At 42.0% G+C, this 72,089-nt stretch overlaps 2 protein-coding genes across 2 annotated transcripts; one reads left to right on the top strand and one right to left on the bottom strand.

Moving 5' to 3' along the window:
* The first annotated feature begins 16,253 nt into the window (after positions 1-16,253).
* On the top strand, positions 16,254-42,708 carry CREBL2 (cAMP responsive element binding protein like 2). The gene is made up of 4 exons (XM_052641309.1): positions 16,254-16,367; positions 38,183-38,380; positions 39,784-39,928; positions 42,638-42,708. Exons 1-4 carry the CDS (start codon positions 16,353-16,355, stop codon positions 42,640-42,642), a joined length of 363 nt encoding a protein of 120 aa, XP_052497269.1. The 5' UTR covers positions 16,254-16,352; the 3' UTR covers positions 42,643-42,708.
* Positions 42,709-56,216: 13,508 nt separating this feature from the next.
* On the bottom strand, positions 56,217-57,470 carry GPR19 (G protein-coupled receptor 19). The gene has a single exon (XM_052641496.1). The coding sequence runs from the start codon at positions 57,468-57,470 to the stop codon at positions 56,217-56,219; it is 1,254 nt and encodes a 417-aa protein (XP_052497456.1).
* Positions 57,471-72,089: the final 14,619 nt, after the last annotated feature.

The following is a 72,089-nucleotide window of genomic DNA, read 5'->3' as shown; positions in this document are numbered from 1 at the left end:
TGCTGGAGAGGGCACAGAGAAAAGGGAACCCTCCTACACTGTTGGTGGGAATGTAAATTGGTATAGCCACTGTGGAGAACAGGGTGGAGGTTCCTCAAAAAATTAAGAATAGAGTTGCCATATGATCCAGCAATCCCATTCCTGGGAATGCACCCAGACAAAACTATAATTGAAAAAGATATATTCGAAAATGTACCCCTATGTTCATCACAGCACTGTTGTTTACAATGGCCAAGACAGGGAAGCAACCTAAATGTCCATTGACAGCCATTGACAGATGAGTGGATAAAGAAGATGTGGTGCATATACTATGAAATCTCACTCACCCATCAGAAAGAATGAAATAATGCCATTTGCAGCAATACGGATGGCCCTAGCACTTATCATACTAAGTGAAGTATGTCAAAAAAAGAGAGACAAATACCCCATCAGTTCAGTTCAGTTTAGTTGCTCAGTAGTATCCGACTCTTTGTGACCCCATGAATTGCAGCACGCCAGGCCTCTCTGTCCGTCACCAACTCCCGGAGTTCACTCAAACTCACATCCATTGAGTCGGTGATGCCATCCAGCCATCTCATCCTCTGTCGTCCCCTTCTCCTCCTGCCCCCAATCCCTCCCAGCATCAGAGTCTTTTCCAATGAGTCAACTCTCTTCGCATGAGGTGGCCAAAGTACTGGAGTTTCAGCTTTAGCATCATTCCTTCCAAAGAACACCCAGGACTGATCTCCTTTAGAATGGACTGGTTGGATCTCCTTGCAGTCCAAGGGACTCTCAAGAGTCTTCTCCAACACCACAGTTCAAAAGCATCAATTCTTCAGCTGTCAGCCTTCTTCACAGTCCAACTCTCACATCCATACATGACCACAGGAAAAACCATAGCCTTGACTAGATGGACCTTTGTTGGCAAAGTAATGTCTCTGCTTTTGAATATGCTATCTAGGTTGATCATAACTTTCCTTCCAAGGAGTAAGCGTCTCTTAATTTCATGGCTGCAATCACCATCTGCAGTGATTTTGAAGCCCCTCAAAATTAAGTCTGACATTGTTTCCACTGTTTCCCCATCTGTTTGCCATGAAGCGATGGGACCAGATGCCATGATCTTCGTTTTCTGAATGTTGAGCTTTAAGCCAACTTTTTCATTCTCCTCTTTCCCTTTCATCAAGAGGCTTTTTAGTTCCTCTTCACTTTCTGCCATAAAGGTGGTGTCATCTGCATATCTGAGGTTATTGATATTTCTCCTGGCAAACTTGATTCCAGCTTGTGTTTCTTCTAGACCAGCGTTTCTCATGATGTACTCTGCATATAAGTTAAATAAGCAGGGTGACAATATACAGCCTTGCTGTACTCATTTTCCTATTTGGAACCAGTCTATTGTTCCATGTCCAGTTCCAACTGTTACTTCCTGACCTGCATACAGGTTTCTCAAGAGGCAGGTCAGGTGGTCTGGTATTCCCATCTCTTTTAGAAGTTTCCACAAATACCCCATGGTACCACTTAAATGTGAAGTCTAAAACACAATACAAATCAACATATTGTGAAACAAAAACAGACTCACAGATATAGAGAATAGACTTGTGGTCACCGAGGAGGAGAGGAGGAGGGGAGGGAAGGATTGGGAGCTTGGGATTAGCAGAGGCAAACTACTACATACAGGATGAAAAACGACATGGCCCTACTATATAACACAGGGCACTGTATTCAATGTCCTGTGACAAATCACAATGGAAAAGAACATGAAAAAGAAGATATAGTACAGAAAAAATTAACACAATATTGTAACACTGTACTTCAACAAAAAATTTTTTTAAAAAGGATGAGAATAGAGTAATAAAAGGAAGTTAGTGCTGTTCGTTTTTAAATTCTTTGATTTTATTTTTTATTTTTCTAGAGCAACTTTAGGTGTATAACTTGAAGGGCGATACAGACTTGCCATTTATTACCACGCCACACATGCATAGCCTCCCCCATTATCCACACTGCTCACTGTAATGGTTCTTTCTCTTTTTTTAACCAGGAATGAACCTACCTTGATGCACCACAATCACTCAACATCCATACTTTACCAAGGGTTCCCTCTTGGTGGGGCACATCATACGAGTTTGGACAAATATATAATGACATACAGCCATAATAATAATATCATATAGAATACTTTTACTGCCTTAAAGCCACTAGATTTTTTAAAAATGCATTCTAAACCACATCAATGAACAGTACAGTGCTGAAATAGGCAGGTCAATGGAAAAAGGTAGACAGTCCAGATATGAACCCATGTGCAAATGAACTAACTTTTATGATAAAGGGAGCATTCCAAATGAGTAGGGAAGATATTCAATAATCACCATTGGGATAAGTGGTCAGTCTTTTAGAAAAATAATAAAAGCAGAGCTCCATTTTTCTCTGTACATCAAAAATAAATCCAAGGTGGAGAAAAGGTTTAAATATAAAAGTGAAATTGCAAAAAGTACTAGAATAAAACAATGAATTTTTGTATAATCTTGTCATGGAGAAAGCTTTTCCTAACTATGACATAAAATCTAGAAGTCATAAAGAAACGATTAATAAATGTGACTACTGAAAAATGGAATTAAAAATACAACCTACAAAGTCAAAGGCAACAATCTGGGCAAAAAAATGATTAGCATATATGATATCAGCAATAATTTCTTGAATATACATATAGAGTTTTTAGAAATCTGAAGAAAAAGACCAACCACCTATAAAAGAATATGAACTGGGGGAGGGAGGTGGGAGGGGGGTTCCTGTTTGGGAACGCATGTAAGAATTAAAGATTTTAAAATTAAAAAAATAAAAAACTAAAAAAAAAAAAGAATATGAACTAGAAGTTCAGAAGACAAAATATGAAAGCCCCACCACATACACAAAGAATATCCAATCTCATTGCTAATTCAGTAAGTGCAAATTGAGGCATCACCAAGATACCAATTTTGAGTATACTGAGTTGGCAAAACTTTAAGTGTGATAACAAACCATGTTGTGTGGTGAGGAAACATACACGAAATGGAAATTTCTGGTGGAAATGGTTTGTAACTCTTTCTGAGGAAACCTTGTCAGTAACCTGCCAAAATTCAAGGGTTTATATACTTAATCTAGAGGTTCTTCTTCTAGGAATCTGTCCCACAGACAACAGTCACACGAGAACAGAAAGATGTATAATCAAAGTTGTGTATTTTTTTAAATTGCTTAGCTAGTAAAAATAAAGAGTAAAACAAAAAGTAGATTCTGAAAGAAAGGAAAGAAAACCAAGACTGAAGGAAGGAGAGAGTTCCACATAACAATGACAACGGAATCATGTCCAGTACATGTTGTTAATTGAAAAATGTGCCAACAGTGTAATTTAGTACCATCTATGTAAAAATGAGAGGGAGGTACTTTTACTCTTTGTAGTGTGTTCAACATTTCTGGAAGGCTGGACGGTGGTTAACTCTAGAAAGTGTGTCTGGAAATTTTACTTTTTACCTTACAATCTTCTTTGCTGTTGGGATATTTTAACCATGGGCAAATACTAATTTTGAAATAAAAAGCTCCTTTTTTTTTTTTAACTTTTACAAATGAAAAAGAGAAATTCCATCTGTTTAAGGAAAGTTTCTGTGGACAACACAGAGTTTTAGTTTTTCACCTCTCTTAAATAATATATTTTCAACTGTATTGAATAAATGAAAGATTCTAAATTCAGCTTCTCTGTCTAGCATTCTCTCTATCTGCCCATCCATTTCTTCCTGGCGATATACATCTTGTGTAATACACATATTACAAGTATGACATAATATAATAAAATATTATAAAATAGGAACTTTCCTGGTGGTCCAGTAGCTAAGACTCTGAATTTCCAATGCAGGGGACCCAAATTTGATCTAACTGGGAAGGGAATTAGATCCTACATGCCACAACTAAGAGTTTGCAAGCCACAACTAAATATCCCTCATGCCACAACAAAGATCAAAGATCTTGTGTGCAGCAAGTAAAACCTGGTGCAGCCAAATAAATCAATATTAAAAAAAAAAAAAAAAGCACGGGGGTGGCTCAGTGGTAAAGAATCTGCCTGCCAATGCAGGAGACATGAGTTAGATTCCTGATCTGGGAAGATCCCACAGGCTGCGGCGCAATGAAGCCTACGAACCACAACTACTGAGCCTGTGCTCTAGAGCCCGGGAACTGCAGCCACTGCAGCCCATGGGCCTGGAGCCCGTGCTCCACCAGAGAAGCCGTTGGAATGAAGAGCCCGTGCACTCCGACGAAGAATAGTCCCCACTCACTACAACTAGGGAGAAGCCTGCACAGCAACAAAGACTCAGCACAGACAAAGTAAATAAAATTACTTTTTTTTAATATCATAAAATGACAGATACTGAGGAGCTGCCAGCTGCATGTGAAACAGTCAGTTCCCCCCATATTTGTCATTCTCCTGCTTCAACTCTCAGCGGCTCCTGTGCTAAATTGCTTTAGTCTTTGTGACCCTATGGACTGTAGCCCGCCAGGCTCCTCTGTCCGTGGGATTCTCCAGGCGAGAGTACTGGAGTGGGTTGCCATGCCCTCCCCCAGGGGATCTTCCCCACCAGTCTCCTATGTCTCTGGCATTGGCAGGCAGCTTCTTTACCACTAGCACTTCCCTGGTGGCTCAGACGGTAAAGCGTCTGCCTGCAATGTGGGAGACCCGGGTTAAATCCCTGGGTCAGGAAGGTCTCCTGGAGAAGGCAATGGCACCCCACTCCAGTACTCTTGCCTGGAAAATCCCATGGACGGAGGAGCCTGGTGGGCTACAGTCCATGGGGTCACAAAGAGCTGGACGTGACTGAGCGACTTCACTTTCTTTACCACTAGCGCCACCTGGGAAGCCCAGAGGCTCCCAAGCACCTTCAAATTAAGTCCCTACTCCCAAGCTAGACATTCAATGTGCTTCATCATCTAGCTCCTGTATACATTTGGCCCGAGCTCTTGACACTGCTCTTCCCAGCTCCTGAGAAGCCTGAATTATACTCATACCAAATTATGTGTGGGTTCCCCATTGTAATTCCACACCACAATGCCTTTGAAAATGTATCTTTTCTTGCTTTATACTCATCCTTTGAGACTTGGCTCAGAAATGAGCTCTTCAGGAAAGACATACCCTAGATCCCCTCTTCATTTTATGTATGCCTTTATTATCACACTTAACACACTATCCTGCACATATGTAGAGAATCCCCCGTCAGTGTGTAAGCCTCGTGAATCTTGGTGTGTCTAGCATACAGCACAAGGCCTGATGAGAAGGAGTTGCTCGATGTGTTTTTAAATGAAAGGATGGATTTATAAAACATGGATGGTCCAGTGGTTAAGACTTTAACCTTCCAATGCAGGGGATACGGGTGTGACCCCTAGTCAGGGAGCTAAGGTTCCACATGCCAAAAGAAACGCTGAAATATAAAACAGAAGCAGTATTTTAACAAATTCAGTAAAGACTTTAAAAAATAAAATGCCTTAAAAAAATAAATCAGTTATCCTCTGGATACATTCTGCACCTCTCTTGGGTTCTAGCTCCTCCGTACCTCAGTTCCAATGCAACAGGCCTCCCCAAGGCATTATAGTGCGGTTCCCATAACAATGACTAGAGTGTCAACCATGCTGCCAGTGCATCTTATGTAGGGAAAGGGTCACTTAAAAATGCACCAAGTCAACCTGTATGTATCATTTCCCTAGAGAAGGAAATGGCAACCCACTCCAGTATTCTTGCCTGGAAAATCCCATGGACAGAAGAACCTGGTGGGCTGTAGTTTGTGGGGTCACAGAGTTAGATACCACCGAGCACATGTATCATTTAAATCTTGACAGTGTACCTGTAGGCAGATGCCTGAATTTTTCTTCCTTCCCATAGTTAGCCTCTCTCCAAACAAGCTCAGATAGCAACCTGCTTTGTTTGGCAAACTGATGAATGGGGACATGATTCAATACGCCCGGTTGTATGACATAGCCAGTAGCATTGCCATTTTGTTTATGAGGTGTTGGATAAAAATACTCAGGAATTTACTTCCAGTGGAGGGACCACCTGTTAGCTGGAAACATTCAAGAGGGGAATCTGGGCAGGCAGCTCCCTTGAGAAGTTCCATCACCAGCCTCATCCCCCCTCCCTACTCCCAACCCTGCCCCCAACAAACTGCCTCTTCAAAGCATGGCAACGTGCGTACCTTAGCCCTTTGATTGCCTGAGCTGTTCTGCCAGCACCTGGAGAGATGCCCAATTAGCTCTTCCCCAACCTGAAGGAGGGCAGAGCTGGACTGGGTGTCAAGCGTTGCTTCGGTGGCCAGGAGAGAAGTGGATCTTGATGTAGGGGTAGAAACTAGGGAGAAAAGAAGTGTGAGAGAAGGGATGGGAGGTGGGGAGGAAACGCAACTGTTGGGCAGAAAACTCAGCCAGTGCAGCCAGGACCACTCCCACCTTACCTCCAGGCCTCTGTGGTGGATATGCGGGAGGGCTGGGAAGCCAGGGGTTACTACGAAGGAGGTGTGACCCTGTCTGGGAGCTGTGACCGGGCAGGAACGGAGCCACCTGTATTTGAGTCTTACCTGCAGCAGCCTGAACAGAGCTGATCAACAGACACCTTCCAAGCTGAGCAGGAAAGGAGGCAATCGGAGGGCAACACAGCAGAAGGTCTGGAGTTTTCCAAGACAAAACAAACCTGAGACAATCCTTCAGGAGTAGGGAAAGGATAACTCCTTCTCAGGACTCGCTGTCTGAAAACATGAAACAGCAAGAACAGAACACCAGGCAGGAACCATATGAGAAAGGGGAAAGGGTGAGGCACAGAGGAGAGGGTCAGAGTCCACGCTGAGGCCAGAGGCGCCAGACATTGCGGCAAAGGACGGACATTCCGTGCACAACCCCTGACGGCGTGTGTGTCTGCCTGGGCGAGGCCATCTTGCTGGCCTCACTGGCAGCCTGGTCTGAGGAAGGCAGCGTCACTTAGGACAAAAATTACTTTCTCTTTTCCTGTAGAGAAACGTCTAGAGGAGAGAGCTGAAATGTACAGTAAATCTGTAAAATCTGAAACGACCTGTATGGACTACTGGTGACGAGTGGAAGGAGGGGGCTGCTGTTCATGCCTTGACTCTCGTCACTGTGAGAACATCAGGAGGGTCAGGAGAGGGGCAGCACCAAATTTTAAGACTCTTACATGCCTACATTGCACTCGATCTTCATTTTGTGTTTGTGGTTTTTTTTGTTTTGTTTTGGCTGTGCCATGTGGCATGCTGGACCTTGGTTCCCTGAACAGGGATTGAACCTCTCTCCCTTGCATTGGGAGCGAGGAGTCTTAACCACTGGACCGCCAGGGAAGTTCCTATACCACACTCTAAAATGAGTCCTGTAACAAAATTAGCCAGTCATGCAACCAATGGTATGACTCAAGCCCAGAAACAGTGAAGGCAGAATCACCATGGGTTTGTTTTTTTTTTTTTTACAAAATAAGGATCAAAGGATGTCCTTTGAAATTTGAGATATACTTACAGTACATATTTTAAAAGAATTATTTCACACAGCAAGCAGAAAAAAAAAGGCTTTAATGACTCAGACATATTTATGAATGACAGAGATAGAAATAGCTACTCAGCAGAATGATGCTAATTTTTAAGGACAGTCATTCTATTCTACCAAAGGACTGCAGTTGGGTGACAGGAACACCATTAGCACGTCAGTCAGCTTCCATGTGGCAATCCTTTAATTCCTCTGAGACAAATTTCATGAAAATAGTTTTGTAAACCAAGTGGTATTACTACTACTACTATTTTATATGTTTTTTAAAAATATTTTATTTTTATTTTCTTGGTTATATTTATTTTTATTGAATTACTTGGCTGCACTGGGTCTTAGCTGTGACATGTGAACTCTTTATTTGCAGCATGTAGGATCTAGTTCCCTGACCAGGGACTGGAATCTGTGCCCCTTGCATTGGGAGCTTGGAGTCTTAGCCACTGGACCACCAGGGAAGTCCCCTAATACTCTCACAAAATTAGGTGCTGTCCCATTCAAGTATCACTGCATTGACCAGAGAAAATTGACATTAACCATATTCAGGCCAGAATGTTTTTGGAAACAACCTTATGCACAAGTGAAAAGGTTTAAAGGTAAATCCTGGAATGGAAGACTTCTTGTGTAGATAAGGAAGGCTTTAAAGGAATTGAAAATATGCTGTAAAAAATTCTTAAACATGTAAACGAGTCAAAAATAAATGAAGATGCATGATGCTAAGTTGCTTCAGTCCTGTCTGACTCTTTGGGACCCCATGGACTGTAGCCCACCAGACTCCTCTGTCCATGGGATTCTCCAGGCAAGAACACTGGAGTGGGTTGCCATGTCCTCCTCCAGGGGATCTTCCTGACCCAGGGATCAAACCTGCATCTCTTGTGTCTCCTGCATTGGCAGGCGTGTTCTTTACCACTAGTGCCACCTGGGAAGCCCAAAGGAAGATATGTGATACCAAATAGAAAAATTACAATATCTGTAATGTTAGGAGAAATGATAGAAAGAGTCAAAGGTATTTACTTCCAGCAGTAGATAATACTGAGAGACAGGAAATATTAATACTTAAATCCTCATAAATAGTTTGTGGGTTTTAAAAACATCTCGAGGGCCATAAGTAAGTCTGGAGGCTTCCCTCGTGGTCCAGCGTGCAATACAAGGGACACTGGGTTGATCACTTGTCGGGGACGATCCCACGTGCTGCGGGGCAACAGAGCTCGTGTGCCACAGCTACTGAGCCCGCGCTATAGAGCCTGTGCTCTACGAGAGAAGCCAGCGAAATGAGAAGCTCACACACTACAGAGGAACCCCTGCTCGCTAGAGAAAGCCTGCACGCAGCAAGGAAGAGCCAGCACAGCCAAAAAGAAACAAATTATTTTGAAATTCTATTTTTTTTAAAGTAAGTCTGATAGGGCCCCAGGGGTAAATCTGATTGCTTTTTTTTTTCTCTCTCTCTCTCTTAGAAATGGAGAAAACTGAAGCAAAATTTGGAGAAGTCACTTTGTAAAATAAGAGTTGGGTCCCCTGCTGTCCTTCTGAAGTCACAGGTACCAAAACCAAGCTTCCTCCTGGATTAGCCAGGATTCCAATCTTTTGTTCCTTAAAAATGCAAGACCTGGAAGAGGAGCCCTATCAGATTTCCATTCAGCAAACAACTCAGGGTTTACTAAAACTTACACTGGAAACAATCTCCAAAGCGAACTTTGATGGAGGGTGTTTTTTTTTTTAAAAGTTTCTAAGCAAAAATGCAGGCTGAGTTTTTTTGTTTTGTTTTTTACTTACTTTATCACAAGTGCCATGGTAAGTTTAAGCATCTTCAGGTTTGAATCAGTAGAATAAAATGTGCTTGTCTTATGTGTGTCTGTTGGGTAAATCCTCAGATTTGTGAAAGAAGGTACCTGGTCATTAACTGTTGGCTCTTCATCTGTCTCTGTCCTAACCTCCACAGGCATCCAGGGTCTATTTGGCTGCTCTTTCAAAGCTCAAAGCCATAGCACAGCAATCAGATCTACCCAGATCTCTCCCCTTCTTACAACGCCTATCCTTCAAAACTGTATACATATTCCTCTTTTCTCCCAAACCTAAACCTAATTGTTAGGTAGCAAGTATGAGACCAAAAAAAAAAAAAAAAAAAAAAAAAGCAGCAGCAGCACATTCATACTAAAGTGTCAATGACTAATAGCGATGCTTAGCAAGTCATCTCTTAGAAGGGGTAGCTTAGTCTTAAAGAGCTGCTTATTGGCCAAATAAGTATATTTTCCATTTTTTTCTGCAAACATGGGCACACTTTATTCTTTCCTGCCTGAGAGTTTTATAAGACTTAGTTATTTTCAGTAGAAACGGTAGTTGGGATGATACTGAGAAAAGCTGTTGAGTTGGAGGTGACAGTTTCAGTACGTTGGTGAAGGGGAAGAGGTAAGGGAAAGTTTGAGCAGGGAAGGTTTTGGTTCCTTGAGCTTCATTTTCTCTTCCTTATTTTTATGCTGATCAGAGCTTTTTGTCTTTCCTCATCAACAGACTTTTTAGTCCTTCTTGGCCTTATTTCTTCTGCTCCTGCTAACAAGCTAGAAGCTGAATTATGTACTCATTCTGAAAATGTTCCTTTAGGCTCTTTCTTCTGGACTTTCTAGCAAGTGAAGAGAGTAAGTAGGTACTGTGCTGTATGCAAATGTAGGCATATTTGTCCGTGTGGGCAAAAGGGAGGGGGGCATTTCGCAAAATGCCTTTAGAACAAAACCAAACTTTTGAGATGGAATATTTTATAGCTTCATGACAATAAAGTCAAACTTTTCAGAAACAGAAAGCACAGAGGAATACTTATCTATAAAATACATTGGGGAAAAAGAAAACCACACACCAAACAAAACAGAGGACTAATACTTCAACAGTGAGTTCACCTCAAGCATTTCATGAATTTCACATGAACCACCCACTTTTTCTCTGTACCTCTGAAGAGTACCATATCAGCAGCAATAACACTCTGTTGTTCTAGTGCCAGATTTACATATCAACGTAGCCATGGCATTCCTGAGGGCAGAATATTGCACTGTTACCCTTGTTTGTGGTTTCTAAATAAGGTTAATTTTTGTTCCTTTACCCTCCTCACTTAATCTCATGCCACCCCCTGCCTCTCTTCAATCAGTGGTTTGTTTTTTTTTTTTCTTTGAATAGTTTTCCTCCTTTTCTTTCTGGGTCTCTGTATCATATTTGAGACTATCCACAAATTCACCATATAACTCTGCTGCGTTTTGAAAATCTTGATCACTCAGCCACAGACAAACAACTCTTTGAAAAGACAGGCCAGGGACAGAGAAGTAATGACGGGTCACTTCTGGGGTGACTCCAGGATACCTACTTCCCCAAATGTATGGTGTGTGTTAAGGTGGGTCAGAGGTTACCGTGCTAGATTTCACAGCCACCTTTGCTTCTTTCTGGGCAGGTTTTGGTGTTCATTATTACTATTTCTAGATTGGAAATGGGTCTAGCACCAATTTGCATGCCAGAATTGAATCAACCAATTTTTATTTCCATTGACTGTTAGGAAAGGGCTGGAGAATTTTTAAATTCTTAGGCTCACGTGTCAAGCTTAATGGAAAGCCAGTTGGAGGCCAACAAGCTATTTTAATGAGCTTCCTTTCTCTCTGACGTTCCCCAGGGGCTATGTGCCAAGCAGGCCCATGTGGCCCAGGGAGTAACAAGATCATCTTGACTCTGTTTGGACACCTGTGCCAAGCAGTAATGGGAACAGGAGAAAGAGAGAGATGAGGGCATGGAAGGCATGCAGATCGAGTGGGAGTGGGTGTGTGCCATGGTGCTTAGGAATTCACTACAAGGAACTCGCCAGAAGCAACAGAGAAGATACGCCATAGGCCATCAGTGCCTCTATGTGGATTGTCTGATGGGCCTCCCTGATGGCTCAGATAGTAAAGAATCCGCTTGCAATGCAGGAGACCTAGGTTTGATCCCTGGGTTGGGAAGATCCCCTGGAGAACCCACTCCAGTATTCTAGCCTGGAAAATTCCATGGACTACAGTCCATGGAGTCGCAAAGAGTCGGACATGACTGAGTGACTTCCACTTTCACTTTTCTGAGAGTATATGAAAAAGCGTTGCAGTGTATGTGTGCTGGGGAGGGAGGGATGGGGAGGACAGGGAGGAGGAAATTATATGCATGTTTTAAAGGAACTGCATGCTAAACAGGTTCCCTTTGAGAAGGCAATATAGGACAAAAAGATTGCAAAGCATGGATACAAAATATGCCCAGGACCCTGAGATTAGAGTCTTCATCTAAGCTTCCTCCCACTCCTTAAAAAAATAAAAAGTGTTCGGTTCACTTTTCCTTTCCTCTGAATCAGCCTGATGCTTGGCTCTCCCTACCCACCCTGAACAACTTAACACAGAGACATTAAACTTGGTCTGTGCCGTTCAGTGATTGTTCCTAGTCTCCTGTGTGTGTGTGACTTTCTCCTTCCTGGATTATAGACTCCTTGAGGATTAAAATGTACAGAAGCAAATAATTTCTTTTGTCCTTCCTCACCTTTTTGTTACAAATTCTGGGTATTTCTCAGCAAATGATTAGCATTTTAACACAGCACTCCTTCATAACATTTTATTCCCTTTGTTGTTCAGTCGCTCAGTAATGTCCAACTCTTTGCGACCCCATGGACTGCAGCATGCCAGGCTTCCCTGTCCCTTACCATTTCCCAGAGTTTGCCCACGTTCATGTCCACTGAATCAGTGATGCCATCCAACCATCTCATCCTCTGTCGCCCTCTTCTGCCTTCAGTCTTTCCTAGCATCAGGGTCTCTTCCAAATGAGTTGCTGCTCACATTAGGTGGCCGAAGTATTATTCTCTTTACCAAGTCTTATCTTATGATACAATTCAGAGTTTTTTTTTAAGATTTTTTTGATGTGGACCTTTTTTTTCATCTTTATTTTTTTTTATTTTAAACTGAAGGATAATTACAGTATTGTGTTGGTTTCTGCCATACATTAATACAGATCAGCCATAGGTATACACGTCCGCTCTCTCTTGAGCCTCTTCCCACCTCCAACCCTATCCCACATTTCTAGGTTGTTACAGAGCCCCAGTTTGAGTTCCCTGCATGCTAAGTCGCCTCAGTAGTGTTTGACTCTTTGCGATCCCATGAACTGTAGTTCACCAGGCTACAGACTCTGTCCACGGAATTCTCCAGCCAAGAATACTGGAGTGGGCTGCCATTTCCTTCTCCATGAGTTCCCTGAGTCATACAGCAAATTCCCGATGTGGACCACTGTTACTGAATTTATTACAATATTGCTCCTGTTTTAAGTTCTGGTGTTTTGGGCCTCAAGGCATGTGGGATCCTAGCTTCCCAAAGGATTGAACCACATCCCCTGCATTGGAAGGTGCAGTCTTAACCACTGGAGTGCCAGGGAAGTCTCCTGAGATTTGTTTTTATAAATTAAGTTTTTAGTAAATAATTTAACATATTTCCACACTTTCTAAAGTGTGTTAATAGATTTTTAAAATTTAAAGTCCTATTCTAACTGTGTAATATTTCAAACATACAGAAATATGAAGGAAACAATAGACCATACCTCCACCAAGAGATTTCATATATTTGTTCCATCTCTTTAAAAGCTGTGTCTGGGGACTTCCCTGGTGGTCCAATGGCTAGGACTCCACGCTTCCAATGCAGGAAGCCCAGGTTCAATCCCTGGTTGGGGAAATAGATCCCACATACTGCAACTAAGACCTGGCACAGCCAAAAAAAAAAAGAAAGTTAAATATTCAACTAACCACCCCAAGACGGCATCTAGTTCCTCTCTCCCTCCCTAGAGAATCTCCCTCCCTCTTCTGAATCTGGTGTACACACTACTTCCCTGGGAGTGTTCAAATTTCCACTATCTGGCTCAAAAGGTCTTTAGTCCTCCTTCCTGAGGGGCTGGCGATTGTCAGCAGGGATGCAGGGAGCGTGACAAAGGACTAATCTGGAAGAACGGCAGCTCCACTCCAAAAAGGGGGCTCAGCAGGGCAAGGGGGTAGCTGGGGACGACTGAGGCCTTACTGGGCACTGAAGAGGAGGCTAGAAGGAGGCGCAAAGGGACTCAGACCAAAGGAGTAGAAGGTGAGGGAAGAGGAGGAGAACCTGCAGGAGCACAGACTTGCACTCCCCGACCTGTCAGAGAGGATGTGGCTGGAGTTTCTACCTGGAATATGGTCTGCAGGTGACAGACGACCCCCGGCTGAGCAGACCTCACCTCATAAGCCCATGGGACTGCAGCATGCCAAGCAACCCCACGTCATGACCTGTTAGGTGGCATTTACCTTTGAGGAACTGACCTGCTTTAGTTCCTCTGAAGCATTACATAGATTTGATGGAGATGATTCTGCTTTTCTATTTTATTCTTCCTCAATTTGAAGCTGTCGGATAAAATAGAAGACACTTTCTCACAGACTTAGAGAAAGAACTTGTGGTTACGGTGGGTGGGGGCAGGGGGGGATAGTTAGGGAGCTGGGGGTGGACATGTACACACTGCTTTATTTAAAGTGGATAACAACGAAGACCTGCTGTAGAACACAGGCAACTCTGCTCAGTTGGCAGCCTGGATGGGAGGGGAGTGTGGAAGAGAATGGACACACGTATATGTACAGCTGCGTCCCTTTGCTGTGCATCTGAAACTAGTTCATATCACTGTTAATCGGCTATACTCCAATACAAAAGAAAAAGTTAAAAAAAAAAAAAGACACCCAGTTGAGTCTGACTTTCAGATAAGCAAAGAATACTTTTTTAAAGTAAAAGTGTGTCTCAAATATTGCATGGTCATACTTACACTAAACAGGTATTTATCTGAAATTCAGATGTGAGTGTCCTGTATATTTATTGCTAAATTTGGTAACTCTACCTCAATTTGAATACAGGAAAGACTTGGCAAAGCACTTAGTACGAGTCTGAAAAGAGAGTCAAAGGACTCTTCAGAACATTAATGAAGGCACCATTTTTGTCAAGTTCTCAATGGCCTAACACCGTTCAAAACAAGCCCACTGACTTTACTAAAAGTGGACAACGCCAAAACATACCTCCTTATTTATTATTGAGATGAAATTCTCACACCATGATATTCACTTAAAGTATACAATTCAATACTTTTTAGTATGGTCAGAGTTGTGCTGCTGTTGCTGCTGCTAAGTCGCTTCAGTCGTGTCAGACTCTGTGCGACCCCATAGACGGCAGCCCACCAGGCTCCCCCGTCCCTGGGATTCTCCAGGCAAGAACACTGGAGTGGGTTGCCATTTCCTTCTCCAATGCGTGAAAGTGAAGTCGCCCAGTCGTGTCAGACTCTTCGCGACCCCACAGACTGCAGCCTACCAGGCTCCTCCATCCATGGGAGTTTCCAGGCAAGAGTATTGGAGTGGGGTGCCATTGTCTTTTCCGAGTTGTGCAGCTATCACTAACTCAATTTTAGAACAGTCTCACCACCTCAGAAGAAACCCAATACCCATCAATACGCCCCATTCCTGGCCTCCACCCCCCACTTCCACCCAACCCCAGCCCCTGCCAACCACTCACCAACTTTTTGTTTTTTTAAAGGTGCCCATTCTGAACAGTTCATTTAAATGGAATCCACCATATGCGATCTTTTGTGTCTTCTTTTACTCTTAAGTGTATTTTCAAGGCTCATCCACATTGCAGCAGGTATCAGAACCTCATTCATCATGAATAATATTCCTTTTTATATGAATACCAGGATGGGTCTATCAGTTCATCCACCGTTGAACATTTGGGTTGTTTCCATTCGTTGACTACTATGAATAACCCTTCTAGGACTGAACATTACTGCGCAAGTTTTTGTGGGGACAAACAGTGTAATTTCTGGTGGAATTTTCGGCCATACGGTTAGGGCTTCCCTGGTGGCTCAGAGGTTAAAGAGTCTGCTTCCAATGCGGGCGACCCGGGTTTGATCCCTGGGCTGGGAAGATCCCCTGGAGAAGGAAATGGCAACCCACTCCAGTATTCTTGCCTGGAGAAGCCCATGGACTGAGGAGCCTGGTGGGCTGCAGTCCACGGGGTCACAAAGAGTCGGACACAACTGAGTGACTTTACTTACTTATGGTCTAACACTGGGAGGAACTGTCAAATGGTTTCTAGAAGCATCTACGATTTCACATTCTTTGTTGTTTTTAGGGGGTGGGGGTGGGGTGTTGTTTCTGAATTTTTAAAATAAACAATCTTCATGGTTTTCTCGGGGTCCGTGAAGAGGGCCTACTCCCAGGGACCGTCCTTCAGGGTTGCCTCTGCCAGGCCCCAACGGTCCCCACCCCGTCCCCAGGCTGCTGGAAACCACCGACCCAAACGTCTCTGAGCCCGCACTGTGGGAAACCTAGCTTCAGCTCCGCCTCCTCGGCGCTCCCCGGCAGAAAAACGGACGCCGCCTGGCTGAGGCTCTGTGGACATTGTAGTTTCCTTTCCAGTCCACCGCGCAGAGACCTCGGTGAGAGAAACTACAATCCCCAGAATGCTACGGTGCTACGGCAGCCGAGCGGGCCAATCCGCGCGACGCGCTCCAGCCCACCCTCCGGGCCGGGCTGCTCTCCAGGGCGTCTGTAAACACAGCCAGAGCCTGTCATGGAGGGGGAGGAGGAGGGGGCGGCGGCAGCGAAGGGAGGCGTTCTGGGCCGCCTCCAGGGTCCGCTCTGCCATTCCTGAACTGGTCCCTCGTCCCCGTGACTGTGGCATCAGGGAACCGAACTGTTAGGCGAGAGGAGGCGGTCAGAACCATATCTCCTTCTTCCCCCGGGGCGGGGCCGGGCCGGACCAGGCCGGCTGAGCCGGGGGAGGGCCGGCCTGTCTGCCGAGATGGATGACAGTAAGGTAAGTCCTGGGTTTTGCACGCTCCGCTGCCGCCGCCGCCTGCTTGTCGCTAAGTGCCCGTCCCGCCGCTGAGCCTCAGCCCCGTAGTCCACCCAGCACCCAACAGAAGTCTGCCTTAGACACCCCTGCGCCTCCAGCTATGACCCCAGGTATCCAGACAAGAATTGAGGGAACAGCGGGCTGCGTTCTTCCTACAAGGGCCCACTCCGGAAAGATCACACTCAGGGCAAGCTTGTTGGTCAGCTTTTCCAGGTGGTGCAGACCCTAGTGCTTCCGAGATAAGTGAAGAAACTACTGTGCTTTTTCTTTTTGCCTTCCGTTGCCCCCAACCAGCCTTTTTCCACATCGGAGACCTAAACTAGGGCACCCTGAACCGGCCCTGTTCCCCTAGACCATCCCCTTTTCTTCTCTCAGGCTCCCTTACTCAATGCCCCATTCATATAATCAGTTCACTCCCCCTCTGAGCTATTTTCCTGTGGTAGGTTGGAACACTCTGCTAATCTCCTGTTGCTATTCGTCCAAAGCCTGGAATCTAACCTCTAGAAAGCCTTCTTCAAGAAAAGAAGTGAATTCCTTTTTGTGACTCTATCCCCACTCCCTCATCGCTTATCCTGGTCACTTATCCCTGCGACGTTAAGATAACAAACAATATTCATTATTGGTTAATTCATACAGTTTGTTTATAACCTTCCTGTCTTTCCACGTTAGTGTCATCTGGTTATGTGTCATGAAGATAGTGATGCTCAGTTAATTGATCATCAGCTTATCGATGTTTTAGAATGTTTAGAAAGTTGGCCTTTTTTTTTTTTTTTAAGGCATCAGACTCTAGAATTTGCCAGTTTTCAAAGCAGATACTCCTTCCCTCTGCTTTACTTTCCACCATCTCTGGCATGCTGCTTTTGAGAGCTTTTTCCTTTGGGTACCCTTTCCCCCTCCACCTAACCAGTAACACTTTGCTGCTATTAAGTTTTTGTTTCACACATCCTCAGAGAGGCTGAAAAAAATCTCCATCTTCTCTGTGCTGCTTGTGTTATTCTCCATTATCTCCTCTTCCTATTCCCGTGGGAGGCTCTGAGAAAAGTGACAGCAGAGACAGCCCAGGGCACTGCTCTGGAAGTAGGACTCACCTCTAGGAACTTTTACTTGGAAAGGGGTAAAGCCCTCCTAATAGGAAGTGGGATTTCCAAGTAAGAAAGAGGGAGTTCTGCAACTTTTCTAGAAAAATCAGAAGATAATTTTCCATAACAGTCTTTGCTAGCTTGATCTTTCAGTGTCAATTTTGAAATTAAATCCGAATACTGTATCCGTTGTCTTTCCTAGATACAGCTGGCTGGGAAAGGATGCCAAATTAACAGTCTTTAGTCTCCTTGGTTGGAGACTCTCATGGTATATTCTACAGAACTTTTGGTTGTTTCTTTTTCAAACCTTTGAAATATTTAATAACTTTCTCAAAGTCTTCAGTAATCTCAAATAAATTCAAGAAAAAAAAAAAACATAGGATTTTGAGTTATTTTACCTGCCTATAAAATCACATAGAACTTATTTCTAAAACAACCAAGCTGTAGTGGAGGGTGTGGTGTTATGGTTTTGCCTAAAAGAGTGAGGTTAACTTTTGTAAGTAGACTATTCATAACTATTCACAAGTAACGTCTTAGATGGATCATAGGTAAGCAAAATGAATTCAGTTCTCATTCTTTACTAGTTCATTGTTTTTGTGACAGTATTTAGAAACCAGCAGTTTCTGTATTCTTTAATGATTTTGGAAAAGGAAATCCATTTCAGATGTCTGTGGATGGATATTGCTTCTGTGAATGCACTGCTTTCACTTTGAATACATGTCGAAGCTATGGATGAGTAATATTTAAATGCCATGTACTGCAAGATTGGACTACTCTTTGAGGAGTCAGGCGGTATGAAACGGCCTTTTTAAAAGGCTCCCAGTCCTGCCTTTCCCTGTGCTCTAACTGTTACAGTCCTGCAAAGTTGTATTGTTCTCCCAGTATATCCATACAGGCTCACACACACAACACATTTTCCCTCCCATTACGTATGGGTGATGGAGTCTCAGGTTCTGAAGGAAGCTGTATGGGGAAGCAGAGGGTTGGGGCTTGGAAGTGTGGTTGTGCCGGTGAGAGCATAAAAGATGACAAACCGACTAACAGAAAGGCCAGGGCAGCAGGATGAGGACAGAAAGGGCAGGATCAGCAGTCAGAGAGAAGCAGTGTTTGAATGAACAGGCCAGGAAATAGAATGACGCTGTGACGACCTCTCTTTATAAAGATCCTGTATTCTGAGTTGTTTTCATCAGTGGTGATGAGTGAGTTTGCAAGAGCACTCCATGTTCTGCTGTCTGGTTTCCTGGAGTCAGAGGAGGACAGATTGGAATGGCGGGTGCAGCTTTGCCTCCCAAGCGTCTAGCAATGTGCCTGGTACATTACATCATAGAGTACTGGTTCACAAAGACTAAGCTGAATTGGAACAGAGAGGCATTAAGGAGACTGCTCGAGGTGTAGCTGGGATTTATTAATATTCATCAGTGTGCTCTGCTGAGCCACAGTATACAGACTACAGCAAACGGGAAAAAGAAAGCAAGAGACAGAGTAGGTATCTAAGACTGGGGGCTTGGGGAAGCAGTGAGTAGCAGATCTCAAATTCTGATTGAGCAGATCTCTGCTTAACCTAGTTGGGAAGGAAAAAAAAAAATCTTGGCTGAGTTAACCTTTTTGAGCTTCTCCTTTATCTGTTAAATGGTCAGTGCCTTCTTCCCAGGCTTTGTTGAAGATCAGAGGTGATGCATATGAAGCATCAAGTACAGAGTAAACACATACTAAGTAAGTAAGTAAGTAAAGTCACTCAGTCGTGTCCGACTCTTTGTGACCCCGTGGACTGCAGCCCACCAGGCTCCTCAGTCCGTGGGATCCTCTAGGCAAGAATACTGGAGTGGGTTGCCATTTCCTTCTCCAGGGGATCTTCCCAACCCAGGGATCGAACCCAAGTCTCCCACATTGGAGGCAGACGCTTTAACCTCTGAGCCACCAGGGAAGCCCTTACTAGGTACCCAGAAATATTATCATTGTTATATTACCTGGCAGTGATGTCCTTGGTCTTTTGCACAGTACAGCAGGCGCCCGAGACGCTCACTGTAGTCACTAGGTGTGTGCTTTTTCATGCTATTTGGAGCTGTGTTTCTCCCATACTACCTTCCTTTCTTAGCAATGCCCCCAAATGGGACAGGGACAATGGAATGGGACGTGAAATGGCCCTTACCTGTCAGATCGTGTGCGAATGGTTGTCTCTTGAGCCCACCTATGTGTCCACCACTGGAGAAAAGTGTTTCTTTTTATGAAAGCCTCTTCTCCCTAACCTGCTGCATTCAATTAAAGAAAATTGAAAGGAGTCATTTTCAGGGGCTTTGATCATAGAGAGTTCTTATTTCCAATTTTATATTTGACTTTCACGTTTATCAAATGAATGAGTGATATGAAATACCCTGGATCAGCTGTGTTCCTGCCACAGACAAAGCTGGTAAAAGATGACATTTCTGTATAGCCTAGCTATAATATATAATGCCCTATATGATGTTTAGGGCATCAGTTTCCACTTGAGGGACTGGTGAGAGAGTCCCTCTCTCGCCTTAGTATACTGATATGAGCTGCTGTTCTCCTGCGTACTTCCTTTCCACCTGAGCTCCACACAGTTATCTTAAAATGCCTTATACCTTCCTTACCCCTTAGGTCTTTGTTCTATTCAGTTGTTCTGAGTAGTGCTGGTTCTCACAAAAATTTTTACTTGGCCAAAAAATCTTTTTTACATTCCCAGAACTCAGTTGGTAAGGAATCTGCCTGCAATGCAGGAAACCCAGTTTCGATCCCTGGGTCAGCAAGGTACTCTAGAGAAGGAAATGACAACCTGCTCCAGTATTCTTGCCGGGAAAATCCCGTGGACAGAGGAGACTGGTAGGCTGCAGTCCATGGGGTCACAAGAGTCAGATACGACTTAGTGAATAAACCAAACCAGAGCTGTCCTTTGGCCCCTAAGGTCCCTCTTCTTGCCCCCTTAGCCATCCTTTGCTACAGCTGGAACTACCCTTCTTGGGCAGTGACAGAGCTCAGACACTTTCTACCTTTTCTGTCCTCCTGCTCCATTCATGCTTTCAACAGGACCAAGGCAGAAGAGCCAGCTCCTTTGCCAAACTAGACAGTTCATTAACATTTTAAATGTGCCCCCTTTTCCTGTCTAGGTCCCGTGTACATTGGGGTACCTCTACAGATATCAGCTGAAATTGAAGTTTAAATAACCTTATTCAGAATGTTTTGTGCTTTAAGATTTTCAAAAAAGTTTGTTCATTTATTCATTTCTCCATTCCTCATCAAACATTTGTTGGACACCTAATATGTACGAGACATTGTGCTAGACAGTAGAGATACAGAGATGAGTAAGAGTTTATAATTATTCTCAGGAGTTGATGTTTCAGTGGCCTAGATAAACATACAGAAAAATAACTACTGCGTGGTGAGGTGAGAAATGAGGGCAGTGACAGCAACGTGCTTTGGGGCACCAAGAATGGATGCCTATCTGGGTGTGTCAGACATGGGTTCACACAGTAGGCATGAATCTGTCAAGAAGAATAGAAGTGCCCCAGAAAATGGGAAAGAGGGCATATCCTATACTAAAGCATATTTCACTGGAAAATAAGTATTTTGGTACAAGCTGGAGCAGGAGTTGGGAGATTTTCTGTAAAGGACCAGATAGTAAATACCTGTGGGCTATGTGATCGCTGTTGTAATTACTCAACTCTGCCATTGAGACATGAAAGCAGCCATAGGCGGAACATAATGAATGTGTGTGGCGGTGTTCTGATAAAACTTTATTTCCCAGAACAGGCAGTTGCTGACTTTAGCTGGCCAGCTGGGCTGAAGTTTGCTGATCCCTGAGCGGAGCATAAGGCACAAGTAGAGATGTGGGCAGAGACAAGGATGGAAAGATAACCAGGAGCCCGATCAGGATTTGCTTGGCAAGTTAAGCTAAGAAATTTGGGAAATCTGATTTCCACCACTTTCAAGCTATTATGATTTTGGACAGATGATTATTTTTTAAATTGAAGTATAGTTGATTTACAATAGTGCACTAGTTTCAGGTATACAGCAAAGTGATTCAGCTATATATTTTTTTTTCAGAGTATTTTCCATTATAGGTTATTACAAGATATTGCATATGGTTCCCTGTGCTATACAGTAAATCCTTGTTGCTTATCTATTTTAATCCACCTGCAATGCAGGAGACCCTGTTTCCATTACTAGGTCAGGAAGATCCGCTGGAGAAGGGATAGGCTACCCACTCCAGTATTCCTGGGCTTCCCTGGTGGCTCAGATGGTAAAGAATCAGATGGCCTGCAATGTGGGAGACCTGAGTTTGATCCCTGGGTGGGGAAGATCCTCTGAAGGAGGGCATGGCAACCCACTCTAGTATTCTTGCCTGGAGAATCCCCACGGACAGAGGAGCCTGGTGGGCTACAGTCCATGGGGTCACAAAGAGCTGGACATGACTGAGCAGCTAAGCACAGTGTGTGTCTGTTAATTCCATAGTCCTAATTTATCCCTACCCACCTCCCTTTTCCCTTTGGTAATCATAAGTTTGTTTTCTGTCAGTGAGTCTGTGTTTTTTTTTTTTTTTTGTATATAGGCTAATTGGTCTTATTTTTTAGATTCTACATTAAGTAATATCATATAATACTTGTCTTTCTCTGACTTACTTCACTAAGTATAATATTCTCTAGGTCCATCCATGTTGCTGCAAATGGCAATATTTCTTTCTTTTTTATAACTGAGTAATATTCCATTATATATACATACTATACATATACATAACACACACATATATTCCATTATATATACATACACACACACACACACACACACACACACACACACACACACTATATCTTCTTAAACCAATAGTCTGTTGAGGGTCACTTGAGTTATTTCCATGTCTTGGTTATGGACTTTCATAGTGCTGCTATGATCATTGGGATGCATGTATCTTTTTGAGTTAGAGTTTTCCTCTTTTCTGAATATATACCCAGGAATGGGGTTGCCAGATCATATAGTAGCTCTCCTTTTGTTTTTTTAAGGAACTGCCATACTATTTTCCATAGTAACTGTACCAATTTACCTTCCCACCAACAGTGTGAGAGGGTTCCCTTTTTTCCTACACCCTCTCCAGTATTTATTACTTGTAGACATTTTGATGATAGCCATTCTGCCAGGTGTGAGGTAAACGCCTCATTGTGGTTTTGATTTGCATTTCTCTAACAATTAGCAGTGTTGACCCTCTTTTCATGTGCCTGTTGGCTTTGTGTCCTTTAGGTCTTCAGCCCATTTATTGTTTACCTTTTGATACTGAGTTATATGAACTGTTTGTATATTTTGGATAGTAACCCCTTGTCATTTACATTGTTAACAAGTATTTTCTCCCATTCTGAAGGTTGTCTTTTTTTTTTTTTTTTTTTTGGTTTCCTTTGCTGTGCAAAAGCTCTAAAGTTTGATTAGTGCCGTTTGTTTATTTTTGCTGTTATTTTGGGAGACTTTTGCCTTGGGAGACTGATCAATGAAAATATGGCTATGATTTATGTTGAACAGGTTATCAGAACTGAATTTCTTTACCTTTAAGATAGATGTGTTAACCTTATTGGGTTAGTGTAAGAATTAAGTGTACATGTATTAGAAAAAAAAAAAAACATGGTTCATAAGGGGTTCAAAATAAATGCTTGTTCTGTGTGACTCCTCCTCACCAGCTTGGTTACACTGCTTACTAAAAAGACTTGAGCCGAAGACGATGCTAGAGACTGTTAGAATATAGGTGTATGCAGCATGCATAAAATCCTTGAAGGATGAAGAAGGTGGACAGAGAGAGCTAAAAAGACAGAACCCTGGCCGACTCTAAAATGATTCGAAGAGGTGGAGGAATAGGATTCAACAAAATAAACTGAAAAGAAGCGGTTGGTGATATAGGAGATCCACACACACAAAAAAAAGGGTTATTATTCCATCTAAAGGAAGTAGGGAAAAAGTATCCACTGAATTTCAAAAACAGGAGGTGGCTTTTGAACCTAGCAAGAGAAGCTTCAACAGAGTTGTGGCGCCGAAGCTGAAATGTAGTGGTTGAGGAAAAGTGGGTGGGAAGGAGGCAAAGAGAGTTGAATGCAGTGTGCAGGCCGACTCAGACACACTGTAGGTTCACGTACAGACTACTGCAGTGAAGCGAATACCACGATAAAGCAAGCCTCATGGATTTTTTGGTTTCCCAATGAGAATTAAGGTTATGTCTACACTAGATGGTAGTCTGTTAAGTATACAATAGCATGATCTCTTTAAAAAAAAAAAAAAAAGTACATCATTGCTCAAAAATGCTAACCGTCATCTGACAATGCCGAGTTGCCATAAACCTTCAATTTGAAAAAAAAAAAAAACTGGAGTAAAGTGAAGCACAATGAAATGAGATATGCCTGCAGACCACTGTTACTGAGTCAGTCTATAACAGTTTTGGGGATTGCTAAAATATATGTATAATCGTATTACATTTAGCTTCAGTTAACAGCAAGGGGAGGGGAGGATTAAGGGTTAGGCTAGGAGAGGCAGGGGTGAACACTCGTCACAAATGCCTGCTTTATCCTGTTACTCCTTCGTTGACTAGAAAACCTGGCAGAGAGGTTAGCAGCAGGAAGATGGGATTAGACTTTCTCTCTTTCTGAAGAGCTGGTAAATAAAAGAGAAAAAGCCTGAACAACAGCTGTGAAGGAAGTTAAAGGAGCCTTAACCCCAAATGAAAGTGTAGCTGCTTGTTTTTTTTCTTTAAAGTGGTAAAGCACAGTGGCTGGCCACAGTCATATCTGTCTTATTTTTCTTTAATCGATGGCAGATAAGGTTTCACTTTATGTTTTCAAAAGAAAAGTGAAACAGGCTTTCCTGCTGTTTTCCTTCTTAGCTGGGGCTGATGATACCACTTCATGTAAATACAGTAGTTCTTATACACTTAACAGCTTGGTACTTTTATGAGTTGCCTTAAGAATTAGAGCATGAGGATGGAAATAAGTGAAAGAGGGGTGGTAAAATAATAAGAGTTATTGATTGGTTTTTCAGATTTTATATCCCTTATGAAAGAGGTTTGGTTTTCTTTTTTCTCTTTTTTTAAAAAATTTTTACAACTTTTATAAGCTGGCAGTAGTGGTGGTCATAGTAATACCAACTTAAATTAAATTGCAAAATATTGTTAATTTTTCTTTGCATTTATTCATTCAGTCATCAGTCTTTGAATAAATGTCTGGCTCCGAGCCAGATGCAGTGGGGACTGGAGAAGAAATAGAGAGCACAGCTTCTCTGCCCAAGGTGCTCACATCGCTTGAAGGCGACAGAACTTAAATCTGTGAGGCCCCTATAACATACAACTCAGTGTGATATCGACTGTATGTTCCAGAAATATGGAGAAGAAAAGTAATGTATGGACAGAGGTGATTGTCAGCAAGAGCTTTGCAGAAAGAGGGCCAGGGCTGACTATAACCAAAGAAAGCTTAGTATTTGCTGGTTTGGATGGTGGGGTGGGAGTGGGCGGTGTGAAGAGGGAACATTTCGAGAATTGGTGAGGACAAGTAGGAATGCAGGGGGCAGGGTGAGGTCCCTAGGGACACTGACATGACTTGCTGGGGTAAATGAAAGAGAAAAATGGCTTGGTGAGTGGGAGCCTGGGTGTAGTATGCTGAAGAATGGCCTCTAGAAAGATATATCCATGTGCTAACCCCTGGAACCTGTGGATATCACCTTATATGGATAAAGAGGGAATACTACATGGCCCTAAATGTGATTTAGTTAAGGATTTGAGAGGATGAGTTTACCTTGGATTCTCTGAGTGAGCTGTAAATCCAGTGATAATTGTCCTCCTAAGAGTGAGGCCAGGGGAGATTTGAGAGACAAATGAGGAGGCAATGTGACCGCAGAGGCAGTGATTGGACCAATGTGGCCGCAGATGAAGGAATGCTCACGGCCAGCAGCGGCTCCTGCAAGTGGCAAAGGATGACTTCTCCCCTAGGGCCTCTAGAGGGAGTGCAGTCCTGCCAGGAACAGAGAGAATACATGTCTGTTGTTTTCAGCCACCAAGTTTGTGGTAATTGTTACAGCAGCCACAGGAAACTGGATTTGGTGACCTAGTAAGCAGAGCTGAGCCAGAGGTCTTCTCTTTAGCTGCAAAGAGACACAGCCTCAGTTCAGTTCAGTCGCTCAGTCGTGTCGGACTCTTTGTGACCCCATGAACAGCAGCACGCCAGGCCTTCCTGTCTATCACCAACTGCCGGAGTCCACCTAAACCCATGTCCATTGAGTCGGTGATGCTATCTAACCATCTCATCCTCTGTCGTCCCCTTCTCCTCCTGCCTTCAATCTTTTCCAACATCAGGGTCTTTTCAGATGAGTCACCTCTTCGCATCAGGTGGCCAAAATATTGGAGTTTCAGCTTCAACATCAGTCCTTCCAATGAACACCCAGGACTGATCTCCTTTAACATGGACTGGTTGGATCTCCTTGCAGTCCAGGGGACTCTCAAGAGTCTTCTCCAACACCACAGTTCAAAAGCATCAACTCTTTGGCACTTAGCTTTCTTTATAGTCCAACTCTCACATCCATACATGACTACTGGAAAAACCATAGCCTTGACTAGACGGACCTTTGTTGACAAAGTAATGTCTCTGCTTTTGAATATGCTGTCTAGGTTGGTCATAACTTTCCTTCCAAGGAGTAAGCGTCTTTTAATTTCATGGCTGCAGTCACCATCTACAGTGATTTTGGAGCCCCCCAAAATAAAGTCTGACACTGTTTCTACTGTTTCCCATCTATTCGTGATGAAGTGATGGGACGGGATGCCATGATCTTAGTTTTTCTGAATGTTAAGCTTTAAGCCAACTTTTTCACTCTCCTCTTTCACTTTCATCAAGAGGCTCTTTAGTTCCTCTTCAGTTTCTGCCATAAGGGTGGTGTCATCTGCATATCTGAGGTTATTGATATTTCTCCTGGCAATCTTGATTCCAGCTTGTGCTTCATCCAGCCCAGCGCTTCTCATGATGTACTCTGCATATAAGTTAAATAAGCAGGGTGACAATATACAGCCTTGATGTACTCCTTTTCCTATTTGGAACCAGTCTATTGTTCCATGTCCAGTTCTAACTGTCACTTCCTGACCTGCATACAGGTTTCTCAAGAGGCAGGTCAAGTGATCTGGTATTCCCATCTCTTTCAGAATTTTCCACAGTTTATTGTGATCCACACAGTCAAAGGCTTTGGCATAGTCAATAAAGCAGAAATAGATGTTTTTCTGGAACTCTCTTGCTTTTTCCATGATCCAGGGAATGTTGGCAATTTGATCTCTGGTTCCTCTGCCTTTTCTAAAACCAGCTTGAACATCAGGAAGTTCACAGTTCACGTATTGCTGAAGCCTGGCTTGGAGAATTTTGAGCGTTACTTTACTACTGTGTGAGATGAATGCAGTTGTGCGGTAGTTTGAGCATTCTTTGGCATTGCCTTTCTTTGGTATTGGAATGAAAACTGACCTTTTCCAGTCCTGTGGCCAGTGCTGAGTTTTCCACATTTGCTGACATATGAGTGCAGCACTTTCACAGCATCCTCTTTTAGGATTTGAAATAGCTCAACTTGAATTCCATCACCTCCGCTAGCTTTGTTTGTAGTGATACTTCCTAAGGCCCACTTGACTTCACTTCCAGGATGTCTGGCTCTAGGTGAGTGATCACACCATCGTGATTATCTGGGTTTTGAAGATCTATGGGCCCTTAAAGTTTATTCATTCTGTAATGATTAGGTATTAGTTTTTCACAATAAAGAAAAACACACTAAAGTTATTTTAATAAGCGGGAAAGAAAAGTTAATTTGGAAGTTCTTTGTAAGCTAGATCAACCGAGGACGTTCAGGACAGACATGGAGACGTGGGAGAGAGACCTGCCAGGAACCTGTGGGAATAGTCTGTAAGTAGGGCAGTGATGTAGGAGGAATAGAAAAGAACTAAACCAAGGACTTTGTAAAGGAGTGAACTGGCATGACTTCAGTGAGTGGGCATGGAGAGTTGAGGGAAATTTCAAAGAAGCATGACGTGAAAACATTTGTTAGTTAACCTCCTCACCACTGCCCCCATCAAGTGACTAGTGAGTTGGATTAAATGAATCCAGTCATTAAATGAGTGACTATTTAGCATTAATGTAGCAGTACATATAAAGCATCTGTCAGTTGTATAGTCTCTTCAGGGAATTATGTGTTCAGGTTAGTGAGTCCTACCTGGGAATCCAGAAGGGAAATAGTCATGCTCGATGATAGTCATCTTGTGACAAGCTGCTATGATGCTAATCAGGGGACTTGGGTTCTAGGCTCTGCTCTGATATTGAAAATCTTTGAACTAAAATTAGGTCATCCATGCAATGGAGCAAGATAGAAAGCCCAGAAATAAACCCATGCACCTATGGGTACCTTATATTTGACAAAGGAGGCAAGAATATACAATGGGGCAAAGACAACCTCTTCAATAAATGGTGCTGGGAAAACTAGAGAGCTACATGTAAAAGAATGAAATTAGAACACTTCCTAATACAATACACAAAGATAAACTCAAAATGGATTAAAGACCTAAATGTAAGACCAGAAACTATAAAACTCTTAGAAGAAAACATAGGCAGAACACTAGATGACATAAATCAAAGCAAGATCCTCTATGACCCACCTCCTAGAGTAATGGAAATAAAAAGTGAACAAGTAGGACCTGATTAAACTTAAAAAGTTTTTGCACAGCAAAGGAAACTATAGGCAAGGTGAAAAGACAACCCTCAGAATGGGAGATAATAATAGCAAATGAGACAACTGACAAAGGATTAATTTCCAAAATATACGAGCAGCTCTTAAAACTCAATACCAGAAAAACAAACAACCCAGTCAAAAAGTGGGAAAAAGACCTAGACAGACATTTCTCCAAAGAAGACATACAGATGGCTAACAAACACATGAAAAGATGCTCAGTATTGTTCATTATTAGAAAAATGCAAATCAAAACCACAATGAAATATTACCTCACACCAGTCAGAATGACCATCGTCGAAAAGTCTACAAACAGTAAATGCTGGAGAGGGTGTGGAGAAAAGGGAACGCTCTTGCATGGGAATGTAAATTGATACAGCCACTATGAAAGACTGTATGCTGCTGCTGCTGCTGCTCCTGCTAAGTCGCTTCAGTCGTGTCCGACTCTGTGCGACTCCATAGACAGCAGCCCACCAGGCTCCCCCGTCCCTGGGATTCTCCAGGCAAGAACGCTGGAGTGGGTTGCCATTTCCTTCTCCGATGCATGAAAGTGAAAAGTGAAAGTGAAGTCGCTCAGTCGTGTCCGACTCTTAGCAACTCCATGGACTGCAGCCCACCAGCCTCCTCTGTCCATGGGATTTTCCAGGCAAGAGTACTGGAGTGGGTTGCCATTGCCTTCTCCGGAAAGACAGTATGGAGATTCCTTAAAAAACTAGGAATGAAACCACCATATGACCCAGCAATCCCACTCCTAGGCATATACCCTGAGGAAACCAAAATTGAAAAAGACACATGTATCCCATTGTTCACTGAAGCACTGTTTACGATAGCTAGAACATGGAAGCAACCTAGATGTCCATCAGCAGGTGAATGGATAAAGAAGTTGTGGTACATATACACAATGGAATACTTCTCAGCCATAAAAGAGAACACCTTTGAGTCAGTTCTAATGAGGTGACTGAACCTAGAACCTATTATACAGAGTGAAGTGAGTCAGAGAAAGTTAAATATCGTATTCTAACGCATATATATGGAATAGAAAAGTGGTACTGAAGAATTTACTTACAGGGCAGCAATGGACAGACAGACATAGAGAATAGACTTATGGACATGGGGAGAGGGGAGGAGAGGGTGAGATGTGTGGAAAGAGTAACATGGAGGCTTACAATACCATATGTAAAACAGATAGCCAACGGGAATTTGCTGTTTGGCTAAGAAACTCAAACAGGGGCTCTATATCAGCCTCGAGGGGTGGGATGGGGAGGGAGATGGGAGGGAGGTTCAAAAGGGAGAGGATATATGTGTACCTATGGCTGATCAGGTTGAGGTTGCCAGAAAACAACAAAGTTCTGTAAAGCAATTATCGTTCAACAAAAAATAAAATTAGGTCATCCATGAAATAAAGAGATCACGGTGCGTGTTGTGTGTGCGCCTGCATGCGCTCGCACATGCACGCATGCACGCGCATCCCCGTACCAGCAGCACCTCTGTGTATTCTGATATGCTGCCCTTTATAATGTTATTACATGTCTGCTGCATTCCACGAGTCAAAATACATTAAAGGTAAGGACCCTATTGTCTTGTATTAACATTTCTAGGGTTTAACAGTGTTTGGGGCAAAATGAGTGCTCAATAAATGCTTATTGAATAATAAAGAAATGAACTTTCCCCTCCTTACCTGAAAAAGGTGAGGATGACAGTCTTCCCCTCCAGGGGTGAGAAATAATGTGAGCTGCCAGGTGGAGGGTTAGGGTTAGGGCTTGTCGGCAGAGAGAATGAGTGCTGTCTCCCTGCACACCCTGAGCTGGCTCTGAATTTGTCTCTGTTGTTTGTTCTGAAAACACTGAAAGTAAAATGATACAAAAATCTTTGGAATAGGACTTCCTCTGGACACTGGAGTCTTCCTCTTTTGAAGAAGCCACTGAAGAACTTGCACCTAAATCACACCTCCTCTTTCCACTGACTGGAGAGCCGGTGGCATCAGGCCCTCCCTCTTGCCTAAATGCAGTAGTTTTATCTTATTTTTCAGCCTTTTTAAACTCATAAATTAGGAGCTTTATGCTCAAACCCTCCATCCCCGTCATGTTTTTTTCCTCCTCATCTGCTCGTGTCTCTGTGGCACCTTCCTTTTTCCTTTGCTGCTATTTTCTGTTCTCTAAGGTTCATGTCATTTTTAAAAATAGCCTGTACTATAAAATTCATCCTTTACAAGTATACAATTTTGTGATTTTTTTTTAGTGTATTCAGAGTTTGCAGCAATCACCACTGTCTATTGATAACTCTAGAACATTTTCATCACCCCCAAAGAATCCCTTATAAATAAACTGAGGTATATCCATATAATGGAGTGTTAATCATTATTTAGTGATTAAAAAGAAACACATGTAAGAATTAAAGATTTAAAAAAAAAAAAAAAAGAAAAGAAACACATTATTAAGCTCCAAAAAGGTGTGAAGGAACTTAAATGCATATTGCTAAGTGAAAGAAGCCAGTTTGAATAAGGTTACATACTACATACTATATGACTGCACTACAGGACATTCTGGAAAAGGCAAAACTTCAGATAATAACAAAGGTCAGTGCTTGCCAAGGTTTCAGGGCAAGGAGGGAGGAATAGGTAGAGTGCAGGAGATTTTTCAGGCAGTGGAAATATTCTGTATGATACTGCAATGGCAGATACATGACGTGATGCATTTGTCAGAACCCACAGAATTATACAACTCAGAGAGTGAACTCTTAAGTAAACTATGGACTTTACTTATTAATACATACTAACATGAGGCTCATCAGTTGTAACAAATGCACCATGCTAATGCAGGATGTTAATAGAGGAAACTGTGTGGGCAGAGAGAGAGAGGATATATAGGAACTCTCTGTCCTTTGCTGACTTTTCTTGTAAACCTAAAACAGATCTTAAAAACAATCTATTCATTTAAAAAACAAACAAAAAGCCCTTTAGCAGTCACTCCCTATTCTCTCCCTCCCCTTCTCAGCCTTAAGCAACCACTGACCCATTGCCTGTTCTAGACAGTCTATATAAATGGAATCATACACCCTTTTGTATTTCCACTTCTTTCTCTTGGCATGTTTTCAAGGTTCAGTCATGTTTTACCGTGTATCAGTACTTCATTCCCTTGTATGGCTGAACAATGTTCCACTGTTTGGATCCACTACATTTTGTTACCCATTCATCAACCTTTGCACATTTGGTTGGTTTCCATTTTTTACCCTCATGAATAATGGTGCCCTGAGCATCTGTGTACAATTTCTTATGTGGATGTATGTTTTCATTTCTTTTGGAGATATAACAAGACATAGAATTGCTGAGTCATATGGTAATTCTGTGTTTAATATTTTGGAGGAACTGGCAAACTGTTTTCCAAAGTGGCCACCATTTTACATTCCCATTAACCATGTAGGAAAGTTCCATTTCTCCACATCTATACCAATACTTGCTCTTGGCTCTCTTTTTGATTACGCAGTGGCAGCAGCTATCCTAGTGGGTTTAAAGAGGTGTCTCATGATTTTGATTCACATTTCCCTAATGACATTAAGCATTTTTTCATATGTTTATTGGCATATATCTTTGGAGAACTGTCTGTTCAAATATTTTGCCCACATTCTAATTGGGCTTCCCTTGTAGCTCAGCTGGTAAAGAATCTGCCCGCAGTGCCGGAGACCTGGGTTCGATCCCTGGGTTGGGACGATCTCCTGGAGAAGGGAAAGGCTACCCACTCCAGTATTCTGGCCTGGAGAATTCCATGGATTGTATAGTCCATGGGGTCGCAAAGAGTTGGACACGACTGAGTGACTTTCACTTCACTTCACTAATTGGATTATTTATCTTTTTATTGTTGAGTGTGAGTGTTATATTCCGGGTATGTCTCTTATATGTGATTTACAGTTCTTTCCCATTGATCTGTATGTCTGTCCTTGTGCCAATACCACACTATCTTGACTCCTATTGTTTTCTAATAAGTTTCGAAATCAGAAAGTGGGAGTCCTCTGCCTTTGTTCTTTTAAAAGATTGCTTTGGCTATTTTGGGTCCATTGTGTTTCCGTATGAAGTTTAGGATTATCTTGTCAATTTATGCAAAAAGTCAGCTGGAATTTTGATAGAAATTGTGTTGAATCTGTAGCTCAGTTTGGGGAGTACTCATTTTAATGGTATTAATTCTACCAATCCATTAACATGGAATGTCTTTTTATTATATCTTATTTAATTTCTTACAATGATTTTTGTGGTTTTCAGTATATAAGTCTTGCAGTTCTTTAATTAAATTTATTCCTAAATATTTTATTATTTTTGATACTATTCTAAACGGGATATTTCCATAATTTCATTTGCAGCTTGTTCATTGTGTATAGAAACACAACTGATATTTTATATTGATCTTGTATCTTGCAACCTTGTTCAACTCATGAGTTCTAATAGTTTTTTTGCAGATTCCTTAGAATTTTCTGTATATAAGATCATATCATCCTCAAATAGAAATAATTTTATTTTCCTTTATAATCTGAATGCCTTCTTTCTTTTTCTTGATTGCTGTGGCTAGAACCTCCAACACAATGTTGAATAGAAGTGACTGGAGAGGACAGAATCCTTGTTTTGTTTCTGATCTTTGGAGAAAGAATTCAGTCTTTCACCTTTACATGATGTTGGCTGTGGGTGTTTGTTTTCATAGATGCCCTTTACTAGGTTGAAGTTCCCTTCTATTCTAGTTTTTTGAAGGTTTGTTTTTTAAAATAATACAAGGGTGTTGTATTTGTCAAGTGCTTTTACTGAGTCTGTTGAGATGAACGTGTAATTTTTGTCTTTTCTCCTATTGATATGGTATATTACACTAATTCATTTTTAGTTGTTAAACCAACCTTTATTCCTGGAATAAATCACCCAGTTATGGGATATAATCCTCTTTATATGCTGTTAGATTTGGTTTGCTAGTATTTTATTGAAGATTCTTCCATCTATATTCTTAAGACATGTTGGTCTGTAGTTTTCTTATATCTTGGTTTTTTGTATCATGCTAATTTTGGCTCATTGGATGAACTTGGTATGTTCTTTCCTCTTGTTTTTTTGGAAGGGTTTGTAAATTCTTTAAATGCTTGGTAATTTACCAATGAAGTCACCTGGACCTGGACTTTTCCTTATGGGAAATTTTTTGATTACTCTTTCAGTCTCTTTATTTGTCATAAGTCTTCTAAGATTTTTTATTCTTTCTTGAGTCACTCTTGCTACATTGTATCTTTCTAGAAATTTGTCCATTTCAACTAGGTTATCTGGTTTTTTGGCATACAATTTTTCATAGTCTTCTCTTGTAATCATTTTTACTTTGGTAAAGGTAATAGTGATATCTTTTCTTTCAGTTTTGAGTTTAGGGTTTTGAACATTTTCTCTTGTTCGATCAGTCTAGCTGAAGGTTTGTCAATTTTGTTAGTCTTTGTGAAGCACCAACTTTTGGTTTTATTGATTTTTTCTATTGTTTTTTCATTCTCTGTTATATTTATATCTACTCTGATATTTATTATTTCTTTCCATCAGCTTGTTTTCAGTTTAATTTGCTCTTCTTTTTGCTAGTTTCTTAGGGTAAAAAGTTAGGTTATTGACTTTAAATCTTTCTTAATTTAGGTGTTTGTAGCTACTTCTGAGCACTGCTTTAGCTGTATCTTATAAGTTTTGGTATGTTGTATTTTCCTGTTCATTCATCTCAAAGTATTTTTCTGATTTCCCTTGTGATCTCTTCTGTGACTCATTGGTTACTTAGGAATGTCTTCTGTGGTTTTTTAAATTTTTTATTTATTTTTTAATATATTTTTTTGGCTGCGTGGCATGTGGGATGTTACTTCCTTGACCAGGAATCAGACCCTCACGCCCTGCATTGTAAGTGTGAAGTCTTAACCACTGGATCGCCAGGGAAGTCTGTCTTTTGTGTTTTATCTGTCATATTTATTAAACATTTATTGTGAACTCATTGTGAAACCCTAAGTGGTAAAGAATGCGCAGTGGTAAAGAATCTGCCTGGCAATGCAGGCAACACAAGAGATGTGGGTTCAGTCTCTGAGCCAGGAAGATCCCCTGGAGAAGGGAATGGCAACCCACTCCAGTATTCTTGCCTGGAAAATTCCATGGACAGAGGAGCCTGGCGGGCTACAGTCTGTGAGGTTGCAAAGAGTCAGACATGACTGAGCGCATGCAACACGCAACTGAAATCTAACATCCCTAATATCCTGCCTTTGTGAAGTAAGTTTGCTGTGCAGAGCAAGAAAAAGCATTGGCTAGTTAGGCTGCTTTTTTTAATGCTGGGTGTTAGGGACACAGGCCCTGTGAGTGTTTCCCCTAGGACCTTCTGTCCTGAGCTAACAAATGTGTCTTGGGGAGGAAAAGGAGGTAAAGTAGATGGTGGATAAAGTACACTGTTTTAAAAACAGCTGTTTAAACTTTTATGTGGCCCTATGTTAGTACAAGTAAAATTAGAACAGAAAAAAAAGTTAAATTGGGGAGTTATTTTAAGTTTTCTTTGGAGTTGGTGTTGTGCACAAAAATTAGTACTTTTATTTAGCCACATTAATGCGCTTCCTCAGAGAACGAGAGTATGTGGTTGCCTTTGGGTTTATGAAAATTTTAAGAAACACTGATGAGAATAACTTTTGTTTCAGACATATTTAAGGAATTCGTGGGGTTGATTTCAGTTTCAGTTCCTGGTTCCTTATTTCTAATTAACTTCCCTTATCCATCCCCCAAGGTTTACGGCTTATGAAATAACGTAAAGTTCAGTTGTTAAGGCAACTATTATACTAACCTGCATTTGTATGATAATGATCCCCTCCTTTTTAAAACAAAGTGCTTTCATACATTATTTTACTTAAGATTTACAATAATCCTGTGATGTGCTTGACTCTCTTGAAAACTGGTACACTAATCAGATTTTAGCTGGCACCAAGAGCCAAAATTTCAGTTTATTACTGAGGAAAAATTAAGCTAGAGAAGTGGTGGTTATGTGGTCTTAAATGTAATTTTACAGATGATGTAAAGTGCAGGAACCCTGGGTTTATTTACTGTGCCTTTCTAATTAAAAAAAAAGGAAATAGTTGCAGTTTAAATATTTTACTTCTGTGAAAACTAAACAAAGGGTTATACCTTTTGTTTGATTTTTATGACTATACTAAGTTTGTGTAAAAAAAAAATCAGTGAAGTTTGTGCAGTACACTATGTCCTTCTGATTTCTCAAAGGTGCCATTCCTGAATTCCATTCCTGAATTAATTAATTAAAAACAGCAATATATGAAGGTACTGGTTTGTAATGGTGTGTGATCAATGACTCATTTTATTACATAAAGAATAGATGTGATAACCATTTATTTAACTAAGGACATGGGTTTAGGCTGTAAATATATTGCTTTTTGGGAGAAGGCAATGGTGACCCACTCCAGTACTCTTGTCTGGAAAATCCCATGGATGGAGGAGCCTGTTAGGCTAGTCCGTGGGGTCGCTAAGAGTCGGACATTACTGAGTGACTTCACTTTCACTTTTCACTTTCATGCATTGGAGAAGGAAATGGCAACCCACTCCAGTGTTCTTGCCTGGAGAATCCCAGGGATGGCGGAGCCTGATGGGCTGCCATCTATGGGGTCACACAGAGTCAGACACAACTGAAGCGACTTAGCAGCATATTGCTATTTAAAAACTATCAATAGCAGATATACTTTGTTTTAATGAAGGGTGATTTCAAAATACTTTATTAAAATTGTACAGTTGATAAGCATAATTTAAAATTTAGCCCATAGTAATACTTGGATCAACTAGGTACCCTGCAATTGCTAATTGTATACTTGACCCTGAAGGAAAGTTCCCAGGCATGTATATTATTATACTGAAATTTAAAAAACGTGATGATGCAGAATAGAAAAGCATTAAAAGAGTAGTTTTTGAAAAGTTCAAACTAATTTGGGAGTAGTACTGAAGTAGTTAGCTTTTAAGATGGTGGTAGGAAGGAAAGATTTTTTTTTCCAAGAGCCTCAGAGTATTCAGTCTCATTTCAGAGCCACTCTATAAAATGCTGGATGCAATGGTTAGCTGTCATATTATGACAGGATTTGGTAAATGTAGCTGATTCACATATGAAGTTTGGTTTTCCTGCCTAACCATGATACCAAGCAATGATCTGATCTTTGCAAGGTACTGGGCATTGTTGGTGTATAGTATTAATGGTGATTTCAAGCATAAAAACAAATCAGAGTTTTAATATCCAAATGAAGATTGATCCTTTAAGTTTTGTTACCTAGTTAAGACTTTTACATGTAGTTCAATGGTTTGCCAGTGTTTGAGTTTTTCATCTTCTCTTTTAAAATTGCCTTTAAAGCATCTGCCTGCAATGCGGGAGACCTGGGTTCGATCCCTGGTTTGGGAAGATCCCCTGGAGAAGGAAATGGCAACCCACCCCAGTATTCTTGCCTGGAGAATCCCATGGATGGAGGAGCCTGCTGGGCTACAGTTCACGGGGTCGCAAAGAGTTAGACACGACTGAGCGGCTTAACTCTTTAACTTTTAATGCCTCAGTAATATTCCTTTCAGTATACTGAAGTTGTGACATTTTTATTCTCTGAGGGTAATCTTCAGAAAGAACTAGACATCATTTGGAACCTCATTGGATAAACAAAGTGAACAATCAGATTGCTTGGGAATTTAAAGAATAATGTGTTACTTGAAAGTAATATGGTGCATTGTGTTGTGGCCTATAAGAAACTGGCTCCAAAAGCAGCTTTCAAGAAAGCTTATTCATTGGAATAAATGGACACCTTTCAAAGTGACTCCTTTAAAGGAAATTCATTTGATGTATAAGTTCAGGTTCATGTATTTTAAAATTCATTACCTTTATCTCATAGTTATATCTTGTGTAATAACTTGGGGAAACTCCAAAGCTAAACAATGAAGAAGATTAGATTACTTTGCCAGTCACCAAAAAACCATGCCTGTGCAGGTAACCAAATAGCAGGGGTATTGAGAGGATGTCTGTGACACCAGTGGGAGCAGGCAGAATCTCCTGAGACAGTCCCAGGGTTATAATTATAGACTTCTAATGGCAGGAGAGAATTATCCTGAAAATGTCAGGGTCTTCCTGTGTGTTCCTTTGGGCTCAACAAATTTGAAGAGGGAATTGAGAGCCAAATTGCTTAGGATACATACTTATTTATATATACACCCGATTTTAAATAGAAAATTTATATTTTTCTAACTATAAATACTGAAAATAATTAATTAAAAATACAGATGAGAAAGAAGCATTTTCTAGTCACAATCGGAGACGTCCTCACTGACCTTTGGTTAAGATCCTTTTTTCTGTGTATTGTTTTGTAAGGTTGAGATCATACTGAACTTACAATTTTCAATACTGATTTTTGTTTACTTTCTTAATAAAAATAAGTTGTGAACAAAATACTTAATGGCAGTTTTTTGTTATCCAGCTGCTTATGGTTCATAAAGTGTACTATGAATGTGTGCTCAGTTGCTTAGTCGTGTCCGACTCTTTGCAGCCCCATGGACTACAGCCTGCCAGGCTCCCCTGTCCATGGGAATTCTGCAGGCAAGAATACCGAAGTGGGTTGCCATGACCTCCTCCAGGGGATCTTCCCAACCCAGAGATCGAACCCACATCTCACACATTGCTGGCAGATTCTTTACTGTCTGTGCCACCAGAGAAGCCCAAAGTTTACTACAAAGCTATGTAAAGTTTATTATGAAAAAAAGTTTAGAAGAAATAATGAGCACGTACACTGTTGCTTCCCTATTCTTGGTGTGAAAAGTATCAGAAAAAAATATGAAGCAAAGAATCACAAGGCATTTGATGGGATTGTGCTTTCTTAGTTCTGTGGGGTCTATTTATTTATTTGTAAATGTTTTCCTTGCTAATATGCAGCCACAGTCACTTTCCTAGACTCAGAACTAAGAAAAAAAATGACTACTTCTTTCTCTTGCTGAAGGTGGTTGGAGGTAAAGTGAAGAAGCCCGGCAAACGTGGTCGAAAGCCAGCCAAAATTGACTTGAAGGCAAAACTCGAGAGGAGCCGGCAGAGTGCAAGAGAATGCCGGGCCAGGAAAAAACTGCGGTATCAGTATTTGGAAGAATTGGTATCCAGCCGGGAAAGAGCCATTTGTGCTCTTAGAGAGGAACTGGAAATGGTAAGAAAGCCTGTCAGTAAATGTATGAAACAATCAACCTAAATTGTATTAAAACCTGAAGATACAAGTTTTCAGCTATCCAGTTGACGAGCATGAGAGAGAATATTTATTAGCTAGAACATAGGGAAATACTCAGTTTTTATATGTTCCTGGTACGAGTGGAAAGTGACTATTTCACTAACGGATTATTTATGATACGAAACAAAAAGGAGAATAACCCAAATGCTCAACAGTCAGGATTGGTTAAATAAATTATACTGCATTCATATATTGGACTACTTTGCAGCCCATGAAAATCACAGTGCACATATGTGTGTACTGATATGGAAAGACACAGTATATTGCTAAGTGGAAAAAGCAGTATAACAATGTGTAACAGTATGCATTGTACGATACTATTAGGCCTGCTTTTATTCATTCATTCAGATTTCAAGAGAATAGAAACCTCGATAGTACTGTAAGCTCAGGGGAGGGGGTGATAGGTTGGAAAAGAGAGAGATAATACTAACATGATCGTTAACATGGGGACAGGCTGCCCCAGCTTTTTAGAAGGTCAAGTTGGGGCATGGAGAGATTCCAGATGCACACTATTCAGGAGACTTTTTTTTAATATGCTGAATTTAACTTATAAATTATTTTTTACCTCCTGCAGTGTAAGCCACTGGAGGACATAATCTTTGGATTGATTGATCTTTTATACCCCCAAAGTCTATAGTATACACTTTGGTAGAAAGTAGATGTTTAGTGAATATTTATGAACTAGAGAAAGGGAATTACAAATTTACTTACTTTAGGAGTGGAAATAATAATGTGACAGTCAGCACAAAGAGATGAATTTTGATGCGTGGCACTCTACTGCTGCTGCTGCTGCTAAGTCACTTCAGTCATGTCCGACTCTGTGTGACCCCATAGACAGCAGCCCACCAGGCTCCCCCGTCCCTGGGATTCTCCAGGCAAGAACACTGGAGTGGGTTGCCATTTCCTTCTCCAATGCATGAAAGTGAAAAGTGAAAGTGAAGTTGCTCAGTCGTGTCCGACTCTTAGCGACCCCGTGGACTGCAGCCTACCAGGCTCCCCCATCGCTGGGATTCTCCAGGCAAGAGTACTGGAGTGGGGTGCTATCGCCTTCTCCGGTGGCACTCCACAGGGAGGTGGTATTTTAGCCAGAGGGGCCTTTTACATCTGAGCAGTACTTCAGCACATCACAGGGAGATTCAGTGGTCGTTTTTCACCCTCCTTTCTGAAGATGGCAGGCCTCATCCATGTCCTAGGTCACGAATAGGAATTCAGTAGCAGGTGGGGTTCCCAGCAGCCAGTTTGACCTCTAGTTATGGGAGTTGTTCTGTCTAGGATTTTCTACCTGACTAGTAGAATTTTACTCAATTATATTTTACATATTTCAGTACAAGCAGTGGTGCATGGCAATGGACCAAGGTAAAATCCCTTCTGAAATAAAGGCCCTACTCACTGGAGAAGAGCAGAGCAAATCTCAGCAGAACTCAAGCAGGCACATGAAAGCTGGGAAGACAGACGCTAACAGCAACTCCTGTGAGTACGGTACACGGGAGAGTTTATCTTCAGAGGAGTGACTCAAAGTAGGCTTTCTGTTGACCACTTCCCTTGCTGTGTGTTTTCAAATAAAATAAAATAGCGATGTCATTTGTAATACACTGGTAACCAAGTGAAATGGCATTATATTCTAAATATTGAAATGTGTTATACATGGGGTCTATAAAGAGCAGCTGATAAATTCATGGCAATTTAAAAAAGTAGAGTTAGTCGATAAATGAGTGTACCATTCTAGTGAAAAGTGAAAGTGAAGTCACTCAGTCATGCCCAACTCTTTGCGAGCTCCTCCATCCATTTTCAAGGCAAGAAGTACTGAAGTGGGTTGTCATTTCCTTTTCCAAGGAGTCTTCCCAACCCAGGGATCGAACCCAGGTCTCTCACATTGTAGACAGACGCTTTACCGTCTGAGCCACCAAGGAAGTCTAGTTGTCATTATTATTATTGGCCTCACTGCACAGCTTGTGGGATCGTAGTTCCCCAATCAGAGATTGAACCCAGGCCCACAGCAGTGAAAATGCCAAGTTTGAACCCCTGGACCACCAGGGAATCCACTAGTTATTGTTCATAGTAACAATACCTTTTATTTTGATTTTGATTTACAAAGTACATTCACTTATATTTATCTTATTTCCTCCAATCACTGTGTTAAGTATAACTGTACTTATTATTTTATAGATAAAGAAATAGTATAGGAGCTTGGTAAGGTGCCCAGGGTCACACAGCTATAGTGGTAGAATCTGTCCTCACCTAGCTCAGGCTCTATCTTTTCAGTAGCCTATCACCATAAGGATTTTTTTTTAGTTAGTTAGGGAGAAATTCACATAACATAAAGTTAATCATTCTAAAGTAACAGTTGAGAGGCATTTGGGATTTTCACAGTGTTGTACAGCAACCACCTCTGTCTATTTAGAAAACATTGTATCGCCCCAAAAGAAAACTCTGAACTCATGAGTGGTTACTCGCTATCACCCTCCCTCCAGGCCCTGGTAACTATGAATCTGCCTTCTGTCTCTGTGGATTTACCTGTTCTAGGATATTCTGTATAAATGGACTCATACAGTGTGTGACTTTTTTGTGTCTGGCTTCTTCAATGACCTAGCATAATGTCTTCAAGGTTCATCCACTTTGTAGCATGTATCAGTATCTCATTCCATTTTATGACTGCATAATATTCTCTTACACATGTATACCACAGTTTATTTATCCATTTATCCATTGATAGATATTTGTTTCTACCTTTGGCTGTTGCAAACAGTGATACTATAAACATGCGTGTATAAGTATACATTTGAGTGCCTGTTTTCAATTGTTTTGGGTGTATACCAGAAGCGGAACTGCCGGGTCATATGGTAATACTGTATTTTTTAGAAGAACTACAAATTATTTCCCACAGCAGCTGAAATGTTTTACATCACTACCACAGTGTATGAAGTTTCCCAGTTCTCTGCAGCTTGTCAACACTTTATTTTCCATTTTTGAAAAATGTAACCTTCCTGGTGAAGTGGCATCTGATTGTGGTTTTGATTTCCATTTTTCCTTAAAGATGCTGAGCAACTTTTCATGTGCTTGCTGGCCATTTGTATATCTTTGAAAAAAGCGTCTGTTTAAAATGTCCCTTGCCCATGTTTTAGTTGAGTTGTTTTTCATTTTGTTGTTGAGTTGTAGGAATTCTTTTTATATTCTGGATTCTAGACCTTTATCAGATATATGATTACAGATATTTCTCCTATACTATAGGTTGTCTTTTCACTTTCTTGATAGTGTCCTTTGGTGCACAAAAGACTTTAATTTTGAGGAAGTCCATTTTATCTATTTTTAATTTCGTTGTTTATGCTTTGCGTACCCATTCTAACAATTCACTGCCAAATCCAAGGTTGTGAAAATTTGCCCCAGCGTTTTCTTCTAAGAGCTTTATGCTTTTAGATCTTACATATCATTGATCTATTGAGTTAATATTTATATGTGGTATAAGATAGAAGTCCAGCTTAATTCTTTTGCATGTGAAGATACAGTTGTCTCAGCACCATTTGTTGATGATGCTATATTTTAGAATGAAGGTGTCATGTGTTGATTTCTTCATCGTTGTGATTGTTTTTTATAAGGAAATGTTATAAATTTTTTATCCTTTAAAACAATTGTTATGAGAGCCTCTCTGGTGGCTCACTGGTAAAGAATCTGAGACACGAGTTCAATCCCTGATCTGAGGAGATCCCACATACTGTGGAGTAACTTAGCCTCTGGGCTGTAACTGTTGAGCCTGTGCCCTGGAGCCCAGGAGCCGCAGTTGCTAAAGCCCGATCTCCGCAGAGCCCATGCTCCCCAAGAGAAGCTACCATAATGAGACTCTTGTGCACTGCAACAAATAGCCCCTGCTCACCACAACTAGAGAAAAGCCCGCACAGTAACATAGACCCAGCATAGCCAAAAATAAATAAATAAAATTATTTTTAGAATTTTTTATGAAATTGAAGGATTGGCTTTTTGATCAGTTTTATTGTATGAAGTAATATTTGCCTTAATCTAAATTGAATTAATGGGAAAAAAGCCACTCAGTTCAGTTTTCTTTCAGTCTATACTTAAAAATAGTCATCCTGTAGATACTAAATTTTAAAAAATTCATTTTAAAACAGGTTAACCAAACCTCTTTATCTTGAAAAACATTCTTATATTACTAACTTTACTTTTCAGGGTGAAGATCATATAAAATGATGAGTCAGTGACTGAAGCCAATATTCTGACCCTATGGAGGATGAATAGGCAAGATTGTGCTTCTTGGCTCCATTTTCTACCTACTGCTCAGTCATCTCTGTAAATCTGCAGTTTCTACCAAAATGTGTGATCATAGATCTCAAAGAATTTTGCTTTGATTTTCAACACTTAGAAAATTTACAGATATTCAGACTCGTTCTGGTTGGTATTGCCACGTTGCAATGCTTGAAAGCACAAGAAAAGAAAGAGTGAGTGAAGATTATATTTTTGCACCTCAACTCCACATTGCTTTACTGGTTAATTTATATTCTTTCCATGTACTTCATGTAATTGTATTTGTATGTGTGTGTGGGTGTCATTTCCTTTCATGTTTTTGATTGCCCTACAAAGAGAAACCAAATGGGCTGATGACTGACTACTAAGTCCTCAGCCTTTTATGGACCTAATCTGATTTCTTTATATTTACTTGAGTCATGTTTATTTTCTGCATGAACCATGACTTCTCCTGTGAGCCATTCCAGCATAAGCTGTGAATATATAGTAACAAATATATACATTTCTATTTTTGTAATCCATAATGATACGCCTGTTTTAAATAATGTACACATTAACAAAATCCATTGAGAAAGTCCTTAAGATAGCTTCTATTTAAAACTTTAATTGCTGTCTTTTCAAACTGTATTTATACAAGTTTATTAGGGCCTGATCCATACTTGGAGAATAATCAGTCAAACTTTTTATTTTGAAACAAAAAATAACCTGTTAGGCATTTCAGCAGCATCTATCATCTTGACAACCCAGAGTATGTATGTATGTATGTATGTATATGTATGTATGTATGTATGTATGTGTTTCTATTGTATGTGTTTCTATATGTATATGAGGGAGGGCAGGAGTGAATGTTCACACACATTTTGTTGTGTAGTCAACTAACTTGGAGAATTTTTCTAAAGACAGTGGGATGAAATTAGCTGCTGAGATGGGAGTTTCTGCCTCAGGAGATCCAGAACCAAACGAGGGACACATTGCTGGTGGGTCAAATGGCTTTAGCTATAACCAGAACACTTAGTTTCTTCCCTGACTTGAGTTTCCTTATGAATGTATTCTGAGCCAGAGAGAAATACACTGCGGGTGTGCATCCGGTTCGGCCCTGGCCCTGCCTCCGCTCCGGAGTGAAGCACTGGAGCCAGAGTCTTACCCAGCACTGCCAGCCGGGGCCTGGTGGGAGGGGCGAGGGCAGAGGCGTTTTCTCCGATTCCCATCACAGCTGCCTTTGCTTTCTTCCTGGCTACCAAATGGAATGATGGTTGAGGAATCACACTCATATGATACACTCAGACCTGGGAATCTTTTGACGTCCCCACTGAGACACTTTAATACTCTCTCTTTTCTTTCGCATAGTTAAATAAGGAGGTTGTGGTCTCCATTGCTGCTAAATTGTAATTGTTCTTTGCTTTGATGAAGCAAACATTTGGTTTCCAAATGAAATGTGTTTTGTCACAAAATAGTTTAGGAGGAGGCATTCTAGTCTAGCTTGTCTGTGAGGTGGAACATGAGACGGACCACATAGTTTCAGGTGACAAGGTACTTCCGTCCCTTCTCTGAGGCTATGCGTTGGAATTAAGTGCCTCCCTGAGTTCTAAAGCTCTCTTGTGCGTAGGTCACAGACTCAGATCCCAAGTCCAGTCCTTTGTGACAGCTGATAAACCACTAGCCCAATCTGTTGGGTCTCTCTGTTCTGGAGGACTAGGGGTTTAAGAGTATTTAATGTCTTTTTTGGATCATAAATATAGATAGTTAATATTCAGAATATAAGTGTTTTAAATACAGTGTTCAGATTGTAATGGGTTATGTTTTTGCCATCTGGTCTACTCAAATGTATATTTTTATTTTGCAAAACAACCCAAGACTTAACTCTCTGTTGCTTTGTTCAGTACCTTTTGAATTCCCCAGAAGAGTTGTTTTCAAAGCAAACATTCCAAATGAATGTGGCTCTTCTATGGGATGTCTCCATTGTGCTCCAAGTGTTTCTTCTCTGGTTGTGATTTTAAATTACTGGCTCCTTTAAGCTGTTCCCCTGCTGCCCTTCACAAGAAAGAGCGCTGACTTTGTCCTCACTGAACTGAGAGGATGTGTAATTTTGGGTGAAAGTAAATTGTAATTTATTTGAGTTTATTCTGAAACCGGTCTATTTGGTATCTTGCAGTAGATCAAACCAAGAGAAAGTTCGTTGGTCTTAAATAAGATTGCTCCGATTGCTTTGGGTACTGTGCAGGCTGCACGCCTGGGCCACCTGAAGCATGTTAATAAACATCACTGATGAAGACAGCTGGAGCATTTCTTGCCCCATTCCAGTTAGGGGGCAGCAAGCTGAAATCCTGGCATCTCTTACTTACCTGTAAGGACAACAGACAGACGGAAAGAGAACAAAAGAGGGGGGAGTCAGTGAGCTCAGGCCCCTCTGAATAGACAGAGCACTTTTCCTTTTTCCCAAAGGAAGGTAAGGAGGGAAATATATTTATGTATTTAGGCCTGTCATATTCTGTCATTAATTTAGCACAGACCTGCTGTGTATTAGAGCAACTGAGTATAACATGGAATAAGTTTGACTAGGTCAAATTTTAGGATATAGTTGACGTTCTTAAATTTTTTTCTATTTTATCTAAAATCTTTCTAATATATATGAATCAGAATCTTATCTTGCTGCAGCAAATTCATATCACTCTTTACCAGCTAATTGACAGTATTTATCAGCATCACCATTTAGCATTTTATCATCTTTGAATTGTAATAGGCTTGATTTGACTCATTATAAAAAGTATAGATTTAAACTGGTCTCACTTTTGTTAAAGGCTAATAAAAATGAAAAACATAAATGTGATATATCAGAAAATCAGTTGCATATTATCAATTACACTTTTAGTTTTAAAAGAGAGGAAATTTACTTCTAAACCACATGGTATTTGGGGGCATTGAAGGCATCCTTTTTCTGAAGAGCATTGTACAATTATATTTTTATGAAAAATAAAATATCTTCACCACAGCTATCTCAGGTTGTCTGTTTCATAGTACTGGGGTGTGTCTGTATAAGCATAGTAAAAAGAGATTTAGGCAGAACTGGTCTTGAATCCATTTTCTGAGTCACCTTGAATTATTTAATCTCTCAGACTGTTTCCTCATCTATAAAAAAGGGGATGACTTTCCAGAGCAATTGATAGGCTAAACAGAGTTATGAGAAACTGCTTCTTTAGTAAAGAACTACATTAAGTGTGCCTGGGTTTGACTGCTGTTAAAATGTCATTCGTTAAAGATAAACATATTTAATGGACTAGAATCTAAATATGTAGTGTTGTATGTATTATGTTTCTGAAGCCTTTTTAGTTATATCATTATGTCTATCCCTGGAATGGTGTAGCTGGAGGTTCTTTTTAGCAATAATAGCCTTCATGGTGTGCTGTAGTCCATGGGGTTGCAAAGAGTTGGACACGACTGAGCGACTAAACTGATGAGACTAAAAACCAATTAATGTTCCACCTGGCAGTAACCACCTGCATAAAGCAGGTTTTCAGGCTGCTAGGTAACCTGGTTCATTTTTCCCTTATTCCATCCACTTGACTTAATCACAGAGTATCATGGATTGAAGCCAGGACTGCTACTGAATGTGGACTGCACAAGGGCATGCAGTTGAAGTGATGGGCCTAAAATCACCTTCCCTTCAATAAGCCACATGTGCAGGAAAGGGTACCTGCCATTGCTCACCAGGGCATACAGGTGGTGTAGGTCTGCCCAGAGAGGATCCTTTCTTAATTTCTCCTTATAAAAGGAGGGTACCTTTTATAAAATGTGCAAAACAACTGTGTGCTGCGGCTGGTGTGTTGCTGGCCTCAGAGGAAAGCCAGTAGTGTGCATCCAACCTCACTGCATGCTGAGTGACATCAGATGGGCAGCTTTTAATCCGTAACTCTGGGAATATTGACACCACAGAAATCAGGGATTTCCCTCCCCTGCCAGAGAGTGGGTTTTTAGCACACCACTGAAAAAGGCCTGGTGTAGGCTAGAAAGGCCCTGATCAGAGCAGGCACATTTGAGGCCCCCAAACTACATGACTGGAGGACACATGGAGCTTAAAAGGACTCTAAGTCTGTAGGCAGCTTGGTGTCCATATCAGATTCAGCTTACAAGACAGATGGATGATGGTTGTGACTCAGAAACTGTTCTGGGTTGCAGAGAAATACCCAGGTGAATTCTGGAAATGACTAGGAGGCAAATCAGCTGAATTCTTTCTTAAAGCAAGCCTTAGGGTCAAAGTGATAGAACTAATTTACCAACTGTGACACTGCTCCTGGGCTGAGGGTTAGGCTGCAGTTTGATAATAAGCTGTGGCTTTGCACTATTTTGACTCTGCAGGAGGGTAAATATTTGAGCAGCGAAAATATTCTGAGACCCAGCAGAGCCCAGTTCAATCCTGCTGTGCCTCAGTGCCCCTTTCCTGAGAGGAAAATAATGTCTGACAAGCGCTTTACAGCCCTAAACCCAATCAAGTCAGCAGACTAGAAATTATGACACCTGCATCTCCACTAGGTAGCCTTGGATAATAGTTCAGAGTATTTCTACTTCTTGTGTGCAGAATCAACAGGCCAAAAGCCCATAGTGAATTCTGGATTTGTCACTTCAATGGAATAAAGACCATGCTTGCTTATTTCACAAAAGCTATAGGGTTTATGATGAAAAGTAAATAATGATGTCCCTCAAACCTCAGGCCCTTAATGAACTGAATTCCAAGATCAGTCACATGAGCTTGGAAGCAAGATTCTACATCCACTGAACCTTCAGATGAGACCCTAGCCCTGGCCAACACTGACTGCAGCCTTGGGAATCAAACGACAGCCTTGGGAATCAAAGCTATGTCCAGACTCCTGACCCAAGAAGTTATGAGATTAAACAATGTCTATTATTTTAATCTGCCAAATTTGGGGGTAATATGCACTAATAGGGGCTTCCCAGGTGGCGCTCATGGTAAAGAACCCACCTGCCAATGAAGGAGACCTAAGAGATGCAGGTTCGATCCCTGGGTCAGGAAAATCCCCTGAAGTAGGAAATGGCAACCCACCCCAGTATTCTTGCCTGGAAAATTCCATGGACAAAGGAGCCTAACAGGTTACAATCCATGGGGCTGCAAAGAGTCGGACACAACTAGCAACTGAGCCACAAACATATGCAATAATAACTAATATAATTTTTTCATTTTTTTCCATATGAAATGCAGATTTCATAGTTTATAAAAATAGGCTACTTTCAAATATCTTTCAAAATAACAGTAAACAAAAACAATGACCACACTCCTTTTTTTCAGATCCCTTATTCATCAAGCAACTTACAGTTACACCTCCAGGTTCCCAGTAATTCCAAAATTAGTAAGAATGTGCCCTGAATAAGTCATCTAAGCTTTCTGCTCATTGGAAAGGACTATACCCCCTTGTAAACGAATATATTAGCTTCTGGTTAATATACTTCAATCTCCTATGAGGATGACTAGGGAGAGGAGAGTCAACTTTAGTCTATGGAATTTATTCTGGGATGGGTGAAGCCAGGTTGGGACAATCACACTAAGATCATCAGCAGTTCCCTGAGGCCAGGTAATGAATGCCATCCCTCCAGCCTGTGGTCCATCCAGCCTGTGGGCAATCTTGGCTGCCAAAGGGAAAAGCCTCACTTTCACCTTCCAGAAGGTGTGACAGCTCAGATAAACAGAACAGAAACAGATGCTACTAGAGATCTCTTCCTAGTCTGTGGAATTACACTGAGTTTTAATATGTGGTCTTTTTTAGTTCAGAGTTCCTTTAAACCACAAAACATATTCTTTTAGTATTTTGCCCCTTTGTCCTTCCAATAGTATACATACTCAAATATATTTTCTTAAAAAAAAGCCACAAATCATTTTGCTGGTTTAAATTTTTCCTCAAAATAAAAGTTCCTTACAATATTGGTGTTGATAAGTTTCAATCTCTGGCTTTTCACTGTGTTTTTTTGCCCTTTCACTCCAGTTACTAAATAGCTTAAAAAAAAAAACAAAAAACACCACCACCTTAAATTTCAGTTGATTTCATTTAAATTTATCTAATTACAGTGTGATTCACTTACAGTTCCACTGAAAATATACAATGGTTACATGTTTTTATCTACAGTTGCCTACAATTAACTATGGCCAAGAGCGCCTTAAGTCCTGTTTCAGGGGTTTTTCATATTCTGCTACAATGAATAACAGTTGAAACTAATTTCCCTCTGTCAGTTCTTTCTGTTATATATGTGGAAATCCCAACTCAAGAATGATGATGAAAGTCTACATTCTCAAGTGTTCTCATATCCTGAATTTAGACCATGACTTATTAAGAAATAGAGCTTCCCTGGTGGCTCAGCGGTAAAGAATCTGCCTGCAATGCGAGAGACACAGGATACTCAGGTTCTATCCCTGGGTCCCGAAGGAGGAGGAAGTGGCAACCCACTCCAGTATTCTTGCCTGAAAAATCCCATGGATTTAGGAACCTGGAAGGCTACAGTCCACAGGGTTGCAAAAAGTCAGACACGACTGAGCACACACACAAGTACCTTCTTAAGAAATAGTTCTATGGCAGAAAAAAATCCCCTTTGGGGTGAGTGAATAGAAGTACCTCTGCCACCTCCCTGCCTTCCATTCAAGTTCCTTCTCCCAATTCTTTCCACCTTCAGTGTGCAAAATCCTAGCAAGGCTTAAAAAAAAAAAAAAACAGTTACAGAAGGAAAATAATGCCACAATCTGAGAATGGTATTAAAAACCTGTTTCTACAAGAGTTAGCACATAGCAATAGGTACTAAATAACTTGAAAATGGAAACATCCATTGGGTTAGCAATGACTAAATTGAAATAACAATAAACCTTTTTTGAAGGCTTCCCATGTGTTTAGTAATGCACTGAATGAATGATTGACATGGATTTGGGCTCATTTTATTACTACAATAATTCTATTAGGCTGGAGCACTCAGTTACTTAATTAAACAGTAATCTAGGTGTTATAGTGAAGGTATTTTGTAGTTGCCCTTTGATCTGCAATCAATTGACTTAAGATTATCTTTGATAATATGGTTATCTAATTGGTTAAAGGCCTTAAGAGCAAAAAATGGTTTCCCTAAGAAGAAATTCTGCCTCAAGGTTGTAGCATTAATTCTGCCTAATAGCCTGCCCTACAGATTTCAAACTCAAAACTACAGCAGCTACCTGATTTTCCAGACTGCTGGCCCACCATACAAACTTCCAGCTTGCCAACCCCCTTACTCACAAGAGCCAATTTCTTAACATATTGTCATCTATCCATCTATCTGTCATCTATGTCCTATCAGTTCTGTTTTTCCCAGAGAACCATAATACAGGTAGACATTTATTTCACCCCATTTTAAAAACAGAGATGCTGGGGTTTGAGAATAATTTGCTGGTTAATAGGTGGTAAGCAGAACCTGAGCTTCAACACAGAAGCTGATTCAAGAGCCCTTGAAAACAACCATCATACTTGTGATTAAGGAAAATGTTGCTATCTGGAGGTGTCACTGGAGTCCTGTGCCCAATTTCTACTAATTTTTAAAGGGTCATTCAAGTACAGTGCATCTGCCTGGAGAATCAGATAGCCCAGAAGTTTAAATGAATCTGAACGGATGAACAGCACATAAATCCGTTCTTCTCAAGAACACAAGGGTCACAGTGTGCCCCTCCAATCTCTCTACCTTATAACTCTTCGCATCTACCTTTTTGCTGCCCAGTTATCCTAGCCATGGAGAATCCCATGGACGGAGGAGCTTGGTGGGCTACAGTCCACGGGTCACAAAGAGTTGGACACGACTGAGCAACTTCACTTTCTTTCTTTTCTTTACTGTATCCTAGCCAAGGTCTGTCTAGCACACTCAGGGTCCTACTAGCAGAACGTAGTCTCCTTAAAGAGACTGTTCTTTGGGAGAGATCACAGGGAAACAGAACAGAGAGTATTCATTCAAAACCCCCTTCATCTCATGTCTACCTGCTGTGGGCAAATAGCTGGAACTGCTCTAGTGACTGCCTGCCGCTGAAACCAGATGATGTTCTCAAGCTTCCAGACTGGCATCACAATCCTGAAGCCAGATACATTACACATGCACTCGTCACCAGAGCCCCGCATTTCTGGGGGTCATTTTCCTGCAGAACTAAAATCACACATTCTTCAAATTATAGGTGAATCCTAATTCCATGACTCATTAGGGTTGATTAGTATTTAAAACAATACTTTTAAAGAAGCTGCTTCTAGTAAGTCAGACAGAAAAAGACAATTATCATATGGTAACAGTTATATGTAGAATCTAAAAAAAGATGCAAATGAATGTGCTGACAAACAAAAGCAGACTCAGACAACAAACTTTAACGGTTACCAAAGGGGAATGGTGGGATGGGGCGGGATAAATGAGTTTGGGACTAGCAGATGCAAACTACGATATATAAGATAGACAAACAACAAGGTCCTCCTGTAAAGCACAGGGAACTGTACTCAGTATTCTGTAACAACCTATATGGGAAAAGAATCTGAAACAATAAATATATGTGTCAGTGAATCACTTTGCTGTACAGCAGAAACTAATGCAACACTGTAAATCAACTATACTCCAGTATAAAATAAAAACAACACTGTAAAGCAACTACAACAAAAACTAATAAAACAAGTAAAATAAACTGACTTTAATCCAATAAGTGAAATGGAATTATCAATAAAAAATTTTTAAGTTAAAGAACCCCCAGAAATAGATTCACAGACATAGAAAACAAATTCATGGTTACTAAAGGGGAAAGGAGGAGGAGGGATAAATTAGGAATTTGGGATTAACAGATACACAGTACTATATATAAAACAATAAGGACCTACTGTATGGCCGATATATATGTAAGATATATGCAATATCTTACAATAACTTATCCTACAATGAAAAAGAATCTTAAAGAGAATATATACATATCCAGTTTACTGGACACCTGAAACTAATACAACATTGTAAATCAACTATACTTCCATTAAAATAAAATAATGAGGCGTCTTCTGAGAAGACAGCTTTTGAACAGCAATCTGCAGCTGAGCAAAAAGTTCAGAATGGCCCAGATTGTAGGGGCTCAAAAAATTAAAGAGGTTCTATGGGAAGTGAGACAGGCTGAAAATAAATTTAACCTAAAATAAATTTAACTGCCTACTTACCAGGAACACACGAACATTTACTTTTAGAGAAAGTCTAGGTTATACTGCTGTGGAATCCATGAATTCGCAAATGATAAAAGAAAAAAAGAGAGGCCCCTGATGAGTGTGGGTGGTGCAGCTGCCAGACAATGAGGTTTTCGAAAATGCCGCCATTTGTAAAATGAGTTTAAAATAATATTTTGACAAGACTTCACGCCTATAAAGGGTATTAATTAGTTTGGCATTTCCTGCAGCGTTTAGATGCTTTGTATTTTGAACACACTGACTGATTAGTTAATCTGCAGCTGCTTCTGGGTGCTCAGCAATTCTTACTGCTTTGTTGCTAGGAGATCAGGACTTCCCCGAAATCGCCAGCGTGATGGGTCCTGTGAAGAGCTGCTGGGCTCGGCCCACTGGCCACAGTGCCACCAAGTGGTCAATCTGTAAAACGGTGGGACCAAGTTTTCCGCGGCCTTAATCGATGGACATTAGTTTGAGTAGGCTCCGGGAGTTGGTGATGGATAGGGAAGCCTAGTGTGCTGCAGTCCATGGGGTCGCAGAGTCGGACACAGCTGAGCAACTGAGCTGAACTGAATCACAGCTCTCTAAGGTTGGTGCTAGTACTAAAGAACCCACCTGCCAATGCTGGAAACGTTAAGAGATGCGGGTTCGATCCCTGGGTTGGGAAGATCCCCAGGAGGAGGGCATGGCAACCCACTCCAGTATTCTTGCCTGGAGAACCCCACAGACAGAAGAGCCTAGCAGGCTACAGTCCATAGGATCGCACAGAGCTGGACACGACAAAAGCAACTTAGCACACAAAGGTCATCTCTGTTCCAGAGAATCAGCAGGTTCACTGAACAGTGGGGAATTGTTTATTCTCTTCATATTCTTCCCAACACAGTGAAGATTTTTTTTTCTCCAATGAACACATCATGCCACAGCCAGCAGGATGGTGAATTTAAAGAATGTTGGACTGGTTGGCAGAAGGCATTGTAGTTTCCCCCTAATTTGACCTCTTTTGGACTTAATTTTCTGTTCTAAACAATGGGGGGGGGGGGGTGGGTTGGGTTAGGTCTCCCAACGTCCCATTCCTTCTACTCTACAAGTCTAATTCTTTGCTTTTTTTCACATGTGGTTTTCTTAGAGGAGCATAACCTGGAAGCTGACTCTGGTCCAGAAGCTCTAACAGATCTTGCTTCTGTTGCTTCAAAGAGAGTTTGGCAGGTAGCAGCAAGGCTGGAGGGTGAATGGAGGCACTATGCCCACCAGGAGGAGCAGAAGTGCTGACCTTATCTGGCAACTGACTCTGCTCCCCACGTGCTTGGTGGAGGCCCAAGGGGTAAAACTGTCCTTGCTGAGAACACTGGCCAGAGCTCCAGCCCTGGTTCCAGGCACCCTGGGGAAACCTGTGAGGGAAGGTCCATGGGAAAGCTGATGGACTTGGAGCAGCAGGCTGGTGGGACTACCACTTTCACTGAAGATTAGAAGGAGAAATTCAAATCCTACCTCAAAGGCTGCAGCCCTGCCCCTTCCTCTGACAGTTTATGGGCACCTGCAATTGGCTCCAGGGAATTGCTCTCCTCGGAACCTTGCTCCCCATCATTAGCTTCCTTGAATTCCTGTTTTGAGGCCATACGAATCCATATTCACTCATCATGTGCATGGTAAGGAGACTGGTGTCGTTTTCTTACTCCCCACAATAGCCTGCCTCTCGGTGACTGGTGCTTGGCGGGTAAATCTGAGTTATGGTGAATGTTGTTCTTGTATTGCTGAGTGCACGCATGCTAAGTTGCTTCATTTGTGTCCCACTCTCTGCGACTCTATGGACTGTAGCCCTCCAGGTTCCTCTGTCCATAGGATTCTCCAGGCAAGAATACTGGAGTGGGATGCCATGCCCTCCTCCAGCGGAAACTTCCCAATCCAAGGATCGAACCTGCGTCTCTTAAGTCTGCACTGGCAGGCGAGTTCTTTACCACTAGTGCCACCTGGGAAGCCCTTGTGTTGCTGGGATTTATGAAAATCTTTATTAATCTGTATATTACATCCAGTTTCCTCCAAATTCAGGATCAAGTGAGATAATAGGAATCCTAAATATTAAACTAAAAAAGTACAGTGAATTAACAACATGCTGAGAAAATATAGCTGGATTATCATAGGTCTTGAGACTTTAGAGCTCTTGCTTTTGTGATTTAATTAACTCTATTTGTTATTATTTGGGGGGATTTTTTTCTAAAAAACTAATCTCAGTAAGACTTTGCATAAGATCCTGTCACTGAATTTCCACCCACTGGGGTAACTCACAGAACATTAAAGGCAGAATAGAGTTTAGTAATCATCTAGTCATTTTCAGCTTAACCGAGACCAAAAACATATACATAAATAAAGTAAATCAAATTTTATTTTTTTACAATTTGACTTTTAAAAATAAATAAAAGTACTGCAGGGTCTCTTCTATTTTTTAACAGCCATGAATCATAAAAGTCAAGGGCCAAGTGACATCAAGCTCTGACTCACTTTGTCATTTTTGAATATCATATGTGGAGGAGAAAGAAAAGGAAGAAAAAATACAAGGTATTCTTTGTATCTTTTGACCTGGTTGATCGAAGGCAGCACCTCCACTTGAAAACATCAGTTCTATGTTTTGTAGATAGAATATTTTATCTCATTCTTTGCCCCCCAAAACCAAGCCCAATCGTGTCTTGTTTCCCTGAGTCTGCGAGACAGGATATGCCAGTTTGTTTCCAATCTCAGATGTTCAGCACCACAAGCCCAGGAACCTAGCCACAGCCAAGGAAAAGGGGGGGGGGGGGGGGCCAGCTCACCAAATTTCTAGGCTCTCCTGTTAAGAACATCATGCTCTCCTAGACCTCAGATTTCTACCCAGGCAGCAGCTGCTAGGCCCACAGAGGTCTGGATGGGCTTGACTGCTCAAGTGTTCCCTAGAGAGACACCTGTCATGTCAAGGAAAGAGCCACAGACCTGCAGCTAAAAACCAGTTCAGCCACGCTCTGACTTAAGCAAGTCCCATAACGCTGAGGTCCGATCTCCTCATCTAGAAAACAGAGATGGTTATAAGAACATCACAGACTTTTTTAAGAGGATAACATGAGACAATGCAGGTAAAGTTGCTGAACTATGGATATTATTATTTGCAATTCTTGTTAACTAGGGTGTAAACATGCACACCAATCTTGTTTGTAAACCTGTTATTGTTTAAACAAAACATTTTTAAAATGTGCTCGTCCTGGATTTGAGATAATGGAGACCCGACAACCAGAGAAGAAAATCTCAAGTTACCTCGGCCACAGAAGAGTGTGAGCTTGGCGAGGGTATGACCATGTGTCCTGAGAGCGAGATGAGGCACAGGAAGTACTGGCTGGAGAAATGGCCTCATGTCTACATGTTCAGGAGAAAGAAAAAACTGCTCCTTGCCCTTGCTGTCCCAGAGGCTGGGGGCCACGCCAGGCAGCCGAAGGTGTCTGCCTGAATGGCAGAGCGCAGAGAAATGGCATCTGCATGACTCCCTTTGGCAGTTTCTGGGCTTGCCCAGCCAGGTTCCCTGCGCATTGCTTGAATTTGACTCAGAAGGGAAGTAAGCATCCTAGACACAGCCTAGATGGGCCTGGATGTGAGGCCCACAGCACAGCAACTTCAAACGCTTTAAGGCATCATCAGCTGGTTTTAAGACCGAATGAGAATGAGAGACAGAAAGAGACGGAAATTAGGCTAACCAATAAGCTTTCTTTCCCTAAGCATCTTCATTAAAATTCAATCACAGAAGGCTACCCAGGCAAGTTCTAGTATATTCCAACATATGGAGTGCTCTCCATTAACAGATCTGGACAGAAGGTAATGTAAAAACATATAAAATATTAACACTTCCTAAGTGTTGCTCAGCAGAAGAAATATAAGTCTCTGAAATGTGTCACACAGGAGATTTGATTTGGAACAGAAGCCTATAGTTAACAAAAATTCAGTAGGGAGGAGAAAAAGGAAACAATAAAATCAGGTTAAATCATCAATCAAAGACAGTTTATGCTTTTTGGACCAAATAGTAAATAAAAAGTCAGAAAGCATTCTTTTTTTTTTTTTTTAATGCATGTAACTAATATAGTAAAGGGACTGTTGACCATAAATAAGCTCAAGGTGAAAAGCTTCCTCTAAAACAAAAAGCAACTAAATTAAAAAAGACAAAAACTAAAATCAATAGCGAATGCATTCTACATAATAAAACATTTCCCTCAGAAAATTGATTGAAAAAATACATATACAGCTTGTTCTTATAGTTAAATTTTTAACCTCTGGTGCATAATAATAACTGAAAGAATTCTGAGAAATCAGACAAAAGTATTTGGCGGATTTGAATTAATGGGCCAAGCAAGCTTTTTTTCCTTGGCTTCCCTGTCAAACGAATCATAGATTGAGTCTTTGGTTATAGTTTTGGCCGATGGAGGGATTTCTGAGATGCCGACATAGTTTTTTTTGGCCATTCTTGAACTGGTTGTGATAGTATAGGCATTGGTTCGGTAGCACTTCATTGAGGACATGCAGAAAGTCTCTTTCATGCCTCTCCTAAAATTGGCATTATAAATGGAATACAGAGTAGGTTTAGAGGCTGAGGAACTAAAGGATATCCACGTGATAGCAGTGAACACAAGGGAACTTTTCTTATAGTCTCGCTCATGGGGGTGCCACAGCTGAGCGACATGAAAAGGCAGCCAGGAGAGCAAAAATAGCAGATTTAAAATGAGGAACATCTTGATTGTTTTCACTTTTGTCCTTGGGACAATGTTCATGGTCCGCCTCACTGTCCGGCCATCAGTGCCGATTCTCCAAATGTATTTTATGACCTTCTGGTAAAATAAGATTATGAGGATGCACGGGATCACAAAGCTCACCAAGAAATGGATGACAGTATAGGCGGTTCCTTCCCAAGAGGAGGGAAGGAAATAGTTGCAGTGGTTGTCCCAGCTGGAGCCGTAGAAGAACAACACGGGGGTCACAAAGGTTGCCTCGAAGATCCAGGATGCGGCGATCATCTTCTTGGCTTTCTCTCTGGACACCTTGAAGCTCAGCGGGTAGACGATGGTGTAGAACCGGTCTATGCAGATGGACAGGAGCACGTAGATCTGGACTCCCGGGGTGAGATACTGAAAGTAGCGCACGGCCCTGCACGTGGCGCTGCCCAGCGTCCAGCGGCCGGTGGAGAACTGCAGCAGGACGAAAGGCGTGCTGGCCACACTGACCAGGAGGTCGGCGCATGCCAGGGACACCACAAAGTAGTTGGTGGTGGACTGAGTTCTCCTGCTGCGGTGGATGACCAGACACACCAGGGAATTGCCAAAGACAGAAAGCAACCACAGGGCCCCAAAGAAAGTGCTGGCTGCGGCCACCTCCCCGGGGCTCGGGCCATACTGTGGGTCTGTTCCGTTGCTCCTCCAGCTGTGCTCTGGGGAGAGCTCTGTCAGGTCTCGGCTCGGCAGAGGGGCGGCCGTCTCTGCGCAGCTGTGGTTGTGAAGCGGCACCAGCAGTGTAGGAACAACCAACGGTGGCTTGCTGTTATCCATTCTGTGAGCAAAAACCATATTCATTTTTCCCCTCTTAGTTCTGGATAAGGAAAGAAGAATGAGGCCTCCTGTTAAAATGGTGTTACAAGGATTGATTCCTAAGGCTAACAATGATTTAGGATGCTTAGGTCAGTTGTCATTTGTCAAGGAGGACTTGTGCGTTGGTAGGAAAACATGACTACTACCCAGAAAAAAGCTCTGGCTCTGTTTCTCTTTCATTTTAGGGCTGATTCACCTGAGCCCAGCTGAGGGTCTCCCTGGCCTCCCCTCTCTCCTGACCTTTGTCAAATGTGGTGGAACACACTGCAAGCCCCAGCCCTCATGACCCTTGTTCCCTTCATGTGCTGGGGATCGCAGAGGGGTACGGATCTCAGATTTAGCTCACTTTTAGGGTTTACCCCCAAATGAAGAACTGCTGGAATTCTGGGAAGCATATGAGAAGTTCCTGAATGTCCTAACACTAAAGTAGTGAGGCTGCAAGGGAGGAAAACTTGGGCAGATGGAAACACAGACATCAGCTATGGAAATAGCTAATGGGAATCTGAATACAGACTGGCTGGCTACTGGGAAGGACCCTCACTTACTGCAGAACTCCCGTTACAGAAGCATCGTGGAAGTACATGGAGCAAAAGTAACACTTTCAGGTGACCCAGAGGTAGCTCCTCATTTAATGACACAAAAACAGCCTATTTTTCCCCAAAAGACAATGACATATTTGGTGCTACTATTGTTACTGTTTCATAAAGACACTGAGAATGTACAAGATGTCCCCTAATGAATGTAAAACCAGGTTGCTAGAAACCTTATGGCATTCAGATAATTATAAGCAATCAACTCTAACTTTACCCAGCCTTTATTTTAACTTTTTCTTACTACTATTCAGTTAGGGGAAAAAAGTTACACTTTTTAACAGGGGAAAACACTGTATCATTGTGAGCCATTCAATTAAAATTGAGGTGACTTTGGCTGCGGTCATCTTTAAGGTTTAATTTGGTCTGAATCCAGTAAGCAGAAAGAGAAAGCACAGCAACTGAATCCATAATAACCAGGGCTGGGGCACAGGGGAGGGCACCCCAGCAACAGGTTCTGCCTCTTGCCCTTCCTCGGGGGCAGCTGTCACTACACCTCACAAAGAAATGTTTCTGTGGGGTCAAAGGACAGTTCCTAATAACCCATTTTGCCTTGAAGGATATTTGCAGTGATCTGTGGTCGGGAGAGGATGTTAATATATATTGTCCTCACCAAGAAACCCCTTTCAACAAAAGTCTGAAGCTCAGGGTGATGTGCCAATGGCCAGGTCCATGTTTCCTTCAAGGCTTTTTTGGTCCATGAAGCAGCCCTACTTAATTTCTTAAAGAGAAACATAAGGTAATTAATTATTTTAATAATTAAAAGACCTTTAAGCATGCCTGGCTGGTTGATAGTAAGTCGTAAGACTAGCAACCATACTTTCCATATAAAAAATTAGGACAGAGTCTGAAAACAGGATATCAGATCTAAAATGAGCACTGTCCTTGAACATCCGTAATGCATGCGTGTCATCCTTACAAAATCAAAATCATCTTTTCACCTTTATGTGTGCAAAAGCTACAACATTGAAAAAAGAAAAAAAAAAAACCTAAATTTTTTTTTTTTTTAAGATTTAAAGTTTAAAAGGACTGATACTGAAGCTGAAACTCCAATACTTTGGCCACCTGATACGAAGAACTAATTCTTTGGAAAAGACCCTGATTGCTGGGAAAGATTGAAGGCAGGAGGAGGAGTGGATGACAGAGGATGAGATGGTTGGATGGCATCACTGACTAGATGGACATGAGTTTGAGTAAAACTCCAGGAGTTGGTGATGGACAGGGAAGCCTGGTGTGCTGTAGTCCATGGGGTCGCAGAGTCGGACACGACTGAGCAACTGAACTGAACTGAAAGCTTAAAAATACAAGAGACAAGCAACATTTCCAGAGAGAAAGGGCAGTTCTGAATTTGTGGGGGAATGCCTGTGGCTGAAATAGAACAGGAGCTGGTGGCATGGGCACTTTCCCGTAGTTCCACACACACTTGGAAGCCTCTGAACTTCCTTCTGCTTCTTTCTTCCTCTTATAGCAAAGCTCAGCAGATCAAACTCAAAATCACCACCACCACCACCACTGATGCTCTGCAGGGGCCTTCTTCTGTCCCTTCCTCCTGCAGCTTTACAAGTGTGTCTGACCCCCACCATACACACACACCCCCCACCCACACACACACATACCCTCCTGGAAACGGGACAAGGGAGGGGCTTCCCCTGTGATCCAGTGGTTAAGACTCCACACTTCCACTGCAGGGGAAGCATGTTTGATCCCTCACCAGGGAACTAAGATCCTACAAGCTGTGGGGTGTGGCCAAATAAGAAAAAGAAATGGGACACGACAGCCTGAGGAGTTGTGGAGTCTAGGTCTCACCTGACTGAAGGCATGACTTTTCTGATTGGACCTAAAAGTGCTGCGCCTCTGTTTACTCATTCAGTACACCAAGAAACTACGCTAGGTGCTAGGAAAACCAACGAAAAGTAAGGCCAGTAAAAGGGTAAATGTATAAATAAGCTGTCTGCCATATTATAACTAAAGTCTATAATAATTAAAATTGACAGATAAGGAGCTAAGTGGCAGAGAAAAACAGGGACCCAATTGTGCTTGGAAAAGGGAAGGAAAGGAAAGGCTTCACAGAGGAGACCAAGGTGTGAGCCAGGGGCCTGGAGGATGAAGGTCCCTTCTTCAGCAAGGTAAGGGTTTAAAAAAGAAAAAAAAAAAGTCCCAAACATTCCAAGGGAGAGAGATAGCATGTGGAATAACTTGGGGGTCATCCTTCTAGGGCTGACCTTTTCCCCTTCAGTTGTTCAGTTGCTCAGTCGTGTCCGACTCTTTGCGACTCCATGGACTACAGCACACCAGACCTCCCTGTCCATCACCAACTCCCGGAGCTTACCCAAACTTATGTCCATTGAGTCAGTGATGCCATCCAACCATCTCATCCTCTGTCATCCCCTTCTCCTCCTGCCTTCAATCCTTCCCAGGATCAGAGTCTTTTCCAATGAGTCAGCTCTTAGCATCAGGTGGCCACAGTAATGGAGTTTCAGCTTCAGCATCAGTCCTTCCAATGAACACTCAGGACTGATCTCCTTTAGGATGGACTGGTTGGATCTCCTGGTCCAAGAGACCCTTAGAGGTATAGTTTTCTGCAGACCATACTACTCAGACCATACAGTCTCTGCCCTACAATTAAACTGACCTATATTTTTCCTGTGGTTACAATGAGAAATTACATTTTCCGCATTCATGGGCTGAAATGTAGTCACCCGGTGGATGAGAACATTAACATATACAGAATGGCTGTGGTTCCCTCTTTCATAGAGCATTTTGTGACTCCTTTTCCCAGTTTGTTTTGCTTTAGAGCCATGCTGGACGTTCCCAGGGAGCTTTACAAAATGCTGATGCCAGGGTCCTTCTCTAGGGATTCCGGTTTAATTGCTCTGGGGTGCAGCCTGGGCATCGGGAGGTTTCAAGAGTTCCCCAGGTGATCCCAATGTGCAGCCTGGATTAACAATCACTGCTTTAGAATTGCTTCCACATTTCTGTCTTCTCCCATTAACTATGGGGTCCTGGGAAAAGGACGTTATTCTTTGTCCATGCTCCACAGCTTCCACTGAAGTTCTTTACATTAATAATCGCTTATTAGCTATTGAATGAATTGACTTCATAAAGACAGAGAGCTGAAATACAGGCCTCCTACTCTAGGTGGCTCTGCTAGAATTAAAAGCAGAGATATAAAAATCACTGTGTGTTCTCAGAGAGCTGGGATGCTGGTTACCATGGTGACAGGGGGAAACATGGCCCCTGACAAGAGCAGGGCAGGTGAAACTAAAGGCACCCAGGTCAACTCTCATTTAAGGGCAAATAAAGGCAGTTTAGGCGACCTCAGACAGCCTCCTGTACCCACTCGCAGAAAACATGGTCTGCCATATTATAACTAAATTCTAGAATTCTAAAGTAAATGTTAAGAAAGCTCTCCCCTGCTCCATTAATTTGGAAATAAATATATCTTTAAGGGAGTATTTCTGAAATACAGAGGCTGCGTAATTAGTAGTTGTGTCTGGGTCATCCATATTCAGTAATTTTAGCAGCAACAGGAAAGCTGTCTTCACCTCTTTCCAGCTCATCCTGTCTCTTCCCAACCAGCCCTGAGACTACCACATGACACACCAGATTGAGTTGAGACAGACGGTCCCTATTAATATATTCCTTAATCTGTGTAGTATCTAAGAGAGGAATTATTCATCTGTTGGGCTCTAAGAGATGTGTTTTAATATACAGGTTGGGAAAATGGTGGATGAGCTGACATGATATAGAGCTAGGGAGTGAGTGATCTCTGTAATGATGGGGCCTTGTGTCTATATATAAAATATGTCTGTCACTTCATACTGTAATTTTTATTTTGAGTGCTGTCTTCCCCTGTTGGGTTATGAATTCCTTAAGGACTGGGACTGTGTCTTTACTTCTATATCCCTGCAGCACATAGATATTAATAAAGGTTTACTGAATAAATAAATGGGTAGATATGTTAAGAAAAACTATCCATTATTTGAAAATAAGGCACAGAGAGCATAGCATAATTTTTTAATATCATGCTAGGACTCTGTTACATGGGCTTCCCCAAGGATTAGTTAATTCTCTGGAAGAATGTATCTGTTCTTGCTATTTACAATATGACTAGCACCCAGACATTACATGTAAACATGCAAATTTGTTTAGTAGAAAAAATAACCCCAAAGGTTATAGATTTATTGCCCTGGAGAAGGCAATGGCACCCCACTCCAGTACTCTTGCCTAGAAAATCCCTTGGACAGAGGAGCCTGGTAGGCTGCAGTCCATGGGGTCGCTAAGAGTCGGACACAACTGAGCAACTTCACTTTCACTTTTCACTTTCATGCACTTGAGAAGGAAATGGCAACCCACTCCAGTGTTCTTGCCTGGAGAATCCCAGGGACGGGGGAGCCTGGTGGGCTGCTGTCTATGGGGTCGCACAGAGTCGAACACGACTGAAGTGACTTAGCAGCAGCAGGACAATAACCAGTTTTGCACCTCCTAGCAATCTTCTGCTCACATTATTTACAGAAACAAACAAACAGGAACACCCGCCCCCCCCAATCCCTATAAATATCCATTTATTCAAATGCTCTTGGAAGCAACCTTATTATCTCATTGGTTTCTTCAGTAATAAGTTAATGAATTTTTGACATTATGTTCATTTCTATGCTTGAATGAGAATCATGATGAATGAGAACCATGACTTTAACCTTTGGAAAACTGTATTTCGATGGGTATATGAATGATTAGATACTAATAAGAGGACCACAAAAAAGAATTAGAGGGGCACAGATGATAAACTTCACAGTTTGCCAGAGGCTATTCCCAGATAAGTGAATCATTGCTGGGTAGGTTTCTTCCAGACTCAGGAAACCCTAACAACTGATTTATTTTTCCCTCCTGAAATTACACAGATTCAGAGATATTCCCATAATATAGGAAGATTATGGCAAATTAGAATTTTATGTTAAATTTATATATGATTTGGTTGGGAAAAAAATGAATGGGAACATTTTCTGTAGAATGAGCCACACAGCCTGTGGCTAATGAGCAGTGAGAGTAACTGCAATGAAGACAGGAGTGATAGTAGCTTCAACACCACCAAGAGTTAGCACTTTGTGTGTGTGTGTGCTTTTTATCTTTCAGGTACTTCACATGCAGAGACCTTCCAGAGAAAGAGGTAATGTTATTAGCCCTATTTTTCAAATGAAAAAACTGAAGTTCTTCCCCAAGGTCATACAATTGGAAAGTGGTCACCCAAGACTGCCTTGCTCCAAAGCCCATGCTTTTAACCACCACTGGCACTTCATTCACTTTCACTTTTCACTTTCAGGCATTGGAGAAGGAAATGGCAGCCCACTCCAGTGTCCTTGCCTGGAGAATCCCAGGGAGGGGGGAGCCTGGTGGGCTGCCGTCTATAGGGTCGCACAGAGTTGGACACGACTGAAGCGACTTAGCAGCAGTAGCAGCAGTAGCAGCAGCAGCAGGCACTTCATCTCCCAGGGGAGCCACAATGGGCTGGATCTAAATTTGGAGGGTCAAACTGGCTGTACACAGACTTCTCAATCAAACACAAATATAAAATTCCCCCACAGACTCTTGCAACCCACAGATACATCTGTTCAATATCTTAGCTCAGAAATATGTGACACAGTGAACATTTTGGGGGAAAAAATCACTCCCACTATATATACTGCAGGGAGGCTTAGCATCAAAAGTGCAGTAGACATGCTGGTCTGGAAACACAGCCTTTCTTCAGAATAAAGAATGTGAGAGTGTTGAAAATTCATTATCAGATGACTGATTGCTGCCTTGTAAATGTAGAATGAAAGCAGAACTCTAGACTTCAGTTTGAATCGAAGTGTAGAAAAAGTCTGAACAATTCAGCATCACCCCAAGTAGGAAATTCTCTGTTAAATTTTAACTGTTGTAATTTAAGAAATCTGATGGTGGTAGATATTTTCCTTAAACCTTTCATTGTTTTGTACGCTTGATTTGCCTACATATGAAATAAGATTGGAACGGAGATGGGCTGGGACTAGTTTGCATGGGGCTCCTCAGAGCACATTCCTTCCCAATTCCAAGTTCAATGACATCATGTTGGCATCATGAATCAGCCAAGGGAGGAACAGTCGCACCACGAGACTGACAAGCACCACAAATAGGCTCTTTCCCTGCAGAGCCAGTAGTTACCAGCCCACCACTTCCAGCAGGGCAGTTCACAGACCAACCTATCCAAACGTCCTGAACTTACATACATCCCTGAATTTACAGACGGCTAAGGAGGTCACACAGGTTCTTTGGATGCTTCCTGAGTTCCTATCTCGCTTCTTGGCTCTGAGCTATGGCTCTGGTGTGGACACTGAGCTAAGCACTTTATAGAACTACGTAAGGCCCAGGTAGCTACCAGTATGACTGTGGTGGAGGAACAGAAAACCAGAGAGAGAGAATACATGTTCTCATAATGAGACAGGGTTGCCAGATGAAACACAGGAAGCCCCAGTTAAGCATGAATTTCAGATAAATAACAGATAATTTTTTAACACAACTATGTCCCATCCTATATTTTTATTACCTAAATCTGACAAACCTGCACACCTAGAACATAATCTTCTGCTGAGAGACACTCATTTTTCAGCTCACAATATAGGATTATTGCAAAGTGGTTATGTGTACAGGCTTTGAAGCAGACTGAAGCAGGACTACCATCTCTGTCACTCATTATCTAGTTGTGTGACCCAAAACAAGTTATCTAACCCTCTTGATTCCAGTATTCTCATCTGTAAAATGAGACTCTGTTCAGTCATGTTTTTGTGACCCCATGGGCTGTAGCCCACCAGTGTTCTCTGTCAATGGAATTTTCCAGGCAAGAATACTGGAGTGGGTTGCCATTTCCTACTCCAGGGGATCTTCCCGACCCAGGGATTGAACCTGCATCTCTTGCATTTCCTGCACTGGCCAGTGGATTCTTTACCACTGTGCCACCTGGGAAGCCCAGAAAATGAGGACAATTAGTCCCTATTTCATTTGATTATTATGAGGATTAAATGAGATAATATATGCTCAGGAGTTAAATGAGTTATTACAAGTCAATCTGTCTGGTACAACACCCTCAGTAAGTGTTATCCTACTATAGTTCTAAAACACACCTAGTTTGGTGTCTGACACATAGCAAGTGCTGAAAATATTAGCCCTACTGTTAGCCCATAAAAGTCTTCTAAGCCATATGACAAGCAAATTTTAGTAACCACAGCACACATCACACCTTAGAGTCATATTACTAACATTGGTCACATAATTTAGCATTAAGGATGAATGACTTTTGTCAAGGGCCTGAATACCTCATCATTGACAGCACTGCTTTTGAGGGGAAAGTCACTGAGATCCAAATAAATAAACATAATCTTTCTCCAAGTTTCTTTATGTTGGGGATTTTTGTGTGTGTGTGTGTGACATATTTTCAGATGAGGGCTTCCCTGATGGCTCAGGGGGTAAAGCATCTGCCTGCAATATGGGAGACCTGGGTTTGATCCCTGGATCGGGAAGACCCCCTGGAGAAGGAAATGTACAACCCACTCCAGTATTCTTGCCTGGAGAACCCCATGGACAGAGGAGCCTGGTAGGCTACAATCCACAGGGTCACAAAGAGTTGGACACGACTGAGTGACTTCACTCTCTTTTTGCCAGATGAAACTTTTTCTTATACCCTGAACCAAAATATATATTGATAATCTAACTGGATTGACTGGGTCTTCCTCAAAAGCATACAGACTCTATCCTGCTTAAATTATTTCCTTTAGATAATTCTGAATAATTGCAAAAGAACCTCATAATTCCAGTGAAAGTCAAGTTTCTTCTCCACCATCTGAGACTCCTGGCATTGTGACTTTTAAGCTTGAAATTTTCCCTAATGCCCTTCTCTCTTTCCTCTGGTTATACAATATATATAAGTATTTCTTCATAATATTTCCAGGTCTGTGCCTTTCACTCTGTTTCCCAGCTGAGATCAAGCAGTTTTCTGAGATCAGATGAGACACATTTTCTCTTGGTTTGAATATCTGTCCTGCTTTCAAGTAGAGCATGATTTTTTTTTGAACAGGAAAGGGTTTTCAAAAAAGCCTCTTCTAACATCACAAATGCAGGAGACCTGGGTTTGATTCCTGGGTTGGCAAGATCCCCTGGAGAAGGGCATGGCAACCCACTCCAGTATTCTTGCCTGGAGAATCCCAGGGACAGAGGAGCCAGGTGGGCTACAGTCCACAGGGTTGCAAAGAGGCGGACACGACTGAGCGACTAAACACACACACAACATCACAAAATATCCCCAAATAATGACATTGCTGGTGAGAAATTCTAGATATCTAGATTTAAGGAACTGTATTCTTCTTTTGGAGAAGTGGCAACCCACTCCAGTGTTCTTGCCTGGAAAATCCTATGCACAGAGGAGCCTGGTGGGCTACAGTTCATGGGGTCACCAGAGTCAGATACAGCTTAGCGACTAAACCACCACCACCACCATTCTTCTTTTATCGCCTTTACCTTTTTTTTGTTTTTCACATGAATTTGAAAATATTAGAAATAAACAGAGTCAGCATCCTTGGTGTGATTTCCAGAAATCAGGAGGGCTTCTATCCCCTCTGCTTCCCTCACCATTAGAGCAACATTCTTTTAGGGTCAAAGTCCCATTTTAGTATACATGCTGCTGAAGTGAGCACCAAAGTTCCATTTAAAATGTAAATGCTTCTTAAAGAGTAAATTTTAGAATACATTAGCAGTAGAACAGTGGTGATATCTGAGACCCCTTCTATCTTGGAGAGCTATGATCTTAGTGAAAATGAAAACAGAAGAGATGCCAAAAAGCAAACGCCATAAGGAACAGTCAGGATCTAGAGAGAATGAAGATAGGGTGTTATATTGTGGGAAGGGATGGGTGGAGGGTGAAAGGTTGAAGCTGAAGAAGATAAACTTCACCGACTTGACAGTTTTGTGTGGGTATGGCTGGCACTGGAGAGATACTTGACCCACAGAAGTCCAACAGAAAGGAGCCCAGGCTTCACCCACATGGAGGATTATGTTGATCACAAGTGGCAATCCTCCCCAGACTCTCTGTAGACCTAGCTGCAGGAGGAAATGTTAGGTCATATCAGCTCCTCTTTGGGGGAATGTATCAGGGACATGATCCAGTATTTCCCACCCCAACTGCCACTTAGTCGGGATCTATGTGGAAGTTTGAATAACACTTCCTGTCTCTCTACTGTTCTCACAAAGTCTGTGGTCAGATAAAATGCGAAAGAAACAAACAGCAATAAACTTTATCCCACGAGATGAACACTTTGCTATGACAGTGTATACACAGCAGTCCTCAATCACACGTTTATCTGATAGTTTTTATCATCTAGGAGAAGCCAGGATTGGGCTAAGTGCTGGAAATACAGAAGTAAACTAGAGCTCTCCTCTACTGGGAGAAATAATATTACATAGCTAAATAAGAAAAAGTACACAATTAATAAATGGTTAGTGCCATGGAGAAAAATAAAGCAGAATGAAGGTCCAGAATGGACAGGAAAGGGATGGCAAGAGGGTGGTTGGCTGGTCACACAGTGGCCATTCCCAACACCTCCCCTGCCCTCGTGTCTCCAGAAGCTGACAAGCAAAGATAATCACCTTCCACCAACCCTTGCAGCTAGGGGTGGTCATATCAACATCATCTTCTCTGGCCACTGAGACAAGAGAAAGCCTCCTTGTAGGGTGCTGGAAGGCTCATGAAAAAATCTTTCTTAATAAAAGGAAAAGGGCATGTTGGGAGGGTTCTTTCTTATGAGCCTGGCTATCCCTCACTTTCTGCCTTTGTAAACTGTCACATAATGATATCAGTGCAACTGGTGGTATCTTATGAGGTCAAGGGAAGTCCTAAGACTCTCAAAGATACCACCCAGTGCTCTGACATTATGGAGCTGCCAGAACACCTGCCTCCACACTACTTATTAAGTAGTCTTTGATGTCTTAAGCCCTTTTGAGTTTTCTGTTCAGTTCAGTTCCTCAGTCGTGTCCGACTCTTTGCGACCCCATGAACCATAGCACGCCAGGCCTCCCTGTCCACGACCAACTCCCAGAGTTTACCCAAACTCATGTCCATTGAGTCGGTGATGCCATCTAACCATCTCATCCTCTGTCCTCCCCTTCTCCTCCTGCCTTCAATCTTTCCCAGCATCAGGGTCTTTTCAAATGAGACAGCTCTTCACATCAGGTGGCCGAAATATTGGAGTTTCAGCTTCAACATCAGTCCTTCCAATGAACATCCAGGACTGATCTCCTTTAGGATGGACTGGTTGGATCTCCTTGTAGTCCAAGGGACTCTAGTTTTCTGTTATTTGCCTCTAAATGCAGGGTCTTATTTCAGACAGTCATCAGAGAAGGATTCTCTGAAATGATACTAGAGCTAAAATCCCATTTACAGGAAGCCAGCCATGTGGAAATCAGAATGCATTCTAGGCAGAAGGAAGAAAGAGTCCAAAGGTCCTGGGGCAGGAACAAGCTTGTTATGAGGCTGGAGTATATGAATGTGGAAGAAAATGGTGGTGGTGGTGGTTTAGTCACTATGTCGTGTCCAACTCTCGCAATGCCATGAACTGTAGCCCATCAGGCTCCTCTGTCCATGGGATTCTCCAGACAAGAATACCGTAGTGGGTTGCCATTTCCTTCTCCAGGGGATCTTCCCGACCAAGGAATCGAACCCAGGTCTCCTACATTGCAGGCAGATGATTTACCAACTGAGCTAAGTGCTTCACATGGCTCAAGAAAGAAAATGGTACTTGATATAATCAGACATGTAGGCAGGGATTAGGTCACATATAGCACTGTAGGGCACAGGTGTTATTCCAGTGAAATCCACTGCAGGCTTTAAGCAATGGATGAATGAGTATTACCTGATTTGTGTTTCAAAAATACAACTTTAGTTGCTGTGTGGGTAGCTGAGAGTAGAGGAGGAGAGAACAGTTAAGAGGCTCTTACAATTATCTAGGTACATGATGACCAGGGCAGTAGCAGTGTAAGTGGAAAAAAGTAGATGGATATTGAAAACATTGGAGAAAGAGCCACCAAGATTTGCTGACATGTGACGGGGTAGGGGATGGAGATGTTTCCTAAGTTTGAGGATCTCAGACGCAGAAAGAAAAAGTCTGGGGAACTGGAAATCAGCAATTCTATTTTGGCTGAATTAAATTCCTATTGGATATTCAAGCAGAGCTACTCAGGTGGCACCTGGACATATAAGTTTGGAGAAATGTCTCTTCAGATTCTTTGCCCATTTTTATTAATTCATTCATCGTTCCATAAACATATTGTAAGATCACACCGTGCAACAGAATGTACTGTGCTAAGAACTGGACAGATATACAATGGCAAACAAAACTGCGTCCCTGCCCTCATGAAGGTCATGGTCTAATTAGCTGTGGAGGGGTGGAGAGAAGAGTAAGAAATAAGCACAAATAAAGACCGTAAGTTGCGGGCTTCCCTGGTGGTCCAGTGGTTAAGAATCCATGTGCCAATGCAGGAGACTAAGAGACTCACCTTCGATCCCTGGGTCGGGGAGATCCCCTGGAGGAGGGCACAGCAACACTCTCCAGTATTCTTGCTTGAAGAATCCCACGGACAGAAGAGCCTGGCAGATTGTAGTCCATAGGATTGCCAAGAGTCGGACATGACTCAAGCGACTTACCACGCATGCACGGGAAGATACCATATGCCGCGAGGCAGCTAAGCTCGTGCACCGTAACTACTGAGCCCCCACGCTAAACCTATTGAAGCCCACACTCCCTAAAGCCCGTGCTCCCCAACAAGAGAAACCATTGCAACAAGAAGCCCGTGCACCCCAACCAGAGAGTAGCCCCCACTCTCCAAGACTAGAGAAAGACAGCAACGAAAACCTAGCACAACCCCCTAAAAGGACAGTAAGTTGTTAAAAGTTGTATGAAAGAAAAGAGCTATTGTAAGAGCTTGGCAGCAAGCCCTTTCTTGGGCTGCAAATCTGGGGAAGCCATGGAGGCAGGAGAAGCAGGGACAGAGGCCAGGGTCCTCTGCAGTAGACTCGCCAGGCCTCCTGCTGCAGACAGAACACAGGCCAAGGAAATCCAGTCCCCACTGGATCCCCAGCTTCCTTTCAGATCCCGAACAATGTTTCAGGCTCTTTGGGTTGCTCTTGTGACTGGCTGTTGTTCTTAAGGTGACTCAGAATTCTTTGCCCCATCATATGGGGGCAGGGAAGATAGAAAGGAGTAAGCGGGGCCTGGAGGGGCAGGGTACTTCTGGGCATTTCCTTTCACTCTGGTACCACAGAGGGGCTCCCCGTTCTCCCTCCCCACTCCCCACTATGTGCCCATCAGGTGCCCTGTGAGCAAAGAGAGGTAAGGAATCAGGGAGGAGAGAGGTCTGACACCCCTCTGAAGGTCACTGCTCCATGGGGGCAGTGGCTGCCCATGGGTACGTGCAACCGGAAGACCTCACTGGCTGGTACAGAGAGAGGTTAAGTCACTGAGATGCTGATGTGCGCGCACTGTGCTCCTTGCCGGGACTTTTCTCCTGTCCTCTGCTGAGAATGGACCCAGGGCTAAGCTCTCTTGTCTTGGAGGAGAGCCGTCTCACCAGGCCTGAGACAAGCCTGTTTCCTTGGCTTTTGCTTTCTGGGTGCTGGGTTCTCTGGTTGGTGGGGGAGGGGTGGAATGTCTGTATTTCTGTACAGGGGAGGAGAGAGAAACCAGGACCTCTGAAGCAGGAGTGTGGCTGTGACCCCTGGAGTCCTGCAAAGGGGAGCCCTGGATGAGCACAAGGGACCTTCTGAGGATGATGAAAAGGTTGTGAAATTGGATTATATGATGGTTGTACAATTCTGTAAATGTTAACAAAAATCACTGAATTGTACCCGTAAAACAACTGAATTTTATGGCATGTAAATAAAGCAATTAAAAAGAAAAGGCAGGCCTGGGACCCTTGCCTCACTTCCTCACTGTGCTCCAAGTAAGGGACAGGTAGAGATGGAGGTTTGCAGGTAGGGAGGTGGGTTCAAGGAATGGAGTTCCCCAGCTGGAAAAGAGGCCACTGCTCCAGGTCAGGGGCGGGGTGGGGGCTATACTGATGCAGCAGCTTCACCAGCCTTCAAGCACACACACCAGTTCAGGCCACAATTACATCTCTGCTATAATCAGAGGGGATCCAAGCCAAGAGGGGCCACCCTATCTTTTTGTAGTGTGTAAGAGCCCTGAGTCCTAGAAAGAGGATAAGAATCCTAGTAATGTTTGTCACCAACTTTCCCATTGTCCTGGTAGGATGGAGCCTTGCCATTATTTAAAGGAAATAACATGTACAGTCCACGGGGTCACACAGAGTTGGAAATAACTGACGCAACTTAGCACACACTCAGACAACATGTAGACAGAATGCCACCCCCCACCAAGACATCCATACTTTCACTCCTGTCAGTATGTTACACTAAATAGCAAAAGGGACTCTACATATACAATTATGGCTGTGCAATTTAAAATGGGAAGATGATCTGGAATTAGCCAGGGGTCCCAAACTAATGAGCCCTTTCAGAGATAGAACTTTCTCAGCTGATAGCAGAGAGCTACAATAGAGGCCAGAGACAGATTCCAAGAGTGAGAAGGAACTGGTATGCTGTTCTGGCTCTGAGGTGGAGGGACCCACATGCAAGAACCAGGGGGAAGCCTTGGGGAGCTACGGGTGGCCCCCAACTGAGAGCCATCAAGGAAACGTACCCTTGGTCCTACAAGGACGAGGCACGGGATTCTACCAACCACAGATATGAGCTTGGAAGGGGAATCAGCCCTGGAACCTCTACAAAGAGTGCTGTCCTGTCAACACCCTGAAGCCTTGTGAGACTCTAAGCGGAGAAACCAGCCAAGCCCACCCAGACTTCTGATCTGCAGAACTGTTACGTAATCAATGGCTGCACTTGTGTTGGCCAAGTTTGTGTTCGTTTGTGACAGCAGCAACAGAAACATTCAATATAGAT

This window comes from Budorcas taxicolor, chromosome 5 (genome assembly GCF_023091745.1).
Source record: "Budorcas taxicolor isolate Tak-1 chromosome 5, Takin1.1, whole genome shotgun sequence".
NCBI lineage: Eukaryota > Metazoa > Chordata > Mammalia > Artiodactyla > Bovidae > Budorcas > Budorcas taxicolor.
Note: the sequence above shows the minus strand (reverse complement) of the source record. Positions and strands in the feature narration are given on the sequence as shown.

What these genes read in the sequence shown, in the direction of transcription:
- CREBL2 (XM_052641309.1), top strand. An exon ending in TTAGAGAGGAACTGGAAATG is followed by an intron (nt 38,381 to 39,783) that starts GTAAGAAAGCCT and finishes TACATATTTCAG; the next exon opens with TACAAGCAGTGGTGCATGGC.
- GPR19 (XM_052641496.1), bottom strand. Translation starts at nt 57,470, where the DNA reads ATGAATATGGTTTTTGCTCACAGAATGGATAACAGCAAGCCACCGTTG.